The following is a 72089-nucleotide window of genomic DNA, read 5'->3' as shown; positions in this document are numbered from 1 at the left end:
CGCAGCAAGCACGGAATGTAACAACGCGCCGCGCATGTGTAGGTTGCTACTCTATAGCTATGAGAGAATGCTAATCAAATTTCATCAGCAAAAATTTCAGTTTGTACGGGACTGCGCCAGTCGACAGTATATTTCTATGCACGTAGCGGAACAATGCCGATCTGTCCTTAACTTCGCTAGAATTACCAAAATCGCTCTCTATTGCATGGCAGCTACTCTCACCAACCTCGTCTTGAGTTATTCCAGTGACAAAAGAAGTTATATTTAATACGATAGACCCCATCTATGCGCGCTTCTTTAATGGCTTGCATCAGATTTACCTTTTAACGAATTTTACATAATTTTCCATTTTTGCATTTGTTCTTTAATGCGCCCTCCTTCAAACAGTAACAAGAGAGCTTGCATTATTAATAAATCGCGAAGCCTTGCTTGCCGCACTACGAAGCTGTATAAGTGTCTTACTCAGTTCGTTTTGTTCATTTCCATTAAGCCTCACGCAAATATCTCTCAACCGGGCGTACAAAAATGCGTATTTGCTTCAGTCAAACTTGCCTATTCTTCGTAAACACAAACAAAACTCTAGTGCAACGTGTTGGTTCTGCTGTATGGGTCGGGATTGAATATTAAAATATAAACCACAGTTATAGGCATCTTGGGCTTCTTTTAGACCGCGTGTGGAAGGCACTCACGCAGCTTTATTAGCCGCTTGTGCAATAAACGCGTGCGTGTTTTGGAAGAAAGAAGTGCTTTAAAATGGGCTGCTCGTTCTCCGTGCAGTGTGCAGAGCTTAGAACCGCTGCTATAATGACTTATGCAAGTATATTTATGTTATTTATTCTCGGCCAACTTGATTGCAAGAAAATTTTGCCTTAAATGTCGTTCCAAATTTTTTTTTAAATTTCGGTCGATGTCATAAGTAACAGTTTTTGGTATAAGGGATCCTTTGTGTTCGCTTTGCTACAAACTACACTGCGACCCCCTCCGCCAGATTATTTAAATGGTATTCCATCGCTAAGGGAACTAACGGCATGGAACCAGTAGTTTGCTTTTGCCCGCCGCAGTGATGTATAGGTGGAGTAATTATCTAATATTCACGGGGTATTGGGTTCAATTCTGGTGCCACCAGAAAAGTAACAAAAATAAGTAGGGATATTGATAATCATTTAGGTTTTCTTGCGTGATTCTCAAGTCCACCTTAATTCACTCCAATACAGTTTATTTCAACGGAATTCGCTTTGTTCTACGTTCACAACTTTACCTCATTCACCTTAATCGAAGTGCTCTAATTTGTACCGAATTTATTTCGCATTAATCTATTCCACCTTAATCCACTTTATTTGAGTTTCGTTCACTGTACTCCACCTTAAGTAACCTGCAACTTGTGTAACTTGTAATTTGTTCTAACTTTACCTCGCTTTATTTCCCACTAATTGCGCATAACCACTTGTATTTAACGTTGTTATGACATTTACTGTCTTCTGTATTACTAGCGAGGTCGTACAAGACGCTTATGACATCACCTCTTCCCCATTGGCTGCGCTATCACGAGCCCCTCGACGCAACCACTACTCCACACGTTTACTCAGCCAAATTGCTGCGTCATGACGTGTGCGATGGCACACACATTAGGCACACCTTTAGCCAACCATAAGCGTGGAGCCACCGTGACGTCCCGGAGGCCCGGGCTAGATTCCCACCTAGACCCAAATTCACCAAATTGGCCTCTCCAATACACTATTTTACTTTGCTGAAAATCACTTCAATGGAAGCAAAATACAAATAAGACTTTCTTGTGCTTGTGTTTTTGGTGCCTCTGTCGGCCGAATAAAGGTGGTAGAATGCAATTTGTTTTTTTTTGTGAGCGCTTTGTTTTGGTTTGTAACGTGAGACGAACCAAGAGGTTGTTTAATCAAAGGCTTGGTTGGTCTTTTACTGAAAGGCTATCGCATACAAAGCCGCTCAAGTGTAGCTTCACGACGCAGATTCTGGCTTCGTTTACCTTTTTAATTTGGCGGTGGTGTCCTGCCGAGTAGACGTAGCGGAAGGTTTGAGGAACATCTGCCCAGCAGCGGCGGGGTCAGAGCAAACACGAAGAAGCGCCTCCACGATAGCGTGTAGCATTCGGGCTGTGAAGCATTTGCGTATTACAACTGGCTTACAAGTCACAAATGCAGTTTAGTGCGTCCCCAAAAGACATGCCACAACGCTTAGATATCGAGGTGCAATTGGTCATTTCTATACAAGGATCGTGAACGCACTCAATTTTAAGGGTTACACTTGGTATTTCTACGGAGTCCAACGCTTATCTATTGTGATGTAATCGGGAAAGTATAACCAATAATGTGTCGGGATAAGGAGTAGGATTGAAGCTGTCATTGCTGTGGGTAATTTAGAATGTGTAGTAGGGCGAACCATTTACTTGGTTCAAGGAATAAGGAAGTCATCCGCATGTGATCTCATGTCACGCATTACCGCAAGCATTGTCACAACTTATATAATAGCAACAAAGCATATACATAACCTTATCATGCGACCTAAACGCTACATTGTACTGAAATCAATGTAACTGATAGCCCTATCAAAGCAACTATCCATCAGAGAAGCTTCGAGCCACTAATTCTGAGGACACGTGGCGTTCCCGTAATTTTTATAATTTGATGAGTTTTACAATTATATTTTAGTTCGTAAGTGTTATCAACTAAAAGCTAAAAAAACTTAGGTTTATTTATTGTGCTTAATCTTCGAAGTACAGCTTATCGGTTTTTGAAGGAATCGCCATGCTGCAACACGTATCGTGAAAAGAATACCAAAGTTTGCTCATTGAACCTCTGGGTAAACTGCGTCATGTGGCGCGTAATGCAAACGCTTGAATATTTGTAATTTCCAGGCATTGTACTTCGATTCTCGTGCTAGAAGCAATGGACTTTTAGATAATTCTAGAGGTCAAAAACTGTTTCGTTCACTTCGTTTCGCCTTTCCATGACTAGTCCCGAAACGCTTTTCAAACGTTGACACGCATGCGCTGATAGCAAAGCATTTGCTTTTATACACGGACTATTGTACATCCAATACCTAATGCGACCATAACAGACATGAAAGCACCAAGGTTCTTACAGTGGTCACACAACAATCAAATAATGAACGTTAATTGCAGTGTTTAGGCACCTATCCACTGTGGCAACAAAAGGCGATGGCACATAAACGGCTCGCATACATCTCACATCGAAAAGTGCGATTTTCGCGTAAAAGTGGCGCATACTTTACACCCTCAAAAATGAAAAACAACAGAAGCCCCAGTTTTCATTTACTTCACAACCCTACACCGGTTACTATGACAGCAGCGCGGGCCAAAAATCGTAATGGGTAATGAAGATTTCTACGAACGAGAAAATATTGTTAAAGCACTTGAAGTTTAAAATCTATGTACCCATATGATTGTATTTTTCTTGGTAAAGTTTTTCTTTGCTATTTCCAAGTAACTTCACTACAAAAGAAAACTGTCAAGCATACTACAGAAAAGAGTGCAAGGTATAGATGCAGGGAAGCGAATCTATGGGCTTTTTTTCACGTAAGTGTATTATGCCGCGTTTCCCAAAAATTTGACGTACAGCGGTGTACAAAATTACGCGGACCAGAGATTTCGCGATAAAGCTCATTTTCTCCTCGGCCTGTGATTTCAACTTGAAACTAAGGAATGCAGTCCAAACTTGGCATTACTTACTTTCCATTGCACTGATGAGTTTCCTTTTTGCGTACTAATTACGAAGAAATTCTGCTTTTTTCGGCTACACTCTGCTCCGTATACTTTTGATCACGGGTGTATGTACGCAACCCAATCATCATCATGCCGGCTCCTTGGAATAAGCATGAGATTACGATACTCTGCCATTTTGTGAAAAGAAAGTTCCACGGTACGGGAACGCTACCAGATTCACCAGATTCACAAGATCGTGTACCAGATGTTGTTGCTCTCCTGGCATCATTAAAGTCACTGAGCCACCAGAAACCTTTTCTCTTTGCCGGCCTGCCGCCAATGATCCAGTCGGCTCACGCGTTCCTATGCCGCTATAAATTGCAGAAGGCGCAATGAAGTGGACTCGAAGATAAAACAAAAGAGGGTCATCACCATGCATCTCGTCTATCGCCTTTGACCATTCTTTGTATGCTCTAGGATCTGAAAGCTCTCTTGCAGGTTAGAAATAGGAAGACTGGCGGAAGTAGGCTTTCGAATGTGGCATCCTCTCGGAATCAAGGAAAGCACTTTTTTACGATACCATGTGACAGATACGGTATACCGACGTACTTTTTACAATTCCAAACGTAAAAACGACAGCAAGTCGCATTAGATATAGTTCCACTATATTAAGCGTGGTAAATTCATTCACCTCTGTTACGCCCGAATTTGAGAGGAACACTTTCCTCATCCACACTGGCTACTGGCAAAGGTCGTGCGAGAAATTTGGTCACACGAACACTGGTCGGAAATTATCACAAATGGTTGATTTTTAGAAAAATCACTGTTGTGCGTTGGTCGCTCATTGCTGGATTTCTCAGCTTCGCATCTGCATTCACAAAGCTCTCGAACAAATGCGATGTGCAGAAACAGCACGTCTGTATACGCTGAGTCTTGCTTTACGTTGCCATTTGTTTGCAAGTAGACGTGAAGCACAGCAACCACAAAGCATTTTGGTGTGGCTGCGGGAAAGTTGAGCTTGTTTGTGTGCGAAGGTTGGTGAAGTGGACTACCTCCTTAGTCACTAGATCCGTCGATCGTGGGATCTCTGTGAATAACTGGTGTGAATCCACTCCAAAGAGGTGTCGCATGAAGTGTTTTGTACCCTTTGAACGAAATGCTTTCGTTATTTGGCACACAGTGGCAGCGGCGCCAGCCTGTGACCGCACACGTACGTGAGCTTGTTGCGTGAATTTTTTGCGCTCGTGCCTGCGGTCCTTGCAGTTGCAATCCCCGAGGGTCGCTGGTTTGCTATGTGCATACTTCCACATGACGTAATCCTGTGAGTTCCTTCTTGGCTTCTGGCGGTCGTCGCTCACACTTTGGTATATGCGGCAGCCTGTGCGCACGTGCCTGCTCTTAACGTTCCCGCCTTGTGCGTCTAGTCACCTGGGTTGAGACTTTTGTCAACAGTTATCGAACTCTTCTTACTGATATGTCTCTCATGGAAACTGATAACAGTCCTGATGCAAATGGTGGTTCTCGAGATGATGAAGCATTGATCGATCAAGGATTTATACATCTCTACTCCTTTGGAATGCCTTCCGTAGCTGTAAATTCATACAGTTGAAAAGACGAAGCTTGGCGCAAGCCATGGTGATGTCCGACTGGGAAGTCAGCCAAGTCTAGAGGTGCTCACGGTCGAAAATCTATCAATGACGATTTAAACTTCGCAAACAAGTTCCTGACTGTTAATGAAATATTTGATGGACTACTGAGATCTAGGGGCACGGTGGAAAGCGGTGAGGAATCGGCAAAACTGATGTTTAATCAATATGATGAAATTATCAATCATATCTCTCTCCGGGATACAGAAATAGCAGATCTAAAAAACAGAGTGCCGAAAACAAAAAAAAAACAATGCAGCGAACTTTGAGTTAAATTATCTCAAACAGAAGAATATTAATCTCGAGCGGCGCAGTAGATATATAAATCTTCATTTCCACAGGATTTCAGCGGTTCAAATTGAAAACATTTTAGTATACTCAACGAAATATCTCGAAAAATTAGTTTGCCTAAACCCACCGACAAGGAGATCATGCCGACACACAGACTGCGAGCTGCGACTGCGAGTGGCCTGAAATATGCTTCATTTTGCGATGTAGTAAGTGAAGAAAATTTTTTAGCAGAAGACGTGTGCTGAGAGAATCTATGGAACCATGTAACATTCTTATGAATTTGGCGAAGGCTAACGGAAGTTTTCTTGTAACGACGAGAACTTGGGTCTAGAAGCGTAGCTACAGGCATGCGCAGCACAAGAATGGAAAGCTATTCATCAGGAAAACTGGCGGACACTGGCAAACCATTTTCTGCACCCTTAGAAAAGTTTTTATAGAAAGTGTATAGATATTTGTCTATGAATTCTATAGACTGTCTATACACATTTCTTTAGACTATTCTATAGACAGTATATAGACTTATGATCATACACTTTTTATAGACCAGGGTTTGCAGGCTGTCTACAGACTCTCAATAGAGAAATGAAAATAGGTTTGGAGACAAATGTCAGCAGAATGTCTATAGACAAAAGCGTATAGGCTTATACAGTTCTACTTGTGTAGACTAACGTCTATGAATTGTCTATAGAAAATCTTTTGAAAAATGTCAATAGATGGTGTATAGACAAATGTCTATACGTTATCTATTAACATTTTTTCAGGCTGGACTATAGACTGTCTAGAGGCTTAGAGCCTTACATTTTTTTATAACCTTGTCTATAAAATGTCGGAGTCTATAGACACTCTATTGACTGTCTATAGAATAATCAAAATTCCCATTTATAGACAAATGTCTGCAGAATGTTATATAGACAAATGTGTATATGTTTATACAATTCTACTTTTGTGGACTGAAGTATATAGAATATATACAGACAAATGTGTATCGATAGCCTATGGACATTTGTTTATGGACATTTCATAGACTTCGGTCTGCAAAAGTATAACTGTGTGTAGATCTACTTTTGTAGACGGAAGTCTATGGAATGTTTATGGACAAATATCTATAGATAGCCTACAGGCGCTGCCTATAGACATTTTATAGATTTCAGTTTACAAAAGGAGAACTGCTGTGCACAGTTCTATTTTTCTAGTCTGAAGTCTGCAAAATCTCTTTAAGCAAATGTCCATATAGACTATCGATAGATATTTGTCTTTAGACACTGCATAGACTTCAGTCTACAAAAATACCTCTATATACAGTTCAGTTTAGTTTTGCCAATTGAAGTCTGTAAAATATGAAAAAGCGAATGTGTATAGACTATGTGTACACATTTGTTTATAGACAATCTATAGACTTTACAGGCACTTTACAGATAATTTACTGGTTCAAACAAGTTATTGAGAATACTTAAATATCGTTGTTCACAGCTAGCAGCATTTGAAAATTAATAACATAGAACATGAGCTCTAGTAGTCTGCTACAGCTGTTATACATCAGAACTTCATTTCGCTTTACTAAAGTCTGATCTCGAACTAATGCGACGCTGCTAGGTTTTAGTTATTATCTAAATAATTGCTTCAGGAGAAAAATGAGGACTGGCCACTTGCACTGGATTTATAACTTTGAGAGCTATCATTGTGAGGTTTTTTTTTTATTTTGTGAGAGCTGTATTCATTTCTTTTCAAATTTCTGCTAGTGTTGCTACTTTGATTTGTAATGCGCACAACATTTCCTTTAGTATTGTCTGTGTCGAATTCTTTTCCCTATTAAATGCTTGCCATTTTAGGAGAACCCTGGACCTCACAGGAGCTAGAGGACGCTCTTATGAATGAACTGCCCAAGGGCCTCCAGACTGTGATCAACACTGAGACATGTCGGAAAGGTAATTGCATTATGACTTGGGGTCTGCCTTTTTCCTTCATGGAAACAGAAGTTATGGTGTCTGAAAACCTGAATTTGTGTACTAGGCCATGCAGCCTGGTATCTATAGGTACGCTTACATTTTCGAAAGCGTTGCATTGCAGTGATTTCTTGTGTCTGTGCACTCGACAAAACAGCAGCTCTGGCGATTTTATAAGTTTTGTATTAGCAGCCCCCTAAGCCGGCCCTTCTGCACTAACCCTGGCATCATACAAGATGCAGACGTGCTCGGCAAGGTTCACTACAGTGACCATAGGATGGTAAGAACTCGAATTAACCTAGACTTGAGGAGGGAACGGCAGCTACTGGTTTATAAGAAGCCGATCAATGAGTTAGCGGTAAGAAGGAAAATAGAGGAATTGCGGATCAAGCTTCAGAACCGGTATTCGGTTTTAACTCGGGAAGAGGAGCTTAATGTTGAAGATATGAACGATAATGCTATGGGCAGCATTAAGGAGTGTTCAATAGACGTCGACGCTAACTCTGTTAGACAGAAAGTCTGTAAGCTATCACAAGAGACGAAAGATCAGATCAATAAACGCCAATGTGTAAAAGCCTCTAACCCTACAGCTAGAATATAACTGGCAGAACTTTCCAAGTTAATTAACAAGCGCAAGACAGCTGACAAGTACAATATAGATAGGATTTAACATACGGATAGAATTGAACAGAAACGGAGGAAGCCTAAAAGCAGTGAAGAAGAAACTAGGAATAGGCAAGAATCAGCTGTATGCGTTCAGAGACAAAGCCGGCAACATCATTACTAATATGGATGAGATAGTTCAAGTGGCTGAGAAATTCTATAGAGATTTACACAGTACCAGTGGCACCCACAAAGATAACGGATGAGAGACTAGTCTAGAGGAATTTGAAATCCCACAAGTAACGCCTGAAGAAGTAACGAAAGACTTGGTAGCGATGCAAAGTGGGTAGGAAGCGGCAGTGTATCAGGTAACAGCAGATTTGTTGAAGTATGGTGGGCAGATTGTTCTAGAATAACTGGCCCCTCTGTATACGCAATGCTTTATGACTTCGAGCGTACCGGAATCTTGTAAGAACGCTAACATAATCCTAATCCATAAGGAACGGGACGCCAAAGACTTAAAAATTTATAGACTGATCAGCTAACTGTCCGGTGCCTACAAATTATTACCAAGGTAACAGAAAATAGAATCAGGAACACCTTAGACTTCTGTCAAACAAATGAGCAGGCAGGATTCCGTAAAGGCTAGTCAACATTAGACCATATTCAAAGTATCAATCAGGTGATAGCGAAACGTACGGAATATAAACAACCCTTATATGTAGCTTTCATTGATTACGAGAAAGCGTTTGATTCAGTCGAAAGCTCAGCAGTCATGGAGGCATTACGAAATCAGCGTGTACATGAGCCTTATGTAAAAATACTGAAGGATATCTATAGCGGCTCCACAGCCACCGTAGCCCGCAATAATGAAGTCAACAAAATATCAATAAAGAAAGGCGTCAGGCAGGGACATAAATCTCTCCAATAATATTCACAGCGTGTTTACAGGAGGTATTCAGAGACCTGGATTGGGAAGAATTGGGGATAAGAGTTAATGGAGAATACCTTAGTAACTTGCGATTCGCTGATGACATTGCCTTGCTTAGTAACTCAGGGGACCAATTGCAATATATGCTCACTGACCTTGTGAGGCAAAGCCGAACGGTAGCTGCAAAAATTAATCTGCACAAAACTAAAGTAATGTTTAGCAGTCTCGGAAGAGAACTGGAGTTTACGATAGGTAGCGAGGCACTGGAAGTGGTAAGGGAATACATCTACTTAGGACAGGTAGTGATTAAGGATCGAGACCATGAGACTGAAATAATCGGAAGAATAACAATGGGCTGCGGTGCGTTTGGTAGGCATTCTTAGATCATGAACAGCAGATCGCTATTATCCCTCAATAGAAAGGTGTATAGCAGCAGTGTCTTACCTATTACACACCTACCTATTACACACCTAGCAGCAGTGTCTTACACACCTACGGGGCAGAAACCTGGAGGTTTACGAAAAGGGTTCTACTCAAATTGAGGACGACACAATGAGCTATGGAAAGAAGAATGATGGGTGTAACGTTAAGGGATAAGAGCAGAGCAGATTGGGTGAGAGAACAAACGCGAGTTAAGGACATCTTTGTAGAAATCATGAAAAAGAAATAGGCATGGGCAGGACATGTAATGAGGAGGGAAGATAACCGATGGTCATTAAGGGTTACTACTATGACTGCAGTGTTCTTATCATTTCTCAGATGAAGTCGACAGCTACACGTGCCAATCTGGTTGTCTATGTTATGTTTTTTTACTTTGTTTCCCTTCCCCTCCTTCCTTAACCTGTCTTTATATTTCCATGTGCACTGCAAATAAACGCCCATCCTTCCAGCTTGTCAGCTTGTGTCTGCCTCGCCTGCGTCAAGCGCAGTGTCTGACCTACGATGTAAAAGTGGCGACGAGAAACGAAAAGCAAAACCCCCGGCAAAACCTTGAAGCACAAGACAGCAGCTACGCTACGGGGCGACGACACGACAATGGCACACCAGCAACTGCCGGACTTAGACGACAAAAGAGATAACGCGAAGGCCTATGTTATCAAGGCAGAGGCACATTTTGAGGCAACGGGCGCGGTGGAGTCGGCAAAGAAACGTGCGCTTTTGATGGCAGCTTTGAGCACGCGCACCGTTCAAATACTAGCAGGACGAGTAGCGCCGAAGAAGCCGAACTCTTTGTAGTACGAAGACGTCGTGAAAGATTTGGACGAGCTTCTCATCTCAAGCGCCGTGAGCTTCCGCTTCTTCAGCGGCTGCCAGCTTGACGGTGAGTCTGTTCAGGAATTCATTACTGAAATTCGTCAAATTTCGTGTGGTGGTGCTCGATTGCCCCAGCCCAAGCTTATGTGGTTGCGACCTAATTTGCCTCCTGAGTGACGCAGGCTCCCGCGTTCTCGGCCTCTCAGCTAATCAGCTGACCGCACAACCTTCTGCTACCACGCAGGTCACTGCTGACGTGTTTGCCGAGTTTCCAGATGTTTGAGCTCGGATCTCGGCCTCATCAAAGGACCCGGGGCACAACTACAGCTGAAGGAGGGAGCTACGCCCAAATTCTGTAAGGCCCGATCTATTCCCTTCGCTCTACGCGACAAGGTATCTGAAGAGCTTGATTGCCTTGTGGCGTTAGGCGTCTTGTCACCAGTGCCACATTCCGAGTGGGCTATGCCCATTGTACCCGTCCTTAAGAAAGACGGCACCATTAGAAATTGTGGCGACTTCAAAGTCACTTTAAGTTCGGCATGTGAGATGGAGCAGTACCCGTTGCCAGTTATCAATGACATATTTAAGTCCTTAAGCGGTGGAAAGCATTTCAGCGCACTGGATTTACGTGACGCATATAGTGAAGTCCCTCTCGATGAGGAATCGAGCCTGTTATGCGTGATTATTATGCATAAAGGTATTTTCCGCTAAAACAGTACCTTTCGGCATTGCCTCTGCGCCAGCCTATTTTTAAACGCAGAAAAGAAGCAGTTCTACAAGGCTTATCAGGCGCGCAAGCTTATCTGGACGATGTCTTGGTGTACAAAATAGCAGGATGTGACGACGTGCTAAAAGCCGTTATGCAGCGTTTCCGCGAGAGTGGTGTTAAACTGCGTCTTGGCAAATGCAAATTTCGGCAAGCGTCCGTTACATATCTCGGCCATCGAATCAATCTGCAAGTGTTGCACCCAATAGAAAATAATGTCGAAGCCATCCCAGAAGCACCAAGCCCGAGAAATATAGCTGAGCTTCGTTCTTTTATTGGCATGATCACTTTCTACTCAAAATTTTTCCCGAAGATATCGTATCTGCTCGCTCCATTGTATCAGCTGCTGGAAAAGAACAGACATTGGCTCTGGGAACAAGAGCCACAAACGGCGTTCAATAAAGCAAAAAGGTGTTTAAGCTAGCAGGGGTGTTGGTTCATTTCGACCCTTTACAACCGCTGAAACTAGAGTGCGACGCATCGCAAAAAGGAATTGGCGCAGTGCTGTTTCACACGAAAGGGAACGTCAACAAGCCGGTCGGATTTCGTTCAAGAACATTGTCGACAGCAGAAAAAAATTATCCCCAACTTGAACGTGAATCATTGGCCCTGGTATTTAGAGTAATGAAGTTTCGTGATTACCTTCTAGATCGAGAATTCATCCTGGTCACAGATAACCAGCTGCTCCTGGGCCTGCTGAGACCAGATCGGCCCGCTCTGCCTCTGGCTGCAGCTCGCATACGCTGAATTTGGGAGGATTTCGCTACAAGTTACAGTATTCGCCAGACAAGCAGCTACTGAACTCGGACGCGCTAGTAGGTTTGCCACAAGAAGCTTTGGAGCCAACCACAGAAGGGGAGCCGCGTGGCATTCGCATGTGTCCAGGATGGGGTGGTGTCGGTAGAAGAACTGCAGGCGCTGACGGCAGGTGACGCAGTACTTTCAAAGTTAATGCAGTACGCAAGAGACAGGTGGCCTCCAAGCTCTAAAGCATTAGAACGAAGCTTGCTCCCCTTTTACGCGCGCAAACTAGAACTGTCACAGGTCCACCGTTTGCTGTATTAGGGCCGTAGAATTGTCATTCCAGTTAACGCGCAACATAGAATGTTGCACAAGCTGCACGAGACACATCAAGGATCATCGGCGATGAAATCAATCGCTCGGTCAGCTTTCTGGTGGCATAGAATGGACCATGACATAGAACAACTGTCAGCGGGGTGCACAAGCTGCATCCAAAATCGACCAATGCTGGTGTCTGCTCCGTCGGTTAACTGGCGGACCGGCCAGGAAAACTGGTCGATAGTGCATCTAGATTTCGCGGGGCCAATCAAAGGAAACATCATCCTTCTTCTCGTAGATGCTTGGTTGCAGGAAGATCGGGAACATCGGATGACTGGACCCTTGCACCAGACACAAATGTTCACTTCCGTAACTTTGGTATAGGTGATAAGTGGAAGGCGGGCACGGTAAAATCAGCAGACGGAGCTATGATGATGACAGTGGAAACGCCTAAGGGCCTCGTTCGGCGACAAGTTGATCAAGTTCCCACAAGGAAAGACCCAATGGCCACCCAAGGCCACAAGGAGAATCAGGCCACAGAACTCCGCAAGGAATTCCCGGAGCAGGGCCAAAGGAAAAAGGCGAAACTCGTGAAACGTCACCACCACAGCGTCAGTCATCACCCCAGTCCTAGGACGCACAAGAGAGAAACGGTGAAACTACAGGGGCCATGGAACTCTGACGCTCAACACGAGAGCGCAGATCCTGTGTAGTGTCTTCAGTATTATTGATGGAGAAATGTTATAACAGCAGTGTTCTTATATTTTCTCAGATGAAGTCGACAGCTACACGCGCCAATCTGGTTGCCTATATTATGTTTTCTTACTTTGTTTCCCTTCCCCGCCTTCCTTAACATTTCTTTATATTTCCACGTGCACTGCAAATAAAAGCCCATTCTTCCAGCTTGTCAGCTTGTGTCTGCCTTGCCTTCCCTGCGTCAAGCACAGTGTCCGACCTACGATGTAACAGTTACGGACTGGATTTCAAGGGAAAGGAAGCGTAGCAGGGGGCGGCACGAAGTTAGGCCGGCAGATGAGATTAAGAAGTTTGCAGGGGTAACATGGCCACAAATAGTACATGACCGGGCTAGTTGGATAAGTATGGGAGGGACCTTTGCCTTGCAGTGGGTGTAACCAGGCTGTGATGATGATGAAGCAGCACCTAAGCAGATGACGCATGCAACGGGGTGATGATGGCTATGACAAGTCCTTAGACAGGTTCCTTCAGATAATATGCCTTATCATGGGAATTACCTAATGTCGGTGGTCATGCTGAGCAATTGGTAATGGAGGCATTGTCAGTTTTAGTTTAAAGATGTGGTTGATTATTCTTTTGTAGGAATCTGTAGAACACAAAAGTGTCTTCACAGAGGCTCTTCCATGATTGCCTCGTGAACTCGTGGTTCACTGCAGCGAAAGGCGCAGTATTTGCATGTTGGCGACCATGTTGCAGGCTTGCATATCACGGGCGTCCTATTGGTTGGTAGAGTCCTGCTGGCGAGTCGCTTTGGCAAGGTATGACCATTTTGGCCCGACTCTGTAGTGTCTTGGGCAGTCAGCTGCAACGCACACAGCTTCAGGAGTGCAAGTGGCAGAGTTCGCAGCTTGCGCCGCAAACGTGCGAAGGCGTTCTTTTTAATGCTGGCGCGTCCCTAGCCGGACTAAAGCGAGATTCAAGCGTCAACATCGTTGCCTTTCTGAGCCGCTTAGTGCAGCAGTTTTCCTAGCAGGTGCCATTATGAGCGAAGCAGTAGGCGGTGTGTAAGCACTGATGATGCGTGTTGAAGCTGCACTCTATAGGTGACGAGGTGTCACAGGCTAATCAAGCGGCAAAGAAAAACCGTCTGCGGAAGCTGCGTAGTCACCTCAGCCGAAGGCCTACACTGCCTACATCAGGCTACATGGTGTTGACGGCTCCGTTGCACTGAGATTACTGAAACACTCACTGTCGGTGATCGTTAGTGTCATGGTGCAGTAATTCGCTTCACCGGTGCTACATGGCAGGGCCATCCCCGTCATCACAGAGCATATTTGATGTGTTCACGGCATTGTCACATCAATGACACAGAGTTTATGGTGTACCCGGGCATAAAACACTTTCGTATCTAAAACAGTTTCGACACATTGTTTGTCTTTCGTGTTGGCTTAGCCTGCGAAGTCTTGCCACCTAAGGAGCGCAGCTTTAATATGCATCAGCAGTGCTTACAGTGTGCCTGCTGCTTCGCTTATGATGGCACCAACTAAGAACACTGTTAATTAAGCGGTGGAAAAGGCCACAACGTAAAAGGGGGAATCTCTCTTTTGTCCGGCGATTGACACGCCAGTGTAAAGCAGAACGCCTTTGCACGTTTGCGATGCATGCTGCGAACTCTTCAACTAGTGTTCCTGAAGCTGAGAGCGTCACAAGTCAAGTGGCGGCCCAAGACACTGCGAAGCCAGACTAAAGTGCTCCTACGTTCGCTGAAGCAACTCGGCAGCAGGACGCCAATTGCCAACAAGAATGCTGCAGCGGACCGCGAGTTCACGAAACGATTCACTAAAAACAGGTTCGGTTTCCATTGTACAGCTTGCGAACACCTGTGGTTTGTGGGAGATGTGCACAGTGCTCCAGCGCGTGAAACGCAGTGTCTTGAGGGGGTGTTTCCTGATGGCAAGTTGTTCCACTACACTCGCATGTTGAAATTGTCGACGATACCTATGTAGTGGTAGGGTGCCGTAGATGACTACTTGCAACTTAATTCTTCTTGTACAATACACATGCAACATTTTCTGTGGCGACATGTTTCACTTTCGCGTGCCACTGATTCCTATGAAAGAGCGATCAACCATACTTTTGTTAGCTTTTTTTCCGCTTGTGTTTCGAATGTCAAATTTTGCTTTCCTACATTGCTTTAGGCTAGACTTTTCGCACAGTCGAAATTTTTTCTCACTTGTCCTTAAAGTGATGCAGAGAATTTTGTATAAGAATTCATTGTTCGTGCTGTTTCCGTGGTGTGCTCGCATTAAGAAAATGCAGAAGGGTGAATTGCCAAGACTCACATATGCAAGATGTGATGTCCCCCAAAACAGGCATATCCAGCTCATGCTGTTTCAGGATATTCTAGATGGTGTTTATTGTGCGTGTTGAAATATAATGCCTAATGCAATTCTTTATATTACAGATCTATGCTGGGAGGAACCGGTGGCTCGGAAAGGACGCTTGGGCCCCTCGTTTGGGGACTCAATGGATTCCCTGTTTTGCCGCATGACAACCACTGTCTATTGGACGCCAGATCAACTGAGGAGCCACAAACGTGACACGAACTCTGTAAAATAAGTGCCGTCCAGAGGGACAGATGGAACCGAGGCGCGCTTTAACTACCGAGAAGTTGGCCTCACTAAAAGGTTTGCCACATAGTGCACTTAAATCTTATACTCTGACTCGCAGTCAAATGTTTCAATTCAGTGAAATACTGTTTCAACTGAGGTGGCTAACCACTACGGAGTTCACTTATTCAGATGTTTAACCTTGCAATGTTCCCAAATAATAGGAAATAGATATGCTGAAGTATTGGACTACGAAGCCCCTTGAATGTGTAAGGTTGGCTATGTTAATTGTGCTTTGTCAATGAAAGGAACTCTCTGTGTGGTTAGTTTAGCTGTGCTGTTTGTCACTCACGTAAAACCACAGTGCAAGGCGCAGTTGCTATAGTTTCTGCTGTTGAACCTAGGGTCTTCGCTTGACGGTGGCCGGTGACTAATCGTCCCAATAATCAAGAATCTGAAAATATGAATTGGCCACGAGGTTATATTCCAGAAGTAGCCAAAAAGGCTTGTCAGTATATTGTTGCATGCTACTTGGCCAATCGATATTTTGTCCACGTCATGGCACCACTACAGATGAACGCATGCGCAAAATCTACATTCTCTGGCAATATGAATAGATATAGACTTCTATTAAACACTTCAACGACCAAAGGTTATTGCAATAGTCATTGTCTGCCACTTTTCGTGCTCCACTGTGGGCAATAAAGCAGCCTGTAGAGCTGCTTGATGACTGATTGCAACCACAACAAAAAGAAAATTGTGAAGGGTGTTTAGCAATTTAAAATAAATGAGCAATTACATATCGTTTCCCACAGATGTGTATGAGATCCACATAATTCTTTAAAGTGAAGCTTTCTTAGTGAAGCTGCTTTCACCTCTCTTGCCGACAGTGGCTGCTGCTTGTGCTTGCCCGCTTAATGCCTCATATTTGTCTGTGGGGCTGCGCATCCACGTGGACGGTCACATCTATGCCTCTTAGGAGTGGTTGGGTGGCCTCAAAGAAATGCAGAAACTAGTGCAGAAAGCTAGCTTGCCTCTATCCACCGCTGTAACGCTGGTGGTATTCACAGGTGCATTGCACTCTTTGCCAACATGCCACCTAAATTCACTTTGCACTCACATTGACTAAATAGCACAAACACGTGTTATAGCACTCGAGCCATGCATATTTATGGAACTCTTCACTGTATACATATACATTCCAGCAGAATTTAAACGTGTTTTTGAAGTTGCTCCTTGCTTTTTACTTGCAGCTCTCTTGGGTACATATACATGGGCAGCGATGTGCCCGACGAATAAAAGAAAAAAAGGATGAAGAGTGTTTGAAAGCACCTTGCACAGGGGCCGGGCAACGTTAGACGCAAGCGAGTGTTCGTGCCGCAAACGATTTTGTCGAATGTGGTACTGTCTGTAAATAAAAGTATTTACAGTTATTCGTAGAAATACTTTTTTTCTGCCAAATACCACAAGGATGTGTATGCGCAGACCTAATAGGCTGATGCCATGAGCACCAACAGGCCGCTAAGCATACAGGCCGACACGCTAACAGGCCAGTACGCGAACAGGCCGATACGCCAACAGGCCGATAAGCCAACAGGCCAACAGGCCGATAAGCCAACGGGCCATCAAGCCGACAAGCTTATATGCCAAATTTCCGCATTGCCAATAGACTGGTAGGTTGTTGGAATTTTTGACCGGGATAGGAGGCATTCAGATGCGCTGTGTCAAATAATTTATGGCAATATTTATTAATAGTAGTTCTTGTGCATTTCAGTGATAAAGTCTTTTACACTTTGCACAAAAACAGACGGCTGCCGCACACTATTGCAAGCCGTAAAAACTAAGCTTCCACTCAGTTGACTTCTTGATTCCTTGAAGGAAGTGAGCATTATCCACTGTTTTGCATTCGGGTATATCTACGCCCAAGAAGGCTTCCATCACACTTTGAATTCTGAGGCTCTTTTGGTCTCACGGAGCAGTTTCAATAAATAATAGTGGTATTGACTTAAGAATGAGGGCAGCTCTGTACTCTTCCAAAGCCAAAATAAATTGCACATCTCAATCGAAACGTCCGTAGATGTAGCACGTTGTTGAAAGACTTGTTGTAGAGCTAGTTGGTGTTTGCTTATTAACATACTGCAGCGCGTAGGCACAATTACAAATAGGAGACAAAGAACACGTCATAGGCACTGCTATCGCATTAAACCATGTGAGTACAAATCGCGACTCATAAGCCAACTCGACTATTCATGAGCTTCGTCGATGATGTCAGCCACGGTAAGATCATAGCTATTATTTGTGCTTCCCGTCTGCGCGTCAGAGCTGTGTGGCAGACCCCTAGCTATATTTACACTACGAAACAGCGACTTGACAGCCAATGAGAGGGGAAAGGAAGCTGTAAATGAATGAATGAATGAATGAATGAATGAATGAATGAATGAATGAATGAATGAATGCTTGATGCTTAATGGCGCAAGGGCCAGTCATTGCCAAAGGGCGCCATGTCTATGGCAATCATTTCGCAGTGTAGTTATGTGTTCTATGAAGTTGATGTTACGTGACTCTAAACGGGCCTTAAAAATGGTCGCTCTAAAGTGCGTAAAGTCTATGTGTAATAGTATATGGCAATGAAAAATGACATGTACTATGAGCATTAAGGTGCATTGCGAAAGAACGATACGATATAGAATGTGAGATGCTAAAATTGATTAGAGCACCACTGCCTGTTAAGAGCCCTTGAGACACAAGGGCCTGGAGCCACGTGCCATACAAAACAACTACCACCGCGGCATAACCGAGTATGCGCTACGAGTTTAATGGGCCTATAAGATGTAGGACATCATTAAAGAAATGGAGGAATTCCTTTGTGTTGAAAAACGGTTCTTTAGGAAGAAACATAACCGGGTGGAGAGGGACACAATAACGGTATGCAAGGCGAAAATGTTGCTTTCTCTCAGCTTCGCCTTTCCGACACGCCAGAAGGTCAGGCTCTCACGACATCTACCACACATTGGAGGTTCAAATAAGCAGAAAATTGTGGGCGCGAAATATGTGTCCTATTTTGAGACTACAAAATAGGACATCCGGTCGTCGTGATTTTGTTGCGGAGTGCCAAAAACCTAACTGTGGCTATATAACGTGCAGTTTATTATTTATTTCTGCGTCCCACATGCGTTGCCAGTGGTTTCACTATTTCTTTTGTAAGGAAGGCTTCAGATCTGTGACAGGGACAGCAGCCGTAGGAATTATAGCTGGTAATTTCGAGCGATGTGGCCCTTTTGTCAGCTAGTACGTTACCATCGATGCCTATATGGCCAGGTACCCAGCATATTACTACATATCTTTGTGATAAATAAGTTGTGCATAAGACACAGTAAAGTTCAATGAAAATAGAATTTGTATGCTTTTCTAAAGAAAGTAACGCTTTTACAAGGCTTGACAAGTCTGGGAATATTATTGCTCTGTCAAGGTTTAAGTTCCTTATATGCTTGACTGCCGACAGTACTGCATAAGCTTCTGTAGTGAAGGTATTTGTTACGGGGTTCAATACGGCAGATTCAGGAAAAGAGGGACCAACAGCAGCATAAGATACGCCGGCATGTGATTTTCACGCGTCTTTGTAGAATACGGAATAGAAGTACTGCGATTGAAGGCCACAGAAATACATATCGATTTCGAGGTCAGGAGCGTGCTTTGTGTCCTCTACAAAGGTTACATCACAATCTATCAGCTTCCTCTCACAGGCCGGTAATAGCTTAGCTGGAGGCATTAGTCGATGTTCGCTAATTGGGACATTCATTTCTTCACTAAGTTCTCTTACACGCAGTGACAAAGGAAGACTCATAGAGGGCCTCTAACGAAGAAAGGGTTTCACACGTGAAGTCGTTAACGGTTGTGAAACACGGTTTTTATTTATTCGAGCGCACTTCATGAAAATAGGTGGAGCTTATGTATGTTCTCTCAAAATTTAGTGACCACTCATCTGACTCTACATATAGACTTTGGACAGGGCTTGTTCTCAATGAGCCAGTGGCCATGCGGATACCCAGATGGTTAACGGGGCCTAACATCCTTAGCGCGCTCGGGCGGCAGAGTAATATACTGTGGCACCATAGTCTATTCGTGATCGAACTAGGCTCCTCTAAAAATTCAATAAACACTTCCTGTCGCTACCGCTTGTTGTGTGGGATAAGATTGTAACTTCATTGTTTTTAGACATATTGCTTTATGCATTTTACCTGTGAAATTAAAATAAGCCTGGAGTCAAGTATAACACACAGAAATTTGTGCTCTTTGTTGATAGGAATTTGTTGTCCGCCCAGTTCTACAAAAATATCTGGAACCAGGGCTCTCTTGCAAAGAGAACAAAACAACTTTTGTGGGGTTGATTTTAAATTCTTTTCGTCTGCCCACTTGGACACCTTATTTGAGCCCTGCTTTACCTGTCTCTCACACACTCTGAGGTACCAGAATTGGAAGCCTATTTGTATATTGTCTATGTAGACGGAATAAAAAATAGCTGGTGGCAATGATGCACGAAGTAAGTTCATCTTAGCGACAAAGAGCGGGCAGCTGAGTACGCAACCCTGCGATAAGCCCGTTTCCTGTATGAACGTACTCGACAGTGCGTTACTCATTTTCACCCGAAATGTACGGTTCTCTACGTAGCTTTCTATAATGTGAAACATATTGCCGTGGATGACCAGCACTGAAAGGTCGCGCAAGATTCCGCGCCGCGAAGTTGTATCGTACGCTTTTCTCATATCAAGAAACAAGGATAAGAAGGATCGTTTATGTACGAAGGCATCGCGAATGCTTGTTTCGATGCGCACGATATGGTCGGTTGTAGATCGTCCTTCCCTAAAGCCACATTTAAATGGGACAAGCATTCTGCTGGAGTCTAGGAAATGTACAAGATGGCGATTGATCATTTTTTTTTCAAAAAATTTTCAAAGGCAGCTTGTAAGCGCTATAGGACGTCAACTGGTGAGTAATGAAGTTCCTTAACCGTGCTTCAAAACAGGGATCACAATAGCTTCTTTCCACTTAAATGGGTGATAACCAGCAGCCCAGAGAGTATTGAAAAGTGTGAGTGGCGTGAATTGTATGTCAGACTACAGGTGCTTAAGGATAGCGTACATGATTCTATCGGGGCCTGGTGAAGAGCTCTGACATGCTGATAAGGAAGACGTAAGTTCAGCTATGGTAAAAGGACGGTTATAAAAATCACTTAGGATACATTTCCGACTCAGTGGCTTAAGCTCATTTATTGATTTATGTTTCAAAAAGGTATCCGAATAGCGAGTGGAGCTATACACGTGCTCGAAGTGTTCACCAAGAGCGTCAGCCTGGTCTTCCATCTTCTTTCCGTCTATATCAACAAGGGAAAATGGATGAATTTGCTGTCCCTAACTCTCCTTAGCCCATTCCATACTTTTGCCTATTGGGTGTATGAGTTGATACCGGACAAGAACCTCTACCAGCTTGTCTTCTTAGCTTGCCGTCGCGTTCGCCTTCCCTGTAATTTATTATTTTCAATTTCTCTCAAATTTTATCCAATCGGGGATCGCCGCAGTATGTTCACGTGTTATTTTATTTTTTCCACGCCTCCATTCTCTCATCGTTCCACCAGGCAATTTGTCTTTTAGATGAGCTGCCGCTTGATTGTGGAATGTAATTTTTCACTGCTTCGATAATAAAAGTGGTAAAATACGCTACCACGTCCTCAATACTGTAATCGGCGATAAAATCTATCTTAAAGTTAGGTCGGTTCCTTAAACATGTCCCAGTCGGCAGAAGCTAGCTTTCACCAAGGCGCATGTGGAGGGCATTCATTTTGCGCAATTAAGTTTAAAAGTACAGGAAAATGGTCACTTCCATAAGTATCTGTATTAACGCTCCATACTAAGTAAAGGATAAGAGCTGCCGGGCCAATAATAGGTCTATAGAAGAATGATAATTGTGATACGTATTATAATAGGTCGGTTCGTTTTTATTGAGCAGACATGTACCCGCATTTGCTAAATGTTCGTTATCAATCGACATCTCGCGTCGCATAGCGAGTCTCCCCACATTGTACTGTGAGCATTAAAATCTCCGCGAATGTGCAAGTCTCGGGAGGCTGGATAATAAAGTTATGTCGCCTTCTTCGAGATGATCGTTCGAGCGTACTTAAACCGCACCCCCCATACAGTGATTAAATTATTAAAAAAATGACGCTAACGGACACTGTATGAAGGGGCGCCTAAAGGGCGACGTGTCGGCAAGTTACAGACTTGTCGGCTACTGTTGTTACACTGCCAGAGGAGTGATCCTCGTCGCGGTCCTCTCGGATGAAGTAATTGCGAAGAAAATAAGTTTCTGTAGGTTTCAGATGTGTCTATTGAAAACACAGCGAGTTTGAATTGTGTTTTTGTAGTACCGCTGTAATGTCTTCGAGGCTATGAAGTCCTCTGACATTTCACTGGAATATTTGTGTCTACATATTGACAAATGTGCTGAGGGCTGCGTATTTAAGAGATGAAGATTAGCTCACGGGCCCTTTATAGCCACCGTGACACGCAGTTTGTCTTTTCTGGAGGGATCGCGAAAATCTCGCCTCTACTTTGGCGCTAACGGCGCCGTCTGGCTGGTCGTTGTGTCCATCGCCTCTTGCCAGGCGCCGGACACGCGCTCTTTCGAGCGCTCTGTTTCGGGTGAAGGCCTCGGGACATTGGGCGAGACTTTTGAGGCCACCTGCCCGGAGGCTGTAGGCCGCTTCTGCGGGGGTGGCGGAGAAGCGCTAGCTGCAACCGCCGGGGCGGGGGGGGGAGGCAGATGGCTTCACTACCGACTCACTTTATGTGGGCCAGACACCCGCCCTCTGACGTGTCCCATCCCCAAAGCTGTTCTTTGGCAGGTATGAAACCCGCCTGCGTGCTTCCTTGAACGATCGATTATCTTTTAATTTGATTGCCATTATTTCTTCCTCTCTCTTCAAGGATGCGCAGGACAGCGAATATCCGGTGTGCTCCCCATCACAGTTAACACAATGCAGAGTGTTTTCACAGGATTCGCATGAGTGTTCGTGTGCACTGCATTTTGCACAGGTCAGACGGCCACGGCATTTCTGAGAACTGTGGCCGTATATATGGCATTTGTAGCAGCAGAAAGGTTTTGGGATATACGGCCTTATTCGGATGTTAATGTAACCTATCTCGATGGTTTCTGTCAGCACACTGGAAACGAATGTGAGAATTAGGTGCTTAGTTCTGATTTCGTTACCATGACGCCTTATTTCGATTAGTTTAACGTTGGTAACATTTGGTTCTTTCCATTATTCCAGAAGTTCAGGGTCGCTATCATCATAAGCCATCACACCGTGGATGATGATCATGGTGCAATGTGGGGTTCCTGAAACATGTATATTCCCTTAAAAGCGCTTCTTGTTGGGCTAGTTGGTAGTTGTTCATTATAAATTATGAAGACGCCAAATAAAGAGACACACACAAGAGAAGAGAACGGCGCAAGAGAAGAGGCGCCCTGTCCCGTTCTCTTCTCTTGAGTGTGTCTCTTTATTTGGCGTCTTCATATTTTATAATGTATATTCCCGAAAGAGACTAGGTTGCGTGGTATATTTTACTGCTTTTCTTCATGCAGTTCCAGGAGGACGTCGCCACTTGCCAGTCTAGTTGCTCTGTAGCTGAGGCCAATAGTTTCAGTTCAACATTTGGAAACGAGGACAGGGCAGATCATTCTTGTTGCCTTTCCTCGTTTCTCAGAGTGGACTACTTGATAGCGGGGAAAGTTCGCCGTACTTCCAGCAAAAAATTTACACACTTCCTCGGTGCGCCCTCTTTTCTGAGGACGATCAGGAAGTGCAGGGAAGGAAGGAGCCCTGTGTAGACATGCATTTTTTGTTAGCAGCGCCAAACACCCTTTATGAAGTCCTAAAAGGGTCGCTGCAGGACCTGGCAACGCAAGCTGTACGTTGCCACTATAACCAAATATGGTATAACCAAGCTTGGTTGCTCACACATGGCTAAGCCCTGTTGCCAGAAAGCTCGGAAGTAATAAAGCAATGAGAAGGAGACAGGAAAGATCGAAAGGGAGGGAAAGACTAAGGTTGGAGGGACAGATAGACAGGAAAACGCAACTACCGATTTTACCCGTGTGATTCAGTTCAGGGTTGCCGTTTGCGTGAAGCCGAGACAAAGGGATATGTTGCCTCTGCCGTGGGGCCTCAAAAGTCCTGACAGTTAGCATCGGCTCAACCTCCAGGATCCCCTATTCCTCGGCCATGGCTAAGCCACGCACGGTTAAACGTGGGAGAGTCCAATCCTCATGTGTTCGGGTACGTGTCGCAGCACACCAAACGGCTGCTGATGCAGAAGCCGCAACGGGAGGCAAAGAAGCCATGTCTCCATTAAAACTGAAACGACTGTAACACGATTGCTTTATTAGGATCGGCCAACGCATGCCTATTTACTCGGCTTGCTTTGAAACCGAAATTACCCCTTCATATTATTATTCTAGGTTTTGGGGTTTTACGATGCAAAACTACGATGTGGCTATGAGAGACGCCGAAGTGTGTGACTCCGCAGTAGTTTTGACTACCTTGGAACCTTTAACATCCATCCGAATTTAGGTACCGCAGCATTTCCTTCTTTTTGCACTTCCCCTCATCAAACTTCACCTGCGGCGGGTGGGATCATACTGGGGACCTCAAGTTCATTGCAAAAATACCCTGAAAACTAACCTACCAAGGGAGTCATCCAAACCTTTGCAAGGACATCTATTGGTCGCAGGATCACCTCGCAATGCGAGCACATTTGATTACTCCAGTCCAATGATCAGACCAATTTGGTTATTATAAATAAATTGCGCTTATAATATCTTGCACTTTCGAATAGGTGTGCAGAATTGTGAAGCTGCGGAAACACGTGGCGAAACAAGTGTCCAGAAACCAACGCTGCCACATGTTTCGCATTTCATGCTATTTCCACTCTCCCTAGCAGAAATTTGTCAGATACTATTATCAAGAAAAATAGCGCAAAACATTCCACTTGTGGCGCCAATGAGAACGTTAGCAGCCGAATACCTCGGTGTTATTTCCCTTCCGTAACGTCTTGAGCTGAGCTGTACATGCGCATTCCTTATGTCCTTTCAGCCCAGAGGGTAATCTTCGTGTTAGTTTGAATGTTAAGCTATTTGTTCCATACAGGGACCTCGTATCAGTGTCCTGAGATAATGACATTTCCTGAGGAATGAAAGGTATGCTTGGCTACTGAAGAAGCCGATGACCTTTAAAATTTAAGTGTATAGAATTTATTATTTCGATTTCTCCTGCAGAGAATATTTTGCTTAATTTTTGGTGTAATTACTGCGCTACATGGAGACACGTTGCTGTATTGCTTATTATCATATGCGCAACAAGAGAAGATGTCTTTTACGATAGTTTTTCGAACGCTTATTCTAAGTACGTGTCAGTACAAAAATTACAGCCTTTCAACCAAACGATCTCAAATCGGTATTTGCCCTCGAATCGTTTAGTTCATCTCATTTTATTCCGAGCTGATTTTAGTACACCATCTTCCAATACACTGGCTTTCTTGAAAGCTGCAGCGAACGTGCTGAAAGCGACAATATCATTCAATTTTTTAATTACAAATATTTTGACCCCAATAAAATACTGTTCGTACAGCTCAATGACAACCTTGGGATCAATACTACAAGGACTTTCGTTCAAAAGTGCTTCTTGCCACAAGCCACCCACCTTCGCTGCGTCCAGCGTCACATCTGTCTCGCATTTTCGCGAAGAACAATTCCTGCATAAATACATTTGTAAACATTACTTTTTGTTTATCTCTTATACATATTGTACAGAGTCCCCATGGTATATGACCTCGGCTTAATTCGCACCATTAGTTAGGCTAATAGTTTGTAGATTATTTTTATAGTTTTTATGAGGTGATATTACTTCTTCAAATATCCTTCTTTAGCTATGCGCCAACTAGCGCATTGTTGTACTCTGACAGGGTAACGCTAGCAAGGATAAACGGATGGTCAATTTTTTCAGTATCATGGTACTGTAAAAAGTACTGTATCTTTACCATGAGCTACAAAGAAAGCTGTATTGCAGATTGTATTGTATTATAGAGAACACTATTATTCAAGCGAGGGAATTTCTTTCTATGCATGCCCTACCACCCGTTCACAAAAAAAGAGTACTTAAGTTAACCTTCCGTATTATAGTTAACAAGAAACTTGGCGAGAGCTCAAAACAATATATTGATAATGGGCTCTGGCCAGAGGATATAATAAATTATTTCATTAATGCCTCTCACAGCAATAATCAAGTTTCTACGAATGAAAAATGCATTCGCTGGAAACTTTCCAGGTTGGCTGTAACGCTTTTACGAAGCTGTTTTACTAGTCAAACCGAAGGTAATTATTGGGAACGTGTTTCAATATTTTCAATAAGAACAGGGACCTATTTTTGACGCTCTCCTATTTCTCTCGCCCTATTCTCGCCCTATTTGTTGTTATATGTGTGTATGTATTATTTATTATATTACAATATATATACAATATTATTATTTATATGTTTATACAAATATTCACATTAGCTATTAGGCATCTTATTATTTCGGCTTCTTCAGCCGGCTGCTGAACCACTTTCAGAGACATCACGCAATACTACTGACCGAACAGATCGAACAGTGCTGGTGAATTTAACTATATTTGGGCAACACCTTCTGGGCGTGCAGTGACTAATGCTATGAGCACGTTCGATTGCCGTGTCAGGCAGCTGTCGACTACGTTGGTTAGTGCCTCTCTTATGCGTGATTCGACTCTTCCCACGATTCGCGAGAGTCACAGATGCCATGAAGCATTAGGTTATTGCGTCGCGATACGTCCTCAAGTTAGTAAATGCGCAGTACTAAAGAGTCAGGCCGAGCTGTTTTGGCGTGTGCCGACGCCTGAATGCCAGTAATTTCATCATCGGGAAGGTCTTAAATATTTTTTTTCTTCAAGGTTGTCGAATCGTTTCTGGATACATTTCATTCTGGTCTCGATGTTCTTTTGACCGATCTTAATAGCGTTGACGCCGTTAACCAACTCGACCTGACCTTCAACAGATTGTACGGAATAAGTCTGAAGGTCTTTTAACAGACGGTAAAGAACTTCGTTTGCTAAGGAGGACTGGAGGGCAAATTCTGCAGCTCTAGTAGGACACGGAGAAGGTTCCACGTCACCTAAGCGCATTAACAGCAACGCGATAGAGAAACAATCTCCCACAATTTCACGGAGCACTTGTTGGCATGGAAGCAATAGCAAAAATTGGGCGTGGCTTTTCTTAGCACAAAGCGGAAAGTTTTTACACACCTGCGAAGTGCAAAATTACACTATATGAGCCACGGTGCTCCAAATGCTGCTTCCGTGCCAACTAAACGGCCTGACGCTCGGACAGCCGCTTAAATGGCCACTGTGATGTGATGACACAGTTGACGACGATGGTGCGCAGAAGGCTGGGCGCAGTAGCTGTAGTGGGTAGATTTGGAGATAGTTGCCGGTCTGCTCGTAGATTGTGGTCTTGCTTGATAGCAGCAGTGGTTGGGAAGGGTTAGACTCCGAATACGCTGTGCACGGACACAGCAGCAGCAGGAACGCGAAGATCGCCTTCGAAGTGCGCTGTAAGAGCTATGGTGCTGCAAGTGCTGCTTCCGTGCCAACTCAGCTCAGTTGGAGCTAGGTAGGCCACGTCTTTTGTAGGGTAGATAATGGCTGGTACATTGGAGTTGAAAAATTATAGACCGATCAGCTTACTGTCCGTTGCCTACAAACTATTTACTAAGGTAATCGCAAATAGAATCAGGAACACCTAAGACTTCTGCCAAGCAAAGGACCAGGCAGGATTCCGTAAAGGCTACTCAACAATAGATCATATTCACACTATCAATGAGGTGATAGAGAAATGTGCGGAATATAACCAACCCTTATATATAGCTTTCATTGATTACGAGAAAGCATTTGATTCTGTCGAAACCTCAGCAGTCATGGAGGCATTACGGAATCATTGTGTAGACGAGCTTTATGTAATAATACTGAAAGATATCTATAGCGGCTCCACAGCCACCATAGTCCTCCATAAAGAAAGCAACAAAACCCCAATAAAGAAAGGCGTCAGGCAACGAGATACGATCTCTCCAATCCTATTCACAGCGTGTTTACAGGAGGTATTCAGAGACCTGGATTGGGAAGAAATGGGGATAAAAGTTAATGGAGAATACCTTAGTAACTTGCGATTCGCTGATGATATTGCCTTGCTTAGTAACTCAGGGGATCAACTGTAATGCATGCTCACTGACCTGGAGAGGCAAAGCAGAAGAGTGGGTCTAAAAATTAATCTGCAGAAAACTAAAGTAATGTTTAACAGTCTCGGAAGAGAACAGCAATTTACCACAGGCAACGAGGCACTGGAAGTCGTAAGGGAATACATCTACTTAGGGCAGGTAGTGACTGCGGATCCGGATCATGAGACGGAAATAATCAGAAGAATAAGAATGGGCTGGGCTGCGTTTGGCAGGCATTCTCAGATCATGAACAGCAGGTTGCCATTATCCTTCAAGAGAAAAGTATATAACAGCTGTGTCTTACCGGTACTCACCTACGGGGAAGAAACCTGGAGGCTTACGAAAAGGGTTCTACTCAAATTGAGGACGACGCAACGAGCTATGGAAAGAAGAATGATAGGTGTAACGTTAAGGGATAAGAAAAGAGCAGATTGGGTGAGGGAACAAACGCGAGTTAATGACATCTTAGTTGAAATCAAGAAAAAGAAATGGGCATGGGCAGGACATGTAATGAGGAGGGAAGATAACCGTTGGTCATTAAGGGTTACGGACTGGATTCCAAGGGAAGGGAAGCGTAGCAGGGGGCGGCAGAAAGTTAGGTGGGCGGATGAGATTAAGAAGTTTGCAGGGACGGCATGGCCACAATTAGTACATGACCGGGGCTGTTGGAGGAATATTGGAGAGGCCTTTGCCCTGCAGTGGGCGTAACCAGGCTGATGATGATGATGATGATGATGATGATGATGACATTGGAGTTATAGAGTCAATTTTAAGGGATGGAAGCGCTGCCATGTACGGCACAAAATTAGGCATGGTGGTAAAAATCCGAAATTGGGAAACACAACGTGGAATCTGCTAGCAGAGGTGAGGGGCGCTTTGAGATCGCTGGGAGAGGCCTTGGCACTTCAGTGGACATAAAAGGAGGCTGATGATGTTTTACAAGATGCAAAATTTGCCCGCAATTTTGACGCACTGTGGTATTGAGCAGAAGTTCGCTTAGTTCTGCGAGGCCGCATTCACATGTTTACAGAATGGCGACTGCTGTTGCTTAGTAACCACAATACCCACTTTGGGCCCCTATTATGCGAGCAGTGACAACTACAAACAATGTCCGTCAGTGTAGCAAGATTGACGACTTTACAGATTTGATGCGAAGGCAGTTATAATATTCAGCCGTTGTCAGTTTGATGTACGGAACTGCGTAGTAATATGATGTGCACTTCAGCATATGTTGTTTTGAGTCTGCTACATTTATGGAAACAGTGGCGCTCGTCATTGTGGTGGTGTTGACTGGTAAGCTTGAAATATGTGAGGAGCCACTTGTGGCATGACAGATAGCGTGGTTTCCGACTGCGGGCCCTAACGGCACTAATCTAGCATTTATTAGCGGTCTCGAAAATTTGAAGTGTAAGTGCCTTTTTGCATTTTGCCTTTGTCGGAACGCAGCCGCGAGAACCTACAAGAACACTTGATCTGGTTCGAGGCATCATAGTGTTTAGCAGCTGAGAAAAAGCCATGAAGAAGTAATCAATGCTGATATGACATTGAAGTGGGATAGACAGTCAAACTTGCGCGTGCAAATGACACATAGTGAAATTTTCTGTTATAATTTTTGGAGTATAGGTAACCACGTCTTCTTCTGCATTCTCTTCCTGGGCTGATTTCATAGATTTCCGTGCCCTAGACAGGGACCGTACGTGATGGTTGGCGCTCGAAGACATCGTTGCTGAGGAGCAGAAATTTATCCTTGATGTGGCATTAGAACAGCATCTGCAGCTGCATAGCGCAACCACATACTACCCCAATTGACGTTCGGGTGCGGTTAGCCTTGCCTCGAGGCCCTATGAACTGTTATTATGCAGTTTTTTTCTTATGCTTTCCCTAAGTAGCATCAAAATGAATACATTTACCCGCTTTGCAATATACTAACGGGGGTGATGTAGCTAGAAGCAGGAATAGTCTGGGAAACCTGGCCAGGACTTGTTGTGCCTGAGCTCCTTCTTCTGCGCCAAATATGTCACCTTAAGTGCATTTGTGCTCTCTCGAAGAAATATTAAAAACATTTGTGGCACTTCCCCTGCAAGTTTTTCGACACTGGGTCTGGGAATGGATGAACGCAGTTGCGCTTGTCGACACTGTGTTAGGGAACGAAATAAAGAACGCTGTCGAAAAACCTGTGTGGAGTAATTTGCCATGGCAATACAACTTTTAGTACAAGTCAATGATGTACATTCATGCTAGGCGTTAACCGCTCTTTTTTCTTTACTTGTCCCTAAACCGAGCTTTGCTTACCCTATCGCGCTCATACGACGCCATGAGTTTAGCGCGCTGTCACCTCGGTTGCACCATTATCCTAGTTGTTCGGATAAGACGATCCGTTCAAACGGCACCACTTAGTGAATTCCGCCCGTGTACTTGCGACAGATTTCAGGCACAAGTGTAATTTTGAATGAAACTCGTCTGAGCATGATGAAAAATTCCTCTCAACGTTAGCTCTGTTGCAATAAATGAAAACTTATCGCCAACGCTGAGACAAAACAACTCGGCCTAAATGATCACAATGCATGCACCCAGGGCAGTTGGCTCGTCCACAGCACTGCAAAAATTGAACCAGGACATCCGCCACAATCCTACATTTCTGGAAAAATTGGGTGGCATGAGGACATTGTGACAATGCACTGTAACACTCAACAAATTAGGACGTAGACAGAGACAGATCGCTGCACAAGGATAACGAATTTTATCGTTCTGCGAAACTAACCTAGGACCTCGGAGATAATGTAACAGCATCTATTTATATACGGATGTGTGTTTCTAAAGCAGAGGAGGAGCCTCCCTGGCATCCCCTACGTGTTGCATTATTAACGGAAATTTCTACAACACCTACTTTCAGGCCGTTTTAATGCCGTTCTTGCTCAGTGTTTTCCCATGTGCTAAGAAAATCTCACATTGAAACATCTGCCTTTCAATTTCTAAAGTATGGCAGTGGGGCCCTTCTTTAAATATTAAGTTTCAAAGCGATGATTGGTACTCAGATCTGAGTATACCTGTTTGGATAATTTTTAAATAGTACATGTGCAGCCTTGCTTTCACGTCGAACGAACTAATAAACACAAGTTATCAAACTTTCAAACTTTCAACTATTAGCTGCTTGTGTCCTCATGTCAGTTAACTGCTTCACATGTAGGAACGTACTTCAGCGGAAACTTGATATCGCAGAGCGCCGTTATGCTCATCAACGGCAACTGCAGGAAAAATGGTGCAGTTTTGTCTGAGGTTGAAGCAGTGACAGCGATAGCATCCTTTAACGCATTAACTATGAGTGGTAACTACTGCAATAACTTCCATATGGAGAACTCTTGTAGGGCAAAAGTAACAACGACCTGGCCGCTGGCAGGTTTCTATCAAAACTGGCACATCGAGGAGCGTCAACAATGGTGTTGCAGGCGGCACCTGTCAATGGTGCTGGCGATAAGGCCAATGACGGTCTTAATAAACGTTCCTATAACCTCCTTGGATGAAACCGAAGGGAAAGAATCGGCTTTAGTCGGCACCCAGTAAAATTTGACATAATGTTAGCCTCACTGCCCGTTCCGCTCAGGCCAGCGCATACACAAAGCATCTCAAGTAGGCACGCTGGCGTGGAAGTGCGCATACGCGCAATGCTCATGCCAGCAGCTGAGGTTAGCACACTGCCTTGGCTCAGCCACCGAGTCAGTTTTGTGTAGCGCTGATGGTGCGCCGATTTAGCTTGATGTTTACTACAGCGGAATGTATTAGACGTCACTGGGGATCCTCTGTACCTCGGCCCACTGGTGGCGCTCGAACGCAATAGAATGGCGGCGATGAAGCTGATGGCATGAGTCCTCCTCGAGCTACCACTCATGTACCACCGCAATGAAAAAAAAGTAGAAACCAATTAAACACATTTAGCGGCTATACTCAATCCAAGTCAATAAAAGTGCTATCATTTTATGTATCATAGCGAAAACAATTTCCCATGTAGAATATATTTTGCCAGAGGAAACATTCCAGGCAGCGCGTATTTGAAACCTTCCCTTCTACAAAAAAAAAATTGAGAAGCGAACAGTTACCATGCTCGGAAGTCAGTCTGCCGGTCACAAATCTCTTTTTTATGCTTGTTTGTTCTTGCATGCCGCTGTGTGCGCATTTGCTTTTGTTGCCTTTTCATTACTCCTGATATCTTCAACCCGAAAGTGTACTTGAACTTTACTAAATAGTAATGGCTGACATTTTAAACACTTTCGGTAGGCGGCGTGCTGGAGTATATATAAATAACGTCTGTGAGAAATGTCTAGGACATTATCCGGCTTTACGGAGTTTGCACGATGGAGCTGTTTATGAAGACCATTATGCATCTAAGCTTCCTTGTACTTTTTCAGAGCATAGTCACGCCTACGTTTGCTGAAGGTAGTGAGTATATCTTTGTCTTTTCGGTTAATACAATATAAAATGCATTCAACTTGAACACAAAAACGCCAACGCCATTAATTTTAAGGTTCTTGTTGCAATAATAAGGTGTGAAAACTGTCTTTTGAATGTTTTTCTGGTGTCACAGAAATACGTGTATGCAATTCGTGACACGCGTACTCTTTAGCATTGTTAGCTCGACGCTTAACATATAAGCTTCATGATCACGAAATTTAGTAGCAGTGTGCTGTGTTGAAAAATATTGTAACAAATATTTTTTTGCATTCCACAAGAGCGAAATGCGTTACAACTCAATATACGCAAAATATTACATTATAAATGTATCTTTTTCTACAGTTGCAACCTATTACACGATGCAAGTAACGCCTTATAGAAAAAAAGTTATCCTACGAGGTTTATTTTTTTCTTCACTTGTGAAGCACTATGACAGGCACGAAGACAATTGTGCCTTTGTTTTCAAAATAAATGGAAAACACGAATGTGGCATCTGCAAGCTAAAAACAGGACGCGTCTAAATTTGCTTTTCTCCATGCACAGTCTTTGCTCTTTAGGAGGCATACTATGAAGCTGTGTGGCCAAACTTGGTACCTAGGACAAGTGTGAACAATGTGTGGATGACGAGGCTACTTTTCGCCACTCCTAATATATGTCACGGTTCTCTCGAAAAGTGTATGTGACTGTGGTACACACGATACTTTAGAGTCACAAGCGCTCTAGTGTGAAGCAATGTTGAGTTCCGCCGCTCAGTGAGCAGTACGGTGTTCTATATCTACTTGTTACCAAATTGAGGAAGCTGGACTTCTGGTAATGTTCCGATAACGCCACACAGTTTACAACCTATTAAACTTGGCCTTCGAATCTTGATCCACCTGCAGTCATGCATTGGTCTTGACAGTTAAAATGTATATCTTCAAATTCAACTTTCTTGTAACGAAATACAGGCAGCTCTATCTTACTGTCAGGCATCAGGTGATGCCTTTTCTTTGGCTCTTTTATTGTTTTTACATAGGCAACAGCGAATATGCGGACTTCGCGCATGCACTTTCCTAGAAATATTGTGTTACTCTCACGAGAAGGCAGACGCAGCCCTGGAAGTAGAAGTAAAGAAGAACTGCGCGCCCGAGTGCCACCAACCTTGGCGCCATCTCTTTCGTACTACATCCTGACCATTTGCAAGCCTACCCTCGAATAAATGGTGCCATGAGCTAGTGGTCAGCCATGTTGTGCAGGGCAACTTAATGATGCTGCGAAGCCAACATACAGTATTTTGCATATGCTCTATTCCTTCGGCATTTTAAAAGGTGTAGGTGTGAGCTTTCTAGTAATATCGCTAAACCTCTGTCTTAATAAAACTTTCCAGGTGAAAATGCGCTTTCTTATAGGGCTATCAACTTCGGTTGCACTTGTTATACGTTTTTTATAATTTTTTTCATTCTGAAAAAAATGGACTAGTATATTTCAGTTTTGTTTTAAACAAGCGTGCAACTGAACGAGCTCGCTACCTGCGACAAGCAGGTCTCATAATTATATGCAGAAGTGTAAAAGTGTAACACTGATTGTTGTTGTGCAAGCTTGCATAGCTCAACCCTTCGGGCAACATATTTTTCCCAAGCTAAATGAATACAGAGGAATGTTCTGAATACCAACCAAAGACAATGTGTCATTATTAAGTGATTGCTTTATTATGGGCACATACACACCCTTGAATACTTGCGTGCTTTCGTTCATTATGCGTAAACCCTCATCCACAGCAATTTTCCAATTCTACCTGTGACAGTTTCTCCAGCCGATGAAAGCTCCACGGGAGGTGCGATCTTATTGCGATATCACACAGGTAGCAAACGTGTGAGATGCCATGGTAGAAATGCCAGTCTGTGCTTGAGACGGCTAGAGTAGGAGCGGAGGCAGCTACTTCTTGCCCTCGAATCGCGTGCGAGCGGTGAGACGCGACTGTGTGGCTGAAGCTGAAGAAAAAACTGATGAGTTAGACCCACGTTTCTGCAATTGAGTAAGCCGTATAGAAGCATCACGCGAGGTTAAAAAATATTTCGCTACCTTACAGAGGCAGTTTTTTTATAGTGATTTAATATAGAAAATATGTGGGCGCTCCAGGCGTATTTGCACCGTCGTTGTTGGCGTCGGCATTCTCGAGCTGTTTTGCTCTGGACAGCAAATGTGCAGCATGTGCGTGACGAAGATTAGACGACCACCAGACATACGCCGCACGTTTCGATTAAATATCGACGAAGACGTCAAGCTCCGCTGAATTGTCTCTCTCGAACTGTGGTCAGCGTTCTAGCTTCTCCGGCGGCCAAGACCGCGTTGCACGCACATACAATACCGTTTCAGCTGAGCAGCTGTGCGCTCATAATCGTGGTTCATACACTGATCTGAGAAAGACGGACAGTAAACGTCAAGATACATACATTTGTGCATTTCGGTGTTCGTATACTGAAAAAAATAAGAGTTTTTTTCGGTCTGATCTCGCGCACTATTGAGGTGCGGCGCCTGCATCGGCCCTGGTATACTTGACATCGTGATATCGTTTTGCGACAAGTTCAAAGCAGCGCTAAAGCTCCAAATCGCTCCAAATCATTCGCTCCAAATCAAACCTCTACAGCTAACATTTAGCCCCACATTTTGAAACGTTGTTTACCTTAGTAAGGAAGCCTTCATTGTGGTTAGGCCGCTTTACATCAATTCTGAAAGCCTCCTTATTGAAGAGCTCGTAATGGTACTTTATGGGTACTCCATTACCGTAGGTACAACCAAGCTTCATTCTTTCTTTCGTCGATACTATCACTAAACGAGAGTGTGACGCTTCTTTCTTCTTCTTCTGGTGCGACACTGGACAAGAGCGTGAGCTGGCGCAAAGATAGGCTAGAAGAATAAAAATGAATAGATGGCGGGTGGGGTCGCAGTTTGGTCTCTCGCAACCACAGAAATAAAGCCGGGAAATTGTTAACTGTGCTTAGTAACACACACAGACATCTCTACACTGCCTGTACTAATTCCAGTTACTTAACGAGTATTTCTCAGCAATGACAGACCACGCGATGTTCGTATGCGAAAGTGCAAAACATTCTTCTGGCAGGCTGGCAGGCGAGAACAAAATGGTGACTGTGAGCTTCGTGAGAACCTAGACTATAAAAACATTTTACACCCTTAGGCTGTGTGCTTGTCGCATGGGTCAGAATTCTACCGTTAGGGCGTGAAAACATTTTACGGAGCATGATAACAAGCCCTAACTAAATGTGTAGTGGGAAAAGGCGTGGTTAAAAACTAAAAACTTCTGACAACCAAGGCGCAAGGAAATATCGGGAAAGATTATTTGACATCAATAGCTCTCAAACTTCTTTTATTGTAATTTTCCCATCTTCTGTCACAGCTATCCTCATTTTTACTGGCTAAAGAAAGGCGTCAAGATTACGCCATAATTGGTTCCCAACGATTCGATCTTGCCCTGTAAAGGTGAGGGCGTTAGCCATGAGACAATGGAACAGCCCTTAAACGTCCACAAAGGTGTAAAAATAGGAACTTTAGCGCCGTCCATACTTCTAAGTCCAATCAATGGCCCTTGATCCTTTAGTGCAGAACACGTTTCTTGCCACATGCGCTGCCACGTGCGCTGCCTCTTGCCTCTTGCAGCGCATGTGGCTGCCTCTTGCCACATGCGCTGCAAATTGACACTACATTCATAGATTTTTCCAAAGCTTTCGATACGGTACTTCACTCAACACTGTCCACACTAAATGCAATTCTTAACAACACTCAATTAAGGAACTGGATAGCGAGTTTTTTTGGCTCACCGCTCTCGATTCCAAAGCTTTAACTCGATCAATTCCTCGGTGGTGGATGTGTCATCAGGCGTTCCTCAAGGATCGGTCCTCGGTCCTCTTGTCTTTTACTATATATTAAGTATTTACCAAGCGAGATATCATCTAAAATCCGTATTGTATTACATAATTTTCTCTCCCCTTGATCATGTTCGCCTTACTGAATCATTCGTCAGATTTTCCAAACTGTGTCAAACAATGCAAATGAATATTACCTTCCTTGAGACTGTTGTGATGTCCTTCTCTATTAAGTCTAGTCCGATCTTTTTCAGCTGCGAATTTATTGATAATTTAATTCAACGCATTTTTGAATATAAATATCTCGGCCTCACTTTCACCACTAACCAGTCCTGGTCAAAGCACATTGATTGCATAACAACTAAAGCTCAATAAAACCAAGGTTATTTACGTAGTACGCTGTCTAATTCTCCGCGTGACACTAAATTACTTTTACATAAAACTATCGCTCGCCCTATACTTGAGTATGCTAGTATCAGTTGGAATCACTAGAAGGAGTACGAAATAGACAGAGTTAGGGCCGTCCAAAGGAAAGCTATTATATTTATCTACCGACGTTATGACCACCAGTTCTCACTATTGTCCTCACTCAACCTAACCTTTCTCGCCGAACAGCGACACGTTAATTCTTTAAAAAAATTTGCCGGCATTATTATTGGTCTTGTGTCCTCTCCAGTAATAAATATATCGCCTTTGCAAAAATCTCTTCTAGTAGGAGACATCACGCACTTAACATTACCCCTTTTTTGCACGCACTAATACCTTGAAGTATAGCTTTTCCCCTCAAACAACTAAAGCTTGGAATTCGCTACCAGGAGCCAACAGTTCTCTCCCCTTAAACGAATTCTTGTCTCAGCACCCTCAAGATTGGTTTTGACTATCTTTCTTTGTTGCCTATTGCATTCCTGTTTTGCATTACATTGTATTATCCACTCGTGCTATAGCCCCACTAGGGGCCGCAGTATGTGAAAACAAAGAATAAATAAATAAAATCATGTGTGATGAAGGCCGTCTTCTCGCGCTTCATTTCATCAAAAGAATTGTGCCTGGATCCGAATTGACGATCAATGGACGAGAATTATTTAGCTCCGTGCAAGCAGTCCAAGGCGTTATCGATGTGTGGTAGTGGGTAGAAGTCTTTTCGCGTGGTCTTGTATAAGTGGCGATAACCGACACAAAAACGCCAGGCACAATCTTTTTTGTTTTTCACAAGGACAAGAAGTGAAGCCGAAGGGCTGGCTGCTGGTTCGATAACCCCTTTGCGGAGCGTTTTGTCCACATCTGATTTGATAACTCTACGTTCGGCATGCGATAAACGATAGGGACGCCGACGAATAGGAGTTGTGTCTCCAGTGTTCTTACAGTGGTGAACCACAGATGGTTGGCCGAAAGGCCTGTCACTAAAATAAAAAAAATGTTCCTCTACGATTCCAGCAGAAGACGTATGTCCGTGGCCTGTGTAGATGTGAGCTGAAGTGCAATCATCTTTGTGAAATCATCTGTTAATGAACCCGAGCTGTAGGCTGCAATTGGCGCTAGGAATCCACTCTAGGCATTCGGACTCTCAACGTCAAATTCGGAAGTACTATAAACGCTGATGAAGAACATGCCGGCGTGAAACAGTTGAGGGCACAGGCTGAAATTCAGAACCGGAAGAAAGACGCCGTTATTATTAACCGTGACCTGCGTATGCGGAAGAGCGACGTTCCGGTTCAAAAGCACGTCGATTCACCACATATTCACCATCAGGAACCAAGTGGCTGTGCGGTCAAAGCGACATAAGTGACTGTCTCGGGTGACAGGCATACATCTTGAAGCGAGTACAAGCGGGCTGGGGCGGTGCACGGGGGCACCGGCGAGCTGTCGCAGTTCCAACTGAAGAACGCGGGTTGCGCAATCGATGAAAGCAGAATGATTGACTGAAAAGGGCAATCCAAGGATAACGTTGTAGGGCGCAGTTGTCGATCACAACAAAGAGAACAGAAGTGGGTCAGCCGGCTATACGTAACGCGCAGTACACATTCCAAGAACAACCAGCACGCCACGGTCGGCCACACGAACCACTTGCACAGCTGCTGGGGTGAGGACGTTCTTTAAACGTCTACGTAGGCTAGCATTCATCCCAGGTACGTGGGTTCCAGTGTCAGCCAGTGTTTGGACAGGTACTCCCTCTATTTAAATATCAATGATACTTACACCTTTGTGGGCACAGACAGATGATTTGCTGCAGTAGCAGGCAATGCACCACCACCTATAAGGGCTGCATTTCTTAGTTTTTCGAAAGGGGCTCGCAAAAAACCACAGGGGGCGCAATGCGATGTGTTTGTGGTGAGCGAGACTGGTGACGCCGCGGCGATGGTGAGCGACTGTACCACGCGTTCCTACCAGGGTTGTCGGCTCTGTTAGACTTGGCGGTGGGCGAAAGAGTGGGGGTATTTACATCAAAACAGATCAGGTTGGTCGGCATGCTAGGCGTTGAGTGTCACGTGTTGCGACCGTATCGGGTGATATAACCAATGCGGTAACAGATGAAACATATCGGCTGGTCATCCGCTGTTCTGCCCTCCTTTTGGGTTACGATAACGTGGAAAGAGTGTCAGGGTGAAGCGAAAATAGTAGACCCTAGTGTTGGCGACAGCGCAGACAGACTGAAGACCAATGTGCTCAAGTTCCTAGCGAATGATGGATTGTACGAGAACAACTGAAAAAGGGGTAGCATCAGGGCTGCCCAAACAGAAAGCTGCGGGCGCCATCGCGTCCAGTACACGTCGAACCTTTCGCACCACGTCCTCTGATAGCGACGCATGCTGCTGTGCGGGTTGATCATCACTAGTCGACGTTCCGGCAGTATCGCAAAGTCTGGCGAATAGTTGAAGGACGAGTGGGATTTTGGCCTGCTCGAATTGTCGGCACTCTTTGACGATGGCATCAACCATTGAGCAGCGTTTCCACATGAGCCGATTAAAGGCGTCGTCAGATATTCTCTTGAGCACGTGACCCACCTTCTCAGCTTCAGTTATGTCGTGATCGGCTTTACGACAAAGCGCCAGCACATCCTGGATGTACAAGACATAGGAATCCGTGAGGGATTGGGTACTCTAGACCAGTTCCTGCTTTGTTGTGATATCACGGTGGGCTGGTTTGCCAAACAGATCTGTTAACTTATCTTTGCATTGGTCTCAGCTGGTTAGCTCCTCTGTGATTTTCGTACCACACCTTTGCCGTGCCCCTTATGTAGAACAACGTGTTAGCTAGCATAAGCGTAGGGTCCCATCTGCCTATTCCACGCCATACTTGCTGTTCGTTCATATGTCTTAGGGGGCCCTCCAATCGCTGCCACGAGCGAACATTTCACTTACGTTACTCATATTTATAGGGCTGTGCTGAGCACCCAGAAAAGACTAGTAGGTAGTTAGAAGCTTATGGAACCAGTTTTTAGATGAAGCTTCTCCGCCTATATCAAGGGAAGATCTGCAAGTGAGTTAAAACTGGCGAAGTTAGCTCCTTATTATTAAATAACTAAGTAACGCTGCAGAATAAAAAAAAAATGTATGTCTTCCTCTCTACAATAAGCAAACACTTTTATCTGGACATGTTTCCTAATTTGCTTCGACTAATACTTATGCTTTTGCTGGAGTTACCTGGGGCACCATGCATACGTCTTCTAGCACATAAAACCAGTTACGTGGTCTAGCTAATGTTCCGCGCCACACTCGCGCCACCATCCGGTTGCGCAAGAGCATGCTTGCTTTGCATGAATGCCTTTGTATTCGCGGTGAAAGCCCATCTACTGTGCTGACTCTTAACCAGCGACCAAGAAAACGTTGGAAAACGGCCCCAAATGCTGTTCCCTTTGAAAAGAATGGCGGCTTATTGAATAGGGCGTTATCTGCCAATATTGTGAATGACATTGCCTTAAATATATTGAAGACTAGGGTTGCTACATCTGCGGATCTACTGAAGAAACTTAGCAGAAGAAATGCCACTGCCGCTGTCCAATCTTTAGAACATTCCGCGAGTAATGGGAAGTGTTTAGCTGCGCTTAGAACCAACGGCTGCAAGTTGTCTACTACTCCAACACCTAGGGCAATGTTGCGAATGTGAAGTTCATGGGTTATTGAACATCCGCCTTTAAGTGCCTATACATTTAAATTTTAAAAAATCGACAATGTCCTACAGCCTTTCTTAGTAATCTTATCTGTGGGCGTTATAGTGTTTTGGAATAAGAGTGTTAATATTTATTGTAACGACATTCTAAAAAGCTGTATATACAGGGATGGAATAGTACATCTCAAAGTTTAGCTGAAACTTGTTGAAAACACTCGCAGTGCACAAATTCTTGCTGAAGTCATCAGAAATGAATGTGTACAAATGAGTTCAGCAAACCTGACACCTGTAGAACTAAAGGATAAATGCGTAAGCCTTCTACATAGGTTATACATACACATATGTTTCACAAACGTAGCTGCCGCACGGAAAAATCAATGTCACTGTAAAGTTCTCAGATGAGACATGGCCTTATATATTTTGAATAATAACACATGATCACGGCATTTTTAGTGCGCTGCCAGTAAGGAAACGGTGAGCCCCCAGAACCATGCTCACGATCATAATAAAATGTTTCCTGGCAAAAACAATTATAACATAGAAGAAAAAGTAGGTGCCTACGCACGTCTTCAATTTTGTGTCAATATTTTTGCTTTTGAAATTCGAAACTATTGATTACAGCCCAAGCGTGACGTAGGCAAATAGAAATTACAATAAATATTGGATTTTTTTGCAATGCAAACATTTTGTTTCTCTCGAAATGATCCCCAATTTCCTGTAAAATAATCCTCATATTTGCATGGAAAAGTATCCAGCGTTACTACTTTATGACGCCTATATCTCTCACCCAATCTCTCATTTGAGGCTGCGAACAATAAGAAGAAAGCAACATATACTTTCAAATTTAGTTTTATAATGAGCGAATAACGTGTTCTTTTACCACAATAACCACGCAGATTTCTCTCATGCAAATGATTCATGCAATTCACATGTCTTTGCATCTCTTTACACTTATATTTGCTTTCAACAGCGACTAATTTTCGATGTTGAATGCTTACATGAAGTAGCTGTAATGTTGTACACCCTGCTAAAGGTAATAACAAAGATCATAAGAAACGACCAGTCGAAAACTAAACGTTGGCGTTTACATTTAATTAACTGCAGCGTTCTCATTCGTAGGGAACGCTGCAGTTAACACGAATTCAAAGGTAACTCAATTATCACGAAAGTCCGTCTTTTATATTGGTACCTAAATTCTGGATAACATCATATGATATAGCGGCTTGTCAAAATAGATAATCTGGCACTAGAATGAAGGCTCTAAGGATTTTTAAATTCACTGCACTGACTTCTCTACGGCTAGCGACGGAAGGTCAAAAAGGCACATTGATGGTTTCAATAGACTTGCCACAAGCAAACAGTGCTGGCACAGGTTGTTTAATATTTAAAGCAAAAAAGTAGATTTTATTTAACATAAGCAACAAAAATTTTAGCATCGCTTGTTCTGCTAGTTTTCTGGAGAGGGATGAAACCGGAAATTTCCCACTCAAGAGGAAAGACACAACAGACGGGTGCAACTCACATAGGCAGGAGAAGGCCCTCCTAAATGACCGAATCGTGGCAGCCGATTTCCTCGGCGATTAAAAAACGAGCTCCGCCTGACGCAACCAGGCCCAATTTACACTTCGGTTTATGAAGTTTTCCGTCAGCGGGGTCACCGGCTCTCAGGTTCATGGTGTCAGTCCAGAATGCGCGCCAATCGGTGGCGAAGCGTTTGTGTCAGCCTTCGAGGGCAAGTCCCTTCTGCAGTTGTACCCGAATGTAGTGCCCCCAAAAAATAAAGCAACGCATTAAAAGGCGAGTAAAAATGAAAGAATGGAATTTTAGAACATATCTAGATGCCTCATCATAGCCATGGGAGTTGTTCAGATATAGCCTCAAAACGGCCGCGCAATATTTCTTTTCTGGCACAGACGACGTCTTGAAAGTGTCAGTAGAGACGAGTTGATCAGCGGTATCACCTCAAGCAGATGGTCCGTCATGACAAACCGACCAAAATAGTTCCGCGACCACACTACGTTACACACGACTGTCAGCACACATTCAGGATGTTTAGCAAAAATTAAGAAACCGCTTTATGACACACTGTCTTTTTCAAAGTCCGGCTATTGTTGGAGATAAGGAATTAAACGGTATAGTACGTAATTGGCATAGGCATTCCTTGCGAAGGTCAGTGTATGTTTATGGTGGCAGTGCAAATTGCGAAGCTCTCTATATGATCAAGGTGACATTGTGGTTTTGCACATTATATGGTATGTCAACTTATTATATGGTATGTCAACTCATTTCCCCGCAACCTACACTACTTATTTAAAACCACCGAGTGTATTGTCTAGGCCGTAATTTGTTTCTCGGTTTAAAAACCTCCATGGAGTGTTTCGTGCTCGTAGGACAGTGACTGCTTCACTGACGAAGCAGTCACCGTCAAAGTTAAGCTGAAACTTGTTGGAAGCACGCGCAGCTCAGAAATTAGAGCTGACGCTATCACAATCAATTGTGCACGAAGGTATTCAATAAAACAGACACCTGTACAACTAAACAATACAATGCGTCAACCTTGACATTTCAACCCTGTCCTCTAAAGATCTGTACGCGTAACTTCCACTACCTCTTTTTGAACCATCTCCTTGTTGCATAGAATAAAGCATCGCGTTTTCTCCTCCTAAAGGAAGTATAGTAATCCGTATCTGTTCGTAGATGCAAAAGAAGACGTAGGGCCGAAGCAGCGAGACAGTAGGCGCGGGAATTCCCGAGCGACGCAACGTAGGCTAGCTGCCTGATTCATGAACGTACAACAAGCGGCGCACTTTCAAGCGCAGGTTGGGGGCCATTTTGTGTCTCCTGTGTGAGTGATTGAGTCAGAGCACCGTACGATAAAGTCTACGGTGAGGCAGAGAAGAACGATCGCAAGGTTTGAAGAAGCGATTTTAATGGGTGCTCAAGGTGCTCGCGGAAACCGGAACCACATCTTCGAGCAGTTCTCGCGCCGCTAAGAGAGGAACTGCACGGATTAGAATATTCGTCCCAGCGTCTCTCGTCCAACAGTTATGCTGTGCGGCACGCTTCGACAGAGCTGGACTAACAGCTTGTCTCCGTGCATGGCGGCGTCGCTGGGGTTGCCAGTGGATTTGCAGTTTATCATGGTTTTTAATTTGTACACCAGCATCTTCGTTGACTATTCCACTAAGGCATATTTCGGTGACCAACTATAAGGTGAATCTCAAGCAGATAACTGTTCAGTAGTCCACAGCCGAGATCGACTTCGATGCCGCTGTTAAGACGCTTATTATTGGTGTCCTCCTTCCTTCTGAGAGGACAATTATCTGAGAATTACTTGCGTGTTCTGAGGCACCTATCTTCCCCAATTGCAGTATGATGTTTCCGTGAAGATTTTTTTTTTCACACTGCGATTTTTCACACTGTACGCATTTCAAGAGGTTTATCGTGGGTCATTTGGAAAAATCTGGTCGCTTATACTGAGGTCGGCAGTGTTCAACGCTGTATGTACATGTTTCGTACACTCTGTTGAATGGTTTCAGTGATGCTTTCAACAAAGCTGACGTTTACCTTTTTACATGTCTTTCAGGAGTGAATGGAAAAGAGCCAATAGGTCAAAATATCACGGTGAAAGTTCAAGCTTATTACGATGATTCGTTTAGAAACAACACAAATGAAACTCTGGTCAAGGCGCACTTTGATGATATATTTTCTAAGGTAAGGCAAACGTATTTGCACATGCAGCATTGAAAACGCATGAAGTTAGCTTGAGAAAAGCACTTGAAGTCATTTGCGACAAAAAGGGTCCTGCTCGTTGATAATACTTCCTTAATACGCGATTTTCAATTAAGCAATACATTTTAGTTAACGGCGGTTCTGTTGACTATTGCTCTAAATTAAAGCAGCATACAATCACAACGGGCGTGGAAAATTCAAACCGAAGTGGTGACCATTATTAAGTCAACTGATAATAATGTTGAATATATGTAAAAAAATTCGAAAGTTCGGCTATAAAAGTTTTAAAGTTAAGCTATAAGTTTTTTTTTTCGAAGTTGAGTATTTTGAAAAATAGTTTGATCACACTTTATAACGTTGCCAGCTAAATCTTTTCCCATGTTTATCTCTTTTTGTCCCTGATGTTTACAAGGGTTAAGTGTTTTTCAGATTCACCACTTTTACGTTTGGCCGAAGCTTTGATAGATATGCATCCTAATCATCCACGTTTATTCTTTCGTGACGAAAGCTTGTTTTGGTTCTCTTTATTGCGAAAGCAATTATATGGACACTCCAAGTGCACTTTCGTAGGGGCGTTGGGGCTGCCGTGATGTTCTGTATAATGTACAAGGCCGATAGGACCATCGCCGCGCGTCGTATGATGTATGTGGGATTGGAAGCACGCGAGAAAAGCCGCCGGTCAAGGCTCAATCTCGTGTGCGCAAACGAAGAGAGCGGGGTGCAAACGTGCAGTGTTTCATCGCGCGAAAAGCCGTGGGGGGACGGGAGGGAGGGAGGGAATGTGGCGGTGTTGTTCTCCGACAGCAACTGCCCAATTCGTGACCGGGTGCAACGGGAACGGACGATCACGACGCAATCTCGCACGCCATTTATAGAAGAAAGCAGTTAGGCAGCGCGGAAGGGAGTGGGTGCGGCTTCGATTTCGCGAACAACTGCGGCGATTTTTACGGCCCGTCGCGCCACATCTTGAAAGGTACCTGCAGGCGGCTCGTACCTGTGTGCGCGCTGTGTTCTCGCCGCTCTTGTGTTGAAGCGATGGAATGCACAAACGTGAATTACCTCGCTGCTGCTGCTGCTCTTGCCCACACCATCGTTTTGAAAGCGAGCGTCTGCGATCTTCGAGTTTTGTGTCTTCACATTTGCTTGTGCACGCTGACACCATGCTTGTTAATTGAGTTAGCAAGGGAATGTTTATAAGGCCGACAGAACTACCATTCTTACTTTACAGATCTGTGCAGTAGATTGCTAGTGTAATGGAAGCTTCAACTTTTGGACGAAACGGCGACTTTATTGTTCGTTGTGTTTCTCATCACGGCACATTTATGTACTTCGTTCATTTTGCTGTGCCACATCACATACTACTTTAAGGAAATGCGAAGCGACGACCTTCCACGCTCACTTGCTGAGATTGATGATGCCAAGTCTGTCGTGTGCTCTTAATTCTATTAAGTGGCTTTTGCCGTAAACATATCTTGTGCTTTGATATGAGTTAAAAAGCCCTATTTATTTTTCCTAAATTCAATTGCAATTGCTATATTTCTTATGAATTTGTATTTTCCATCAGATTTATTTCTGATGTTATTTTTGCAAGGTGGGGCCCTACGTTTACCGTGGGCAATTGTGTTTTTGTGTAACACTGCGAAACCATGCCAAAATGCTGTTTTGGGGTAAGATAGCAAAGGCGCTAAAGTTTCTTTTATAAGCATGGGCATTTACATTGCGGAAAAACTTAAGTGGTCACGAAAAGTATACTATTACTATTTCGAGCAGGCGACCCCTAAATTTTCTTTGAAATGCCGTATACTTCGGTCCAGTTCATTAAAGTTAGTAATGTTAGATTTCAGCCAGATTCAGCACAGATAGAAATAGATGATGAGGGCTGGGACCATTGTATATACAGAACAACCTTGACGGAGCACCACATTTATTACCGACTGCACTGGTCAGGATTCTTCACTTCGGGAGAAATAGAACTAGGGTCTCTGAAACAAAACTACTTGGACAACTATTTTTTTTACATTTAGAATATACCAGGGCTCATCAGAAATTACTTGCCCCTATTCTTTATTAGCCAAAATTTGGTACATGCAAATACAAACGTACGTACTTGTCTACGTACCTTACACTATTTATTCACATATATTGTCCCCACACAGGTTTGACATTTGTTCCATCGCCGCAATAAATTTGGCATTTCCCGGTGGTAGAATTCGTCCGGCTGACTATAGAACCACCATCAGACCGCTGTTTTGGCTTCACCGTTCCACGTGAATCGCTGTCAATTCTGCAGCTTATTCAGTGGACCAGAAACTTGGAAAATACTAAGGGTGGAGTCTGGGCTTTATGATGGGTGGTCCAGTCTTTGCCAGTGAAATGACCGGAGCTTTGCGGTTCCGTTTGCCCCATGTGGCCTCGCATTGTCGCGGAGGATAACCGCGTTGTCGACATCGGGAATCGCTCGGATTTTCGGCCGATGGCAGCCAGCAGACGTGACTCTGTGGAACAATAACTGTAGGCATTGATGGCTGCACCTCTGGCATGAAACCCACCAAGAGCGTTCCTCGGCGATACCAAACGACCGCTACCATCACTTTCCGAACATATGGCACTGAACGGAGTTTTTTTTTTGTGTGTGGAAGGTGAACCCGGATATTTTCAGATCATGCCCTGCTGATTTGATTCCTGCGTGAAATCCAGTGTACACGTTTTCTCACCAGTAACAGTAAGGTGCAGTAAATTTTCACCTTTCTCGGCATACCGTTGCAAAAGATTCAGTGAAGCAATCATTCGCTGGCTTTCATGCCATCCAACTGCTTAGGTACCCACCGAAATGAAACCATCCAGTAGCCTAAGGACCCGTGAGTGAAGTCGCAAACCCTCCCATACTAAATATCAAGCTCCCGAGAAATGTCCTTGAGGTGGAGACACCGATCCCCTTTCACGATTGCATCAACAGAGTAAATGTCGTTAGTCAGCGAAGCGCGTGGCCCCCCTAACGTTTTGTCATGCGAGTTGTCACGGCCTTTTCCGAACTCGCAACACAACCACCTCACAGTTCTCAGAGCGAGCCGCCCATATGTGGACTGCATTTCCATGTGTATTTCGATGGGCGTTCTTCCCTTGCTCCATAAAAAACGAATGGCACTTCGTTATTCGTACGCCGAGTACGTCTGGAGCACAAGCACCACCTTCAACAACTGACAGCAGTGCCATGCCTTGGAGCTGCCGGCATATATGGCCGCCCGGTGCAAGAAAGGTCCACAGCTGGGAATGTATATGTTAACTTCGCATTTACAGACGTAATTTGGCTAGAAATAGAGGGGCAACGAAATTTCTGATTCGTTCTCGTACATTATTATTCACTATATATTGTAAGAAACTGATATGGCCATTCTGTGCCGAGAAATGTGTAGCAATATGCGAAGCTAAACCGCTTAGACGCTCCGCTGCCGTTGGCAATGAAGCTCTTCAGTACTAGTCTTGTTTAACCCGCCGTGGTTGCTCAGTGGCTATGGTGTTGGGGTGCTGAGAACGAGGTCGCGGGATTGAATTCCTGCCACGGCGGCTGCATTTCGATGGGGGCGAAATGCGAAAACACCCCTTGTACTTAGATTTAGGTGCACGTTAAAAACCACAGGTGGTCAAAATTTCCGGAGTCCCCCATTACGGCATGCCTCATAATCAGAAAAGGTTTTGGCACGTAAAACCCCATAAATTAAAAAATAGTCTTGTTTACTGATGTTCGGAGACTGTAAGAAAGAATATCGAGCTGACATCAGGCATTTTGGTGGATAGGTGAATTGCTCGCTATTTTTGCGAACTTCCATATTGCAAAGTTCTCATGCGAATGTCTAATGTTAATAGTAGTTGAAAAACTCTTGGTTTTTTGATGTAACCAATTTCTTGCCTGATTTCTTACAGATTCGACAGATCTTAAACGGCAGACAAGTCATGTTAAACTTTACTGTAGAAAAGGCTGGTTTGGTAAGTGGCAAGTAAGACTGGAAAATAGCCAGAAAATAATACAGAAAGAGAGAAAAATAGCATGACAATTATTAGAAAACTGCACAATATTCCAACATTCGGTGTTTACCTTAGCAGAATACGTATCTTGAACAAACATCGTAAGGCAGAGTGAAACTGTTGTGAATTGCTTTTTTGGGTGAGTGGGCGTAATTTTCTCTATGTGCCAATACACACACACACACACACAGATATACATATACATATGTATGTATGTATATATATATATATAATATATATATATATATGTATATAAACTGCACATTTTTTTCTTTGTTCGTCATTCAGTATTCAGACGATCTGCGCAGCATGACTCCAACGGCTGCTTCACTTGAAAGGAAAATAGTCATTTTTGGAACGCCCATTTGAAATAAAAGCAGGGGAGTTGGGTACGGCTATCACGACTTCAAAGCAGTAAAACATCACATAGCACAATTTCATTATCTAAACCTTGAAAGCCTCAAAATTGGCATTTCTGTCACGAGCCGTCGTTTCGAAGTGCTAAAATTATTTAATCGCATAGTTGTTACCAAAACCAAAGAACTAGGAAACTTGCTTCTTGTTCATGAAGTAGAAGAAATGGGCGAGTGTTCTTGTCTTAACAAAAGGAGGAGAGTTGTTAACGGCTATCACAACTTCCAAACAGTAAAAGGTTGCATAGCACGATTTCATGGTCTTAACCTTGAAAGCCTCAAAATCGGCATTTCAGTCACGAACCGTCGTTTTAAAGTGCTAAAATTAGTTAGAGAGTTGTTAACGCCTATCACAATTTCCAAACAGTAAAAGCTTGACTAGCACGATTTCATGATCTAAACCTTCAAAGCCTCAACATCGGCATTTCAGTCACGAGCCGTCGTTTTTAAAATTAGTTAATGTCATATTTGTTACGGAAAACAAAGAAATAAATGTTTCCTTCTTGTTCATCAAGTAGAAGAAACGGGCGAGTGTTCTTGTCTTTATAAAACGAGGGGAGTTGTTAACGGTTATCAACACTTTCAAAACAGTAAATCACATAGCACAATCTGAAGATCTAACGCTTGAAAACCTCAAACTTGGCACTTCAGTCACAAACGGTCGTTTCGAAATACTAAAATTAGTGGATGTAACACGAAGCCATGTGCTAAAGGCGAAGACTGCGACCAAATAATTCATATCTTCTTTATAAGCTTTCTAATCACATCCACCTAGGAGACGTAGACAATAAACACCGTGCTACTATGCATGACGCTGAAAAAGGTTGTCCGGTTCCACTTTCAGGAGAAATCACACCTTCGCCCCAATCCTAGGGAAGGGCGCCGCACAACAGCAAAGCGAAGTTTCTGTGCCCGCGTGGACAAAGCAACATATATCTAAATACATTTGGCACATATAACAACATAAGTAGCTGTCGAAAATGAGGTTCACGCAGAAGTTTCTCTTGAGTTCGTAAGCACTGTGCCACTTGCTCCTCTCCCCGCAGCCCGGCGTCATTATCAATGTTAAGGCACAGCTCCGACTAGTATAAACGCATATCAACCCTTATCAGTCGTTATCAATTTATCCGAATAGATATAATTCCTCTCTACCCTAATTGGTTGCTATCAACGTTATCTATCTCGATTCAAGCCTTAGCAAGCCTTATCGGTCGTATCAAACCCATCCAATCGATACGATGTTTATCAACCCCTTTCTGCCCTTATCAACTGTTTCGAATATGATCCGACCCTTATCATGTGTAATCGGTTCTTATCAATCCTCTAGAATTGAACCGGTGCTATTTACACTAATCGGTGGTTATTAACCTTATTAGAAATTCCCCGACCCCTATAAGCTCGTATCATTCTTTAGTACCTTATGTATACGGGTAAAACCATTATCAAACACAAGACCCCTATAACCCTGCATCACTCCTTATCACCCTTATCAACTGATTCACTACGTATCTGTCGGTGTTTCATTATGTGAAGCGCATGAACCTTCAGAAATGGGTGGTATTTCGTTTGGTGAAGGAACGCCCCAAGAAAAGGCGCATCCCACTACCATTGAAACGTGTCGTGGAAATGTCGAGTTTGGCAATAAATTTCGGACAAATAAAATTTTTCTGATGTATTCAAAGCTCAAAGTCGACCATACATGTAGTCCTAGAGGTGGCTGTTATTCTATATTGCACCAGCACTGAAACTTTCAACAAAGCCTTTATATAAACTGGTTTCCTATCATATTTTTTTTGTATCGCCGGTAAAACACATCCAAGTGGTTCTCATAAATACCCTTTCTGCTAGCGCGGGTGTTCAGCCCTGTGTGTAAGACACTCAGCTTATGAGCGTGGGGTAGCAAGCTCGAAACCCACGACAGCCGGCATTTTAAATTCGAGAGCATTTATCAGCCTACGCAACGAAGAAACCCGTCCGTCCATCCTTCACGCACGACGAAAGCCGCGAGAGCGGAGTGCACAAAATGCTATCAGCACTCGGCGCATCCTGGCCACATCACAGATCCCTTTCAAGATAGGGTCCACGCGGTGGTGCCATACGGAGCCGCTGCCGCAGTACGCTTGATTACTGTTGATAATGGTTCAACACGCATGCGTAAGGCAGCAAAGAGCGATAATGGCTTATAACGATCCAAACGACATAAGCACACCTGGCGCCGCCACTTGCAATAGTTTCCTTGCGTCATGAATTGACATTGTACTGCCGTCCACAGCAGTTCATGTCACCGCAGCGCTCTTGCTTATATTGGTCGGATCAAATTTCATAGATTTGACAATGACACCTTGCTTTATTGAAGATGAGAAAGTGGCACAATGCTTACGCGTACTTATACAACTTCAAGAGAAGTATCTGCGTGATATTTAATTTTTTGTTTCCAAGTTATTTTGTTTCATGCTATAATTTCTTTTTATCGATTCGTCTGGCGTGGCACATTGATGGACGGGTTTTCTCGTTGGGGGTCATAGAAATGGCTACGCATTTGAATATCTGAAATGGGTGTTTTTACCTATATAAACTGGGTAATTAAATGTAATTGGAATGCCGACGGTATGTTTTATTTTTAATTACAAGTGAGAGCTGGTGCTCAGATTTCTCGCCACAACTTCATGCTTGTATCACATAATATTTTTCAAGATCAAACTTTATCGCCAAATAAGCTCCAGTGCACTTTCGTATATCATTCATGTTAGTGCGTGAGGTACAGAAAAGCATTTCCATCGTAATATTTTATTAAGTAACAAAGATCATCATAATCAATCTTTTGCTTAACCAAAACTTCGATCTCCACTTACGGCGAAAAACTATTCTTTTCGCGACTACGTTAGAGAACACTGTCACCGAACAAATGGTGGTGCTGTTGCCACATGCCTACTACCATCTCTATGTAGAAAAGCCTAACACATCTTATTAATTTTTTATACCTGAACGCATATGGTGCGATGTAGATAACTTTGTGCCCTAACCAACATCGCAGAAGGATATTTCGCACGGTTTACCACTCACCATCTTTATCACCAACGCAGTTCTGTATAGCATTAGCATGGGCGGTATGCAAAAATATTACCAAAGAATTTGCAGCAAATGCAACAAGTTGCAACGAGTTGGAATTTACATGCAGCGAAGCGTTGTGTAAGTGCATAAAGAGTACAAAAGTAAATATAAACATACACATGCACGCAAGCGCGGGCGAAGGCAAACTATACTTATATTGTTGTTAAGAAGAGTTGGCGACAACTAGCTAGTACGACGGACTTCCTCAACACATTATGGTTTCGGAGGCAGCATGCGCTTACGTACGTAGTGCAATTCGGATACATTCTGTCCGCAAGAAGCATTTACTTCCTCACTACCACGCAGCCGCCAATGCGCGAATCGGAGCTTTCTGGTTCTTTTCTTGTTTGGTCTCCACCACACGGCCGGCGCCACTGCGCAATGTGACGCCACGCGCCATCTGTTGGTACTGTAAAGATTCTGGAGGTGTGTACTACGCACGTGCTTCTTTGCGACTGGTTGGCCCTTTCGGAAAGGCACTGTGACGAAAAGCGGTAATCTTCGCAAAAAACAGTTTCGCCTTTAAAATTACGATGTGCCCGTTTTGCATAAGTTATACTTTAACTCAGTAGGCAACAACAACAATGGGTCTAAATATTTCTTAAATTGCGTCGCAGGGATCGGTTTTCGACGATTGGTAAACGCCCTGGCTCTACGTAAAGCGCGGTATTCCAAATCCTTGACGCGCACATACCCCTAAATATCATATGTGTGCAAGTACACAAAAGAGACCACTATTCACTAACTTCTGACCTTCTGATATACCATTCTTCTAAGAAAGTTATTAAGTAAAGCGAAATTCAATATATGTGTTTCACTCTAACTTATTGTTATTAGGAAAGATGTTCCTGGCATAAGAACAGTAAATCACGACAAATGTAGCACTGGTGCAAATGTCTCACTTTACTATGCATATTCATACACACCACACTTATTGTCCTGTTGCTCTGAAACAACTTTTCATGTGCGTTAGCCTTGCTCATTAGGTACCCAAATAGTGGCTTGGAAATTGTAGCTTTTGCATCACCTCTATCAGAATCTCAGCCCTTATTACTTCGAATGCTTAGGCGTACTACCAGTCGTACGAATTAAATTGGATAGGTCTGCTGTACATATTCACCGACGTTTTGGATTCAATTGATTCTTATTCTGTTGATCGATTAACTGATAAGCAATTAAAAGCTTCGATAGTGAATACAGTTTTCTTGTGAAAATATCGCTACAGATTTCGGGAAACAAGCTTTCCTCTTTTAGTGCTAATTTAGTACTAGTAAACATCTTCATTTAAAATGTTGCTCTCAAACAGTCTTATGTTGCCTTTGAAAACGTACGTATTTTCCTTTAATTATATTATAACTATCACATTCTTATAATAGTTTGGGTTATAGTCTATGTTATTGTCAATTTAATCAAATTTTTACCCACATGTGCTGTTTTGATAAAGTCGCCTAATTTCATTTCTTTGTAAACATTTATAAGACCGATAAGAACTTCACTGACACTTTTATTCGGCCATGGCCCTTAAAATGTTTGACTGTTGAAATATGGGTTCCTTATGTATTTTTCATAATAAACTTTTGTGTTCAATCAGGAAAGCTCACTGAATGGAGTGCCCCCATCAATAAGAGCTGCGTGAAAGAAGAGGCTGGCGAAAAATATAAGAACTAATACCACGTCCCAAAGAAAATAAGAAGGCCCACCAAATATCTGAGGCCGCGGTGGTTCAGCTGGAGCCGGCATTCTCCTGGGTGGCTTAAAGGACTCAGCCGGGGGTATACTCCGAAAGAAGGGGCCGGAAGTACCCATGTAACCTTTTACGCGTGCCTCTTCGGACGCAGTCATCTTCGTCATTCGCGATGCGGTCTGTTATGCTGCAGGTGTGGTGGTCTTGCAGAGCGCTGCTTTCCTAAAGCAAAGAAAATAGCTCTGCAAAACAGAGCAGCCCACTTCGCAGTGCCCCCCCCCCCCCCGCGTTTTCTTCTAATGCGCCGTTGGTCTAAAGTGCCGACGTAAACATGAATTCCGGAGCGACAAATTCATAAGGCCATTCGTGCTTTCAAACTCAACACATAATACGAGAAGATTCCTTATCAGATAAACGAAACATACATTTTCCTTGTGTAGTGTAGTGTAGTGTAGTGTCAGCCTACAACATCGCTGATATGCCGGACGAGCAGCGTAAGGATCCCCTGCTTTCAGCTATGCTGAATTTCCTCCACGACCCATCCGCCACACCCTCTTCTCGAACGCTTCGTCGCCAAGCCACTCACTTTGCTCTACGCGACAGTGTCCTTTAGTGCATAAATTATTTGCCTGATGGTCACAAATGGCTCCTTGTAATACCACGACACATGTGCTCTGACATATGCGCTTATTTTCATGCTGCTCCTCATAATGGTCACGCCGGCATTTTGAAGACGTATACTCGGTTAAGGCAGCGTTTCTACTGGCACGGCATGTATCACTTCGTGCGCCAGTACGTACGCGCTTGCACGCCATGCCAACGGCGCAAAATTTCAGAGCGCCCTCCTGGTGAGCTACAGCCGTTGCCCTGCCCAGCTCGGCCCTTCGATCGCGTCGGCATGGACCCATACGGGCCACTTCCCTGCAGCTCCTCGAGTAACCAATGGATAATTGTAGGTGTCGACCACTTGACGCGCAACGCCGAGGCTGCCGCACTCCCGGCGGCCTCTGCGTGCGAAGTTGCTTTTTCATCTTGCGGAACTTTGTGCTTCGACATGGCGCACCAGGCATACTTCTCAGCGACAGGGGACGTGTCTTTTTGACCGAAGTAATCCAAACCCTTCTCGCTGCATGCAGCATCGTTCACCGCAAGTCTACAGCCTAGCACCCGCAAACGAACGGCTCGACCGAGAGGTTCAACCACACACTCGGTGACGTGTTGACTATGTACGTCGCCTCGTACAGTAACTGGGACACTGTTTTGCCGTTCGTCAGGTGTGCCTATAATACGGTGCCACAAGCTACCACTAGCATTTCGCCCTTTTTTCTGCTGTATGGACGAGAGCCCTCGTGTACTTTGGACACACCACAACCATACCGACTGGACGCTTCCGAGTGAACGTCTATGTCTGAAGCTGCGAAATACGCCGAGGACTGTAGACAGCTCGCGCGAACACTTACGACCACGGCTCAAGGTCGTCAAAAGCTGTGGCGTGACAGTGGCGGGCTCACACCACTTTCCCCGACTGGTTCCCTTGTTTGGTTGTGGGTCCCGCCTCACAGCCCTTTCCTTTCAACTAAACTCCTTGCACGCTATCATGGCCCCTACCGCGTCATAGACCGGACCTCCGCTGTCACCTACGTTGTAGAATCTGTGACACCATCACCTGACCTTAGGCATCACGGGCGTGACGCGTGAAAATTCCTTATTAGGTGCATCCAACATACATGTTCCTTGCATGTTGTTTTACAGATGAACAATCTGACGGTCAATGACACGACGCGTAGGTGGAGACAAATAAATGGCAATGCGACACTGGAAAATCTGAAAAATTTCGCGGATGCACAGAAGCCGTCACGTGAAACTATGTTTTACTATTTTACTTCGTAAGTACAAAACTTTCCTTTTTATCGCACTGTATACTACTCATTTCACAGACAGGGTTATGCCAAAGATCTGTTTACTATAAAGCAGTGGACAGATATAACATCTTGAAACCCTCCAAATTCGGAGAGGTGCGTTGGTAAATATACCATAACAGATATTTGCTCGTGATTGCTTTTTCGGCAAGAAAAAAAAAGAAACATTTTACAACTTCGCAAGCCTATAAGTTCGTGGCATAATCACCCAGTCTTCATCTCCACTGCATTTTATTTCACAGAAAAAACTTGTGATTGCAGTGTCCCTTTCTCAAAACTAAACACGTGTAATTTTACGGCTTCAGTGCCTAATTTTCCTTGATTTGTGTTAGGCTTCACTCAACTGTTAAGAAAATGCGAAAGTAGTTCAATAAAACATGCATGAAAATCAACATAAATGCTACAGGATCATTGGGCAGTGACAGTACGTGAGTATATTTCGTGGCTGGACCATTTAACAAGGGCGACAACACATTACAGTGCTTGATGTGTATTTAACTCTACCTAAATGTGGAATATCTTAGAGAAAATTTTAGAATTATATAATTTGAAAGACAAAGTATTTTGGAAGCATTTTAATAAGAATGAATCCTCATGACTGCGCACGCAAGTTAAGCTTGCAGACGCGTGTTTTGTTTTTGAATCTGGCCACAGTTCTTTGTGAGAACAAATAAAGAAAGGAAAAGAACCCTACGGATAAATCAGCAGCTCAAGTTTGCAAGAGTAGAATCTACCGAGCACTCTGCTCACCAACCCGCTACTAATACTCGCCGTCAGGCACACAAGCCATGCTTGGTACTTAAAATGCCGGTAGAGTTATATAGAAAAAGAAATGTGGAAGTGTGAATACTTTTTTTATTCGCGTGTAGAGCTCCATCCACTTTCTTTTTTACACGCAGTTGCCTCTGTAATTCTGATTGATTGTAATTTACTCATACAAAGTTTGCATATCACTCATGAAACCACCTTCACTGCCTCCGTATCACGCGTGACACGTACTCTAGCTGGAGCAAACAAATTCCGCTCACCATGTTCTCTGCAGGCAACAAATAAGCATGCGTAAGCGTATCTAGATTGCCGCATTTGACCCACTTGTATGCAACAAATACTACGCACATCAATTATAACCACCTTACCATTCACAGGGCGTGGAATAGGTACTACTGTGAGTTGTTTCAGGTTAGGGGACACTCTTGCGATTCGCATCAGTTGCACCTGAAAAGAGGTAGAAAACAAATGTCCGAATTAATATCAAAACCCAATTTAATCTAGAAATTGTAACACTATTCAGCACATTACCCACACCATGCCTCGGATTCCCACAAAAATATGTTTGTGTCGCGTGTAGTTGCGTCAGGATCCTCGGAAACACTGAGGATAACCAGTGCATAACGGTTTCTAGCATTTGGTTAAGGAAGCGTTCATCAAGGACCAATTTTACATTTATACTTTTACCTTCAAAAATTATTCAGCCATTATATTGCCCAATTTCACAAATTCGTTCTCGATGGCAAGTGTAATATCAAATATAGGCAATATTCTAACACTCCCACTAATAATGCTATATCGTGTGAAATAGGTCTTTATGGCGTAATTGTAAACTGCTCGGTGCAAAGCGATTATATTAGCCTATGTAAAAGTGCACGGTGTTTATACCGCGCAGAAGTCGTCTGCTTGGTTTTCACACGGGTTGCGCAGTCGCTTCCATGCATATCACTCCGTAACAGTGGTTTCAAATTGTAACCCTCTATTCTTGCTTTCGTGGCTGTCGTTTCTTACCACCGTGGGACGCTACCACAAAATAAAACGATGCACACGAGGGTACACAGCCACTTTGCTGGTGTCTTCGCGAATACAGCGCTGTCTGGCGTATGATATAGGTAATTCACGATCGCATTCATACGTTAGGCGCTAGATATCTTTGGGGGAAGAGGGGGCGGGTGACTTTGCCTATTGGATTCCTCAAAACTCGTGATGAGAAATGTTTGAAAACGTTGCACCAATTTAATTTTACAGCGAAGTTGCATATGCCCCGAGGAAACGCTCGTGGCCCGACCATAGAAACCCTATTGCTGGGGTATGAACCATTGCATTGGTGCTACGTGCCACGCCGACAAATTTCCCGTTCGGTAGGCATAGATACGCTTGCACATGTAAAACAAACATTTATCTACGTGTCATTGCAGGGAAGAGATACAGATGGGGACGGCGTTATGAAAATTTGATGATGACACAATTATTCTCTCAGCAAAGGTGTGGCGCGCCATTGGCTACGCCGATAGTGAGATCATTTCTCTCTCGCAGCAGAGCCCGCGCGCAGCAGTCTCCGATTTCGAAGTGGGTTCATAAATGTGCCGCCAGCTTTAAAATAAATGTGCGGTACCGGTGTATCAAATGGTAATTACAGTGCCTAAACGTGTCATAAACACTATGATTAGCGCATTATGAAACACAAATGTGTAACATAATTCTGAAATACTTTGATGAATCCGCTCCATTAACACATTCAACCGTTGATTCCTCCCCTTCATCATAGTGATTGTGTGAAGCCCCATGTGCAGCATTTCAAAAAAACAATGTGAAAAGCCCAATCCAAACGTGTGCGTAACCTTATTAAGAAAGACAAAGACGAAACAAATATTTCAAAAAGCGCTTAATAAAGTGTCAGCATTACCCCGCGATAAACCCTGGAGCTACACATTTCAGCTTTCCTTGTTTACCATCTGCACGGAGTGCACGGGCAGTAGTATTTTTTCCAATATTGCCATACCAAAAATACCTTATGCTTTGTGAGCTGCTTAACCATGTTCAAGAGTGCTATCAGATGCTGTAGCAGCGCGTGCTGTTGCAGCACGAAACATTATGTTGAGTATATGTGAAGCCTCTCATTTTGAGTGTAACATGCCTCATTTGAGAACTTATTGATGTACTCACTTGCGGTAACAACGTGCTCACTTTGAACAATGGCAATGCAAAACTTGGTCCGTTGGCAAGCTAGTATTTTAATTTTGCCTTTCTGCATGAAGCGCTACTAAGCTTGACTCATCCCGTTTGTAAAATTCGTGAACATAATGGTGAATTTCTGCTGGCAGATTTATTTATGTGGGCAGAATACACACATTTTGGTATCTGGCTGTATAGTGAATTCAGGTGTGCTGCATCTTCATTAACGCCGACAAGTTTGCTTTTCGTAGCCGTATACAGCCACCCTTTTTTTCCTGAATACTGTTAATTCTGTCAGCGTCATTCTAACCATGTCATCCACATGTCACCGCCTGGGTCGAAATTCCCTCGCCAACATGCCATGCCTTTTGCCGTCTTCATATAGTCGCCATCACGACGTCACCGTCATGTTCTCGTCATCATGCTGTCTTAATATTTTGATCGTTTTGGCTACACCATAGGACGTTCTATCTCCGCTTAATTTAGTGCTTTTAATTTAGTATACCTTGCTAGCAGTGCAGTGCAGAAACGAAAATTGCAATAAAGTGATGACCTTAATTTCGATAACCAATGCGCAAAAATAAAATCAGTATACGATGAAATAAATGCGTGACCTTAAGTTGCGCAGAAACTACCCGCCTAATCCAAACCTCGCTCCGCATGTAGTCCAAATTGTGCGTCGAAATAGTATGTTTTGATAAGGTGCCACAACGCCTGGCGTAAATCGGCTGGATCCACTGTAATGCTACATCATCTGTTCATGTGCTAACTCGCTCTGTAGAAAAATAAATACTTAGTTCCATCCGAAACAATATTTGTCCCTGCAAACGAGGATCCGAGGCCTGTGTCTTCTAGAATGCGAATTATAGTTTATTTCAAGTCTCAAAGAAATGGGAAACGTCATCAATACCCAGACTGCTAATATGCATGCTTGTGATGATAAATGAGCCCTCTTTGATATGCTATACCCGTGTCCGGACTTTTGTCGGCAAGTCGGTCGCCCGTACCGAATGAGAGCATTTAGAGACGTCATGCCGCTTTTTCGTGCATTGTAGCTTTTAATTCTGGCCTGCCAACTGTGTTTCCAAAATCGCTTGTTCATTGTGTGGATGTCCTTGTGTCCTCAAGGTGAAGAGTGGCCGTTTCGGCGTTATATGCATTTCGTATTAGCCAATCGAGCACCTCTACTTTGTAGAGAGTGAGATACGGTGCATTGTACTTAAGAACGCGCACAATCAGTATTCGAAATAGTCGGGTGAGACCCTCTCACTTGAGTCCACTTTTGCTGTCGGTAACTATTTGCATAATGCGTAAAAGAGCGAATTGTTTAGAATACATGGGCGATACATTTCTTAACGTGTTTTGTTAATGTTTCTTTGGATCAATATGGCTGAAATTGATGTTAGGTTCACTCACACTGTGTTTCTGGATCTCTCAATCGGGGTCAGAGTATATTTTCTTCAATTAAAACTAATTTCTAGCGTTTCTATGTCTATTTTATTTATTGCCCTACAAACCATGGTATAGTCAAGCTTTATTCTATGTGGAACGTAACCAAATAAAACCTCATGACATAAAGCAAATATAAATTTGTTCTTTAAATCCTTCGCTGGAGGACTCATATCTACTACAGCCTCCCTTTGTACGACTACCACATTCGTTACCTGAATTTGGGCATTCAATCGGAAGAGTGGAAGGGCAGCAATACCGTGTCACAGGAATAATATCAAACATTTCAAGCCATTCTATGGTTCTGAAGGTGCTGCTTCAACAACATGCGTGTTTTGTGTATTTTTCTACAAATTTTTGTTTGGTATCACAAAAAATTCCCACCTCCGCACGAAAGGCGAAGCACCGATAGCAATAGCAAATTAGTGATTGGTTGTATGAAGTGGGGATAGTAGTTTTATCGGCGGTATACTGGTTTACTAACAAAATTAACGATGACAGAATGTGTGAGCGTGACTCAACGAGGACGTAGAAAGAAGAATACACACAGATACAGCGCTGTTCTTGCGTTTCTGATTCTTTGTATCTTCTTGTTCAGTCGCGCTCACCCATTCATGATGGGTTCAAATCAACAAGCCCGTCAACCTGTTTTGATTAAATTAAACAGCAAGGTGTCACGCGCGCACAGATAAACACGAACACATCTCATTCGATGACAGCGGAAAATATTTGTTAAAAAGCTGAAAAAGAGAATCGTGGCAGCAGCCGCGAGCCAATGTACCTCCGCGCATGTGTCTGTTCAACGTGAACGAAAGCTCGAAAGCACAGCCCATACAAAGCTACCGGCAATACGCGCACTCGGCAAACATCGCAGATCACTTTGAAGATGAGGCTCCCGCGGTCGCGAACTTTTGCCGCGTCGCTGATTGCTTTCATGACACACGAGCGCCGGAAACGCGTACCTACGGGGTCCGCCAAAGGCGTCTGCTACGGCGTCCGAGATTCATGGGGCCAACGCCGTAGGAGATGCTGTAGGAGACGCCGCGGTTGTCTCCACTCTGTACGGAGCGCCATGCGAGGAGGACAGCGAGAAAACGTGGCTGTCGCCAGAGAAGAACCCCCTCGTCTCTCGCCTGACCCCCCTTGCCTCGCGCTCCACAGCAGAGGGCACGAATTCGGGCCGCGTTCCTCGCTAGCGCACGCGAGATTAAAACGCGTTCGCCGACTCACCCTCACACGCTATGACTCATACGAAACCTCACGGCAGCGCCGACGGCGACGGCAGGGATACACCTAGAGTGTCCATATAAACGCTATTGCAATAAAACTCACCAAAAGTGTCCATGCACTTTTGGGATCGGATGGTATTTTGTGTTGCTTGCGTTATTGCATTATATGCGCATGATGTAGCGTACTGCTTCGTTATATAATTCGTCTACGCCTAGACTGACCTGTCTTGGGCCTTTGCCGAGGAGCAGCTGCGCGATGACGTAATGAGGTTACGGGTTCTTAACAGGGCCACGTTTATTTACGTACAGATTTATCGTTGTGTTTCTTGTACCACTTAAGGAGAAGCTGAGGCTGATTCAGAGCCTAAGCTAGAAAAAGTGGAGTGTTTCCCTACTAATACAATACGACGTAATGCAGACCTTCCTGCAAAATATTTTGCCCAAGTCGATTGAAAATGTACAACACTATATATGTTTTCTCTTATTTATTTCAGGGCAAGTATAGCGGAGAATGGAACATACCGTGCGGATTGTATGTTGATTTACGTGATTTGAGATCAGTGTTTCATAATGTTTTATATGCATCGTTGAGGATACATATTACTCAATACAGTGCTGCATCGTGTATTTAGTTTTGTCTACGTATTATTCTAAAAAATTTTGTTTCTTGCGTGATTGAATTGTCGTCAAGCCAGTGGTCTAGCAATAGATAATATGGGAAAGTCTGTAAGCACACCGCTTTTCCAGACAGCTAGCTTGACATAACCAATATGACCATGTTCCCGTTAGTAGTTGTATTAAAGCTGACACACGTGTTTTGAAAGCTTGGATAGTGCGTGAAATGGACAGATGCAGGAATGATATCACCATCTCGCATGTTGACACTTCAATTACCATTCTAGCTCGAGGTGCGCCATCTTGGTTACGCCAAAGGAGTGATTAGGTGAAGCGCACCTGCGAGTTTCGCATATCGTCTATTGTAGTAGAAAAGGCTGTCAGAATTTGAAATAAATGCCTTCAAGAAGATTATTCCTCAATTTTACTTGCACTAATTGATGTGTTGCGACTTATTTGAAAACGTAATTATCGGTGCCCCTTAACTACTACAAAACCAAAACACACACTCCCCAAAGGGCGTTCTTTACTAATAGCAGGTCCCATATTCAGCGAAGGAAAGTATAGGGTCAAGAAATGCATCGCACTCGTTCTGATTTGGTTCACGATTTGAATAGCGAAGGCATATATTTCTTAGTATATATTCGAACGCTTTCAAAGCTCCTGCTACACATGCATTTAAAGATTGCTATCAGTAATGAGTGATATGTTTTCTGTGGAGAATTCCTCATCAAGTAGAAGGAATTATAAATCTTGAACGCATCACGGGAGAAAGAAAGAGCGTGGAAAGGAAAGGCAGGGAGGGCAACCAGACGAGCACCCGGTTCGCTATCCTACACTGTGGGTGGGGGAAAGAGGAAGAGAAAGCGGAAAATAGGGAGCGAATAATCACTGATTGCGTGTGGGAGGATTCACAGGGACACTATAAACGGATTCTTAAGCCGGTGCACTTCAAGTATTCTACTTGTGCACAAATCGCTTTTCGTGCCAGTGACGAGTGTGTCCACGTTCCGAGTATATTTGTCTCGGAGAGCACGTGTATCCAGTCGGTATAAAGTTGCCCGCAGACAGAGGCATTGTACATCGTAGCGAGGGTAGGTAGACAATATGTGCTCGATGGTTTCCTCGTACCCACAGTACTCGTACAGCGGGCTCTCGGCCATTTCTTTACAATAAGAGTAGGTGTTCGTGAATGCCCCTCACAACGACAAGCGGCAAAGCAAGGTAGTTTCGCTGCAGGAAATGATAGCTGGCAGTTTTAGCCATAGCGTGTGGTCCACATTATGCTGTCGGCAATTGAAGGCACTTGAACTCAAAAGATCTTGCTGCTTCTTAATGCAAGAAGGCGAAGTTTGTGGGTAGCGTCCGACCTTGCCAAAAGTGTTGGACGCGTCTGGGTGTTTTCGTGGACAGATTGGGCAGCCTTGTCAGCAAGGTTGTTGCCCACGATGATCACAGTGAGCTGGAATCTATTGACAGATAATGTTGCACCCTCTTTCCAGAGCATGGTGGTGCAGTTCCCTGATTTCAGATATCATCTGCTCGTAAGTTCTGGGACGTAATGCAGACTTGATACTGTGAAGAGCTACCTTAGAGTCAAGAAATACGACCCGTTTCTCTGTCGCCTCTTCGGTGACATACATCATTGCGGCATGGAAAGCTGCAAGTTCTGCAGAATAAGGTGTAGTGATGTGCGACAATTTAAATCTCACTGTAATCTTTTTGTTTGGAACGGTGAATGCAACAGTTGACCTGACAGGGGAGGTCTAACCGTCGGTATATATATGTATGCGGTCATGATACGTGTGAAGCAGTAATAGGATCGTCAGTTGCTTCAGAGCAGGTGATGTATGATTGGCCTTCTTTATAATTTCAGTAATAGCAAAATTCACTTCAGGCTGTCGCAGGCACCACAGGGACTTGACGACTTCGCCGCCCGTGTTTAGATGACAGTATGCACTCTTGGCGAATGTTAACCACTCTCCAAAGATGGTTTGAGGACTCTTCTTACTCAGGAACGTGAAATGATGGTCGGCGATTCTTGAGAGATAGAGAATGAGCACTCTGAGAGAGTCGACAGCTACGTACGTCGGAATCATAAGGTTTCCGCGATGGAAATTGTTGTGGCTGTTGAGTTGTGCTGAAGAAAATCCTAAACACGTGCGTTGGACTTGGCCTTGTATGCTCTCCAAAGCGTGAATTTCGTCTTACATGTGGCTGACAAAACTGGTAGAATGTAACGTAGGAGTCCGAGAAACAATACCCGGTACAGCTCAGGAATAGATTGGACTGAGGCAGCTCAGTTTATCCCGCATAGAAATTCGAACATCTGCGCAATGGCAACTAACTTGTTCAGATATACGCAGTAAGGGCTCCTCGAGAGGCTACGGTCAGTGATGACACCCAGTATGCGATGCGTCTTAACATAGGACACAGCTTGACCGTTGATCGAGACAGGACATAATAACATTTGTTTGTGCGTGAAGACATCCAATGCGCACTTTTAAGTAGAAGCACTTAGGCCTTGTTCTGGGACATAAGACGCCGTCATGGTTGCCGCTCGCATAATCCTAGCTCCTGTCACCACAGAGCCCCAGATGCAAATGTCGTCGGTGTTTATTGAGACATGAACTGTAGGCGGTGAGTACTTCGATAGTCTTACCAGGACAATGTTGAAGAATATGGGGCTCAACATTCCACCCTGCGGCACACCACGGGAGATGTAATGTGTAGTTCAGTTCATTTCAGTTTATTTCCAACGCAACGTTGGATGTTTTCAGGCAAAAAAGTTGTCATAGACAAATTGAGGTGACCTGGGAACCTTACAGACAGCAGGCAAAGTGATACATTTACAAAAGAACGATGTGAAAGACTTTACATCACAGGGTATTTCGAAACAGTAAAAATAAGATACAATGAAAGTTAAAATCAAATACATATATGGCAACTACGAACATACACTAAAAACATAGAACTATGAAAAAATATATATGTACTTTTGTTAAAGGGTTCTTCAATCATTCAACAAAATACATCTTATTTGCGACTTGAATTTATAGAGTTCATGCTGAAATATATTTGCGAATTCCTTCGCCTTATTAGTGCGGGTATTAGATAAGCGAGGCCAGCCGTTCCGTAATTTTTCCGTGTTTGTGTTGCTGTTATATGTTCGTTACGCAGTGGATAAGGAGCTGGCGTTGTGCATGCTGAGTGTTTCAGGTTATGTTTATGTATGTGTAGCATGAGTTTATAGACCTATATTTTACTCGCTTTGAGCAAATTGTGTTTATTAATCAAATGATTAGTTGGTACATCTTCGGGTTCAACGGGATAATTCCCAAGAATCATCAGCACTTTCTTGTGCAATACCTCCAGTTTGTTATAATTCGTAGTCGTTGTAGTACGCCAAACTAGTGTGCACTAGAATAAAAGGGAGTAGAAGTGAGCATAATATATCGCTTTCTTTAGCTGCAGAAGAATTAAATCTGACAAGTTGAATAATAAACCAACTGTTCTGCTTAGTTTTGAGGTTAATTTCTTTAGGTGCGCATTCCTCGACATACTTTCTTCAAACCTCACACCTAAAAATTTGTGACATTTTACGCGTGCTATGACGGGGTCCTGGAATGTCAGCGTGCGTTCACTGTCACATGTTTTCTTAGTTCGTTTGAAAAAGACATAGTTAGTGTATTTCTTTAGGTTCAGCGCTAATTTACTTGCATGAAGCCAACTATCAAGCTGCATTACGTTGTCGTTTTTCATGTTCTGAAGGTCACTCATTGTACGCGCAGAAAAATATATTGATATCATCCGCGTAAATTACTAACCTTTGGGAGTTAGGCATATCATATATATCGTTTTTGTGAAGTATAAATAACAAAGACTCTGGAACCGACCCCTGAGGCACTCCTTGTTTCACTGTAGTAGTTGGAGAAATAGCATCACCAATATTTATATACTGTTTTATGTGGGAAAGGTAATCTTTAAAAGATCTAAGGCAACGCCACCAATGACGTAATCACGAAGTTCTACTAATGAAGTCTCATGGTTAACACAATCAAATACTTCCATAAGATCAATGAAAAGACAAACGGTATAAAGTTTTTTTAATGTTCCTAAGTTCCTAAGTCTTCGGTCTGTAAGACAAAGCACCTCTCAGTGAAATAGTCCCGAATCTATAGATATTTCCGGCCACCAGCTCCCGCAGTCTCAAATGAGTTCAGTATGGCCTCATAGGTGACGTTGTCGTATGCTCCTTTCACATCTAGAGAAAGTAGCACTGATGGGCGCTTGAGGTTTTTTTATTTTGGACCCAGGCTACAATGTCAGTGATGTTGTCCATGGACGAGCCACCTTGACGAAAGCCCGTCAGGGTGTCCGGAGAGATCTTGAATCGCTCTAAGTACCATTCCAAGGGAGTAAGAATCACTCTTTCCATCACTTTGCCGACACAGCTCGAAAGCGCAATGAGACAATGGGATGGTAGATCAAGCGGAGACTATCCAGGTTTCAGAATGGGAGTCAAGCGGCTCGATTTCTATTGTTTAGGAACGACGCCGTTGTCCGAAAACTCATTGTAGTATTTGAGCAACTCACCACGTGCGTCATGTCCAAGGCGGCATAGGGCAGCGTACATGATGCCATCTGGTCCTGGTGAGGAAGAATTCCTACAGGTCACCAATGCAGCGTCAAGCTCTTCGAATGAAAATAGCACGTTAATTTTTGATACACGTACCTGAGGCCTGTCATTCAGTGCTGCGGCAGTAATGGTGACCACGGGCCCAGCAATCCGTGCACAGATGTCCTCAGCCACTTCAAATTCCCAGCGGAGCTGGTAGAGGGACAGAGCAGGAAAGGGCTTCCTGCGAAAATTGAAGAAATGCCTCGTTAATCCTTGCAGACAGCAATACTTTAGTATGCATACATTATATTCACAACCTAAACGCCACATGCACACGAACTGTAGCATCCATACGATTTTTGTGTCTCTGGATTCGGTCTTTCTTTAATGTGCAACGAAAGCTCAATAATGTATCATGCTACCTGGCAACTCTAACCAAGTGCCATAGCCATACAGGCGTTGGCGTTTTGCGTTTTTCAACATAATTCCAAAATAAAACGAACACGTTGACTGGTTATAGAAAACTGCTCTTTTAATGCATTAATAGAACTGTTTGGTTTCAGACGTCTTCACGCCAAATACATTTTGCACGACGAGTGTTACTGCGACGGTTCTGCAGTCACTTCTCGGGCCTGAATTTTACCAGACTGCTTTAAAAGAGACCATATTCATGTGAGTAAATTTATTTAGCAGTTTTACGCTTCGTTTCTGATTACAAGGCTCCAAGAAGAGCGTTTATCTTATTTTCTGTTAGAGCGCTTTACTGCTTGACGAATTCTGCTCAATTGCAAAGAAGAGCCACCAAAACCGCTTAACCAACAATCAACATTTTATAAAACTGTAGTGTACAATTATTGCCTAAAGTACAAATACATTTTTCGTCTTTTACTAAAAAAGACGCAAATTTATTGAGTTCTTGAGTTGTACTGCTATGGACTTCTGGATATCAAAGCAGGCCATCTTTTCAGCTTAGAAAAACAATCTATTTATACCGCAGTACAAAGCTAAATGTCGGCACACTAATGCACAATGGAGAAATATTCCAGGTTTCCGGTAAATATCTTTGGCTATCTAAGTGTGAAATTGTTAGTATGAGTCGCACTCTAACTGTGCTGTACGCAACTCGGTAAGTGCGTGTCCACAAATGCATTTTTTCTTTTTTCGTACGAGTCGCTTAAGCGTCACGTGCTGGTTTCTTTCCTTGCTCTTTGGGCTTTTGTTTCTTGGTTTTATATTTACTTATTTCATTCTATTGCCCAGGCTGCTTGGTCGAAACACGCAACGTTTTTCCGTTCAAGATTTCCAGAAAATGAACCAGACTTTTTGGTACGTAACAACTGATCATTACAAAATTTAACCGCGATATTGTTTGGTACAAAAAAACGGTAAAGAAGATTATGTAGCAGTACCATATAATGAAATATTCTTGGGCCTGTACTTGTGAACATGGTCAATTACCATAACAGAAACAGGAAGGTGGCTAGTGACAAGGATGCAATACTGCTATGAACAGTGCACGCCGCGTCTGAAAGTGGAAGTTTACATGGGTGCAAGCCCGCACAAAGCGCGACAATTAGAGTGAAAACGTCGCAGAAGGACATGATCGTGTGCTACCTGCAAATCAGTAGAACTACTACATAACTTAATTATAGTTTTGGATGCAGGTAAAATAAACATATGCAAAGAAATTTTACTTTGTGGCAGTCTCACGAACATCAATAGCCTCTTCTCGTTGTTTGGTTTTAGTGGTGAAGCTGTCTCGTAATTACGATAGAAATACGAATTGCACGCAGTAGACACGTCTGATTTTTTTGTTGTTTCTACTTTGAAATATAATTTTATGTATTGAGTATAAATGTGCGACATCCCTTTGAACTTGGGTGTATCAAGATTTGGAATCATTTTATAGGCTCCTAGTCTATTACACAAAATGTAATCCCAGCTTGTAAGACTGGGGAATGACGAAAAAGAGCCAATAGCCACGTTTTCAAACATGGTGCAGTGCTTTGTGTAACTATTTATGCTCAACCATATTTTAGCATAAGCTTTCTGACCAAAAAAACACCTTGTACGAATCAGCTAATGCTTAGACGGCTTAACAGTGAAAACTGATTGACTGTTTAGCAAATTCTGCCTTTAGACGAATTTGTTTATTGTATCAAAGGCCATAGTTTGGAATGTGAGAACTTCGTTGTGGCGACGAATGAACTGACTACAGCTGGCCTACTCGAAACCATCGCCAAGAAAGCCAAGGCACCGCAGCGACGTCACGGAAAGAATTACAATGAAAATCAACAGGGAACTGGCAGAACTTGAATGTATAAGGAAGCAAATCTGAAATAATTGTGACGTTCAAGGCAATACAGATCGTTACGCAAGGCCGCCTCTGCGAGGCGCTATAAATCTGATAGCATGGTCAATACAAACGCTAATGCAGCAGATAGAATAAGAGCAACCCATTTTGATTATACTTGCCGATCGTGCAATAAGCCGAGAGACAGTGAAGTTGGAAATGTTTGATGGAAGTACAGGTGGTCCGCTCTCTGGCTGGATTTTTCTGTTCAAGATGAACATTCTTTGGAATGGCATTATCACCACCGAGCATTCCAACCTCATTCAACCACAAGATAGTACAAGCAGAAGTTCTGACAATGTTGCATGGAAATTTCTGGAACTTTTGTGTGTCGGCACATCTTCCTCTCCAAAGACTCGAATCGAAACGCCATTCAAAGAAGGCGTCTAGGATGAGAAGGGTTCAGCAATGAAAGGAAAATATTGCTTAAACAGGAGTTACAAGGAATGTTGGATTCACGTATCATGAGATATCTGAGCTCTCGGTTTGCCTCACTCATTACTGTAGCGCCGGAAGAAGATAGATGTTTTACCTTGTGCACAGATTAACGACATATCAAGAGACAGATTCCTTTCCTTGCAAATGCAAGAAATTCACGAAAAACGTTCACAACACCGGTGGGCGTCAATGGTTCTAGAGGATAGACATTTGTAAAGGGTAATCGCAACTACCTGCAAAAGAGGGAACCCTAGATGTTCGCTCCGTTTATTACACCTTTCGACATCCTCGGATATCACCGGCAATCATTTGTGCGCAAAATATATCGGCAGATCCCACACACTGTAGCAACCGATGAAAGCGAAGCTTTGTATGCTGTGTGTTTTGATTGACGATAATTAGCGGCGATGCTGGCGGCGAATGTGCAGTTCCTTCCGCGTTTAGTCCAACATGAGAGTGTTTAATTGATGGTACACGTTTTCTTGCGTGCACCACAGCTGTTTGCGTATTCCCGAGAACACACAGGGAGACGTGTTTGCTTGAGGCGTTGTGCTTCATTGGTCATCATTTCTAAGAGGGCTGAGTATTATCATTGCCTCACATGGCGCATCACTTCGTAGCAGAACTGTTGAACTTTGAGTTATGGGGCTGTACGCAATTCGATTATCATATTTGTATGTATACATTGTATGCATACATTTGCGGTCTGCGCTACATTTCGCTGTTTCGCAGAGACGCTCCTGTTCCAGGTGAGGCTTCTTTCCGGCGCGGTTGTCGTCAACGTTGAGTGCACACATTGGAGTCATTTTGCTGCCGCGTGTTTACGTGCTCCATCTCCATACGTAGCCAGCATACTGTTGAGACGCCAGCTCCAAGCGCTCTCTTCTGACTAAGGACGCCTCTAATGTTTCAGCTATCACAGCCCAGCAAACTACGTCCGCAGCCCACCGCCTGCATTTTTGTCGCATAGGAAAGCAAATACAGCGCATGTCACACACAAAAACTGCATCTCGGCCCGCGGCGGAGCCAGCCGGGATGCTTGGATGCGAGCGCCTTCTGCTGGTGTTGCAAGAAACGCTCAGCATGCGCGGCAACACAATCGCAGCAGTGCCCGGAAATTCGCGAGAAGAGGCAAACAAAATCTGGCTTTGAAGGGAATTTTATATCGGTACCGACGTAGTGACACAATAGATATTGTATTGCAGCATTTTACGAGCACCAACTTTTAGTACGCTACACGTGAAATATTAGGCTACTCATCCAGATTAGACTCATTTTATCAATTATTTTTCTTCCCATGAGCGATCAATTCGAAACACTTAGTGAATGGGCATGTTCCAACCTATACCGAAGTTGTCAGAAATACTTAAAATGGGTAAAAGGTGATAAAAGATTTTGCAACTCTGATTTGAGACTTATTACTTCTATGTTGCAGGAAGTGCTTGAATGAGCAAGAAAAGTAAGCCCGCAGTAACTGGACCCTGTGGAGAAAATATTTGCTAGATAAAGCCTAATCTTTAACCTTCAGAAATATTTCACCAAACAGCAAATAAAGAAATATATAAGGAACGAAATCACTGGAATCTGACTTTTTTTTGTTTTGTTTAACAACTGCTTCACATCTCTACTCCCCCATCTGGCACTTTACCATTCTTTTGCACTAGGAAAGACACCCGGAAGTCACTCGAGCGTAACTCGCCTAACTGACAGTGTGTTTATTCAACTGCTCTAACCAATATAAGCGCCGTTGTGACATTTCTTTTTCGCCCACCTTTAGGCGAATACGCTGCGATTATTAACATTACACAGGTGTTGTGGAGTCACCAAAGACACATGTTGTTATGCTGTAATTCCAAAGCTGAATAATAATTGTCAGTAAGAATTCATTTCTTTGAAGTGGGAAACAGGAAATTTTCACTGAGTGCCCAAGGGCAAATCTCATCAGACGCGTGGACCCAAGCAATCTGCACACAGACACCTAATGGAGATCTAGTCCTCGAATGCAGAACGTCCTTGCCGAAAGCAGTACGTTGAACATTTTCTTGGCTCCATCTGAACGCCGACTGGGCGTAGCGTTAGGGTTAGCACAATTGTCTTCATTGTTGTTTTGCAGCGAACGCGCAATGAGTGAGCGTGTGAGTGACTGTGAACAGAAACATGCGCTATTTTCTGCAACATTTGAGGGAGCACGACTCAGCTCCTTGGGGAAGGCGGGATATAAACAGGAAAAAACGAAGAGAAGGTAGAGGCAGTAACTAAGCTTTTGGTTGTCAGCGGTAGCCAGACTGCACATTACCATTTGTTCAACGGGCGCGCAACAATGTAAACACATTCCATACTGGCCCGTATAACGTAAACCCATTCCAATTTGTTTTCATCACAATATTCTGACGTTAAATTTGCGTCACTCACGACACAAACATCGGATGGTGACCCGCACTGTTATCTCAACAGCCCAATCCAAAATTCTACTCGTTTATAGGAGGTCACCGTTGTTCGATTTCAGAACGAACACCATTGCCTACACTAGTCGGTTTTATGTACTTAGCTCACAAGAGGCGAAGGGAAGGCTCAAGTGGAGAGGGTTTCAATGCGGTGGTGTCCGCCCAGTGACACAGATAACCAGCTTAAGAGGGTGGTGTTTCGTGGTGCCGGTATCTGGCGATTGGTCCACTTCCCCTTAATTAGGTTGTGGTGGCTAATGAACAATTGCGGCGGTCAGCACGGAAGGTTAAGGATGCCGCTATAACGGACCCTCAGCAAGTAACAGTTGGCAGAGCGATGTCGTTTACATGCCTAAAGGGCTCGATAACGTTTTACTACCACCCAAAAAGCTTTATTATAGGGAAATAAATGCGTGCTCAACAGCAGGTGCGAGTAGCCAGTGCATGATCTATCGGCGGGCAGCCATCTTCTATTTCTTTTCGAACAAGGCAGTCTCTGGCTATTCAGAAAAGATTTTAGCTCTGACCGGCGTATTATTACATCGTAAACGCATACAAGTTAAATTTTACGCGGTGGATTTTCCTGGTTATTTGGCGGAGAGCATTGGTTTATTTGCGTGTAATAAAACATTTTGTCTGGCCGTGTAACGTTTTCGAGAACTTTCGGCACGTTTACGACCTCGTTCTGCCAACTCTTCTTTGCTGAGGATCCCCTTTAGCGTCATTATTAAGCTTCAGTTGCATACCACCGCGATTGTCGACGAGCCACCGGAAGCTAAGAGAAAGCGCACCAATCGCATACGCCGGCACCACCCTCTTCATCCGTTTATCGATATTCAGTGCAGTGGCTCTGCCCCATCGAATACCTCTCCACT

At 43.6% G+C, this 72089-nt stretch overlaps 1 protein-coding gene across 2 annotated transcripts; it reads left to right on the top strand.

Annotated features, from left to right (window-relative positions):
- The first annotated feature begins 32148 nt into the window (after positions 1-32148).
- Positions 32149-70344, top strand: LOC142563613 (uncharacterized). 2 transcript variants are annotated; one of them, XM_075674189.1, is made up of 8 exons: positions 32149-32258; positions 43827-43954; positions 47894-47956; positions 54956-55089; positions 61238-61275; positions 66543-66651; positions 67240-67305; positions 70206-70344. In XM_075674189.1, exons 1-8 carry the CDS (start codon positions 32177-32179, stop codon positions 70231-70233), a joined length of 648 nt encoding a protein of 215 aa, XP_075530304.1. In that variant the 5' UTR covers positions 32149-32176; the 3' UTR covers positions 70234-70344. The 2 variants fall into 2 exon arrangements, with proteins under 2 accessions (XP_075530304.1, XP_075530303.1); XM_075674188.1 differs by having other exon boundaries at positions 32153-32261.
- The last annotated feature ends 1745 nt before the right edge of the window (positions 70345-72089 follow it).

Source organism: Dermacentor variabilis, chromosome 11 (assembly GCF_050947875.1).
Source record: "Dermacentor variabilis isolate Ectoservices chromosome 11, ASM5094787v1, whole genome shotgun sequence".
Lineage (NCBI taxonomy): Eukaryota > Metazoa > Arthropoda > Arachnida > Ixodida > Ixodidae > Dermacentor > Dermacentor variabilis.
This window is presented reverse-complemented; position numbering and strand designations above follow the sequence as displayed.

Bases quoted from the DNA above. Each gene is read 5' to 3' on its own strand.
- LOC142563613 (XM_075674188.1), top strand. From the start codon at position 32,177: ATGGAGCTGTTTATGAAGACCATTATGCATCTAAGCTTCCTTGTACTT. The intron at 47,957-54,955 runs GTAAGTGGCAAG...GTTGTTTTACAG, and splicing joins CTGTAGAAAAGGCTGGTTTG to ATGAACAATCTGACGGTCAA. The intron at 55,090-61,237 runs GTAAGTACAAAA...TATTTATTTCAG, and splicing joins ATGTTTTACTATTTTACTTC to GGCAAGTATAGCGGAGAATG.